Source organism: Candoia aspera, chromosome 3 (assembly GCF_035149785.1).
Source record: "Candoia aspera isolate rCanAsp1 chromosome 3, rCanAsp1.hap2, whole genome shotgun sequence".
In the NCBI taxonomy this organism is placed as follows: domain Eukaryota; kingdom Metazoa; phylum Chordata; class Lepidosauria; order Squamata; family Boidae; genus Candoia; species Candoia aspera.
In genome coordinates, this window is record NC_086155.1 from 22853927 (window position 1) to 22926015 (window position 72089).

The window sequence follows — 72089 nt, forward strand, 5'->3', positions numbered from 1 at the left end:
GCGGTCTGGCACGCGGGAGTCCAATTCAGCACTGTGCCTGGGTTCTTGGCGCGTCTGGTGTCCCCCACCCCTTTGGTTTTGAGGAGGTCCGTTAAGGGTAGGGCTATCTCAGCGAACCCCCGGGCGAAGGACCTGTAGAAATTCGCGAATCCCAGGAAGCTCTGTAGTTGCCGTCTGTTGCGGGGCCGCTCCCAGTTTAGTACCGCTTCGACTTTTGCGGGGTCCATCTCGATGCCGTCCCCGGAGATTCGATACCCCAAATAGTCTAGGCGGTCTTTGTGAAACTCGCACTTTGTGGGCTTTGCATAGAGCTGCGCCCTTCTGAGCTTGTCGAGGACTTGCCTGACTAAGGTTACGTGTTCCTCGTATGTTTTTGTGTAAATAAGGACGTCGTCGATGTAGACCAGGACCCCTTTAAACAGATGTTCATGCAGTACCTCATTGATGAGCTGCATGAACACCCCAGGGGCCCCCGCGAGTCCGAAGGGCAGTACCTTGTACTGGAAAGCGCCTAGGGGGCAGTTGAACGCCGTCTTCCATTCGTCCCCCTCCCTGATTCGGATGCGATAGTACGCCTCGCGCAGGTCCAATTTGGAAAAGACTTTGCCCGTGGACAGGTGGGCGAGCATGTCCTTCACCAGGGGTAAGGGGTATTTGTTGGACAGGGAAGCCGCGTTTAGGCCCCGGTAGTCGGTACAGAGCCGTAGGGTCCCGTCTTTCTTCTCCCGGAATAGGACGGGGGCTCCGACCGGTGAGCATGCTGGCTCTATAAATCCCCTGTCTAGGTTTTTATCGATGAACTCCCGGAGGGTTGCCATCTCCTTCGGGGTCATCGAATAGATCTTTGGTCTAGGTAGGGGGACGTCGGGCAGTAGGTCGATTCGGCAATCCGTCTTGCGGTGGGGGGGTAGTTGGTCTGCCTCTGCTTCTCCGAAGACCTCGGAGAAGTCGGCATATTGTTCCGGTAGGTCTGCAGTGGTAGCGGCGTTGTCTTGTGTGGTCGCCTCCGCTCGTCCTACCGTGGGGTTGCTTTTGCCAGCTGGTACTGGTGCTCGATACTCGCCGTCGCCGAATGTGAAGGTGCGGGTCGCCCAGTTGATCCGCGGGTTGTTTTTCGCGAGCCATGGCATCCCCAGGACTGCAATGGGCCGTCCGATGGGCGTGACTACGAACGATGTGCGCTCGGTGTGAGTGCCCATTTGCAGGGTGACCGGCTCGGTTTGTAGCGTGGCTGGTTTCCCCCCCGCTGTGGAGCCGTCCAGCTGGTGGAATGCCAGCGGCGTGGGGAGGGGGAAGCAGCGGAGTTCGAGTTTGGCGACTAGGTCGGGGTGGATAAGGTTTTTTGAGCACCCCGAGTCCACTAGTGCCGCGGCCGTGGTGGCTCCGTTGCCGGCAGAGAGTTGAATTGCTGCCAATATTACGGAGCTTTTGTCGTTTCGTTGAGGTGGTTCGCGTTGCTGTCCCGCCGCCTGCCTCGCCACGCGTTTCAGGGCAAGCGGGGAGCATTTCCCGCCGGCTGGTCGGGGTCGGTATTGTCCTCTTCTCCCCAGTAAGCGTCCCAGCCCTCTTCCGGTGTCGCTGTGGCCACGGTCATTCGGCGGTGAGGGGGCGGCCCCGGGTTGGGTGGTTTGGGGCTAATTTTCGGGGCGGGCTTGGGCGCGCTGGTCGGCGGTCGGTTGGCGAAGCAGTCCGCCGTCTTGTGCCCTAATTTGCCACACCTCCCGCAGGGCTCCCGGTTGAACTTCTTTTTAGGGTATATGGGGCCGGCCATCCCCCCGTGTGGTGCGGGTACCTTTTTCCCGACGTAGTTTGTGTCTTCCGTGGTTGTCATAAGGAAGGTGCGGTGCGCGTGTTCGGCTTTCCCCGCGAGGTGGATCCACCCGTGTAACGTTTCTGGGTCGTCGCGGTAGAGGGCCCATTGGAGAACGTCGCGGTTGAGCCCCTTTTTGAAGATTTCCAGCAGGGTGGTCTCAGACCAGTCGCAGACCTTTCCCGCGAGGGCTTTGAACTCCAGGGCGTAGTCAGGGACCGTGCGTGCGCCCTGTTTAAGTCTCTGGAGTGCGCTTTTCGCCCGTACTTTGGCTAGGGGGTCTTCGAAATAGTTTTTCATCTCGTTGATGAAAGCAGGGAAGGTGGCGAGGGCGGGGGAGCTGGACTCGTACAGTTGGACGTACCAGTCCGCCGCCCTGTCTTGGAGTTTGATTGCCACGGCGCCGATCTTGTCGGCCTCGGAGTCATAGGAGTGTCCGTGCCTCCCCATGAACTCCCTAGCGTTGGTGACGAAAAACGAGAGTTTTGAGGGGGTCCCATCGAAGAAGATGGGAAAGTCCTTTGGGGCCCGGGCGTTTTGCGCGGCCCCGCCTCTCGCTTCCCGGGATGTGGTGTCGGCCGCCTGTGCCGTCTGCTGGCTTTCCGCTGGCTCGTGTGGGTTCGGTGCTTCGCTCGGGGTGTGGGCTTGTGCGGGGACGTCATTGGGTGGCGCGGGGGGCATAAGCGCCTGGAGCATGGTCCGGAGTTCCGTCAGCTGAGCCCGCATGGCCGCGAGTTCAGCTCGTGCCTCCTCGTCCACAGCCCGCACCGCCGCTGGGGCCGGTTCCGTTGGCGCGTCCTCGGGGGGGGGGGGTTCATCGTCCCTCCGCCGCGGGTCCGCTTCCTCCTCCGTCTGATGGGTGTCTCCGTCGTCCTCCTCCGTGTCGAGCACCGTGGGGCTGTCGCTCCACGCCCGTTGCTGGGGTGCGATGTGGGGCGCGGGGTCCTCCGCTGGTTTCGGAAGTCGTGCTGCTCCCTCCCGCGGTCGGGTTGCCTCCGTCGCCATCTCCCCTTGGGGTTGGAGCTGAGGCTCGGGTCGGGTGGGGCGGGCGTCCATGGCTCCGGGAGTCCGCGGTGCCTCTGGCCTCGGTCGGTCCTCCTCTGTCTCTTGCCGCGCGGCTCGCCCTCCTTGCCCGCGCCGTTCCGGCCTCATCTTGCTGGTCTTCTCGCCGTCTACTCCTCCCGCGGCTCGTTGTCGTCCGGTGGGGCTCGGCGAGGCTGAGTTTATGACTCTCAGCTTTATGTCATGCGCTGCCTACCTCTGAATAACGTTCAGACACTGGGTTGCAAAGCAGGCTCTGGTTTATTTCAGGATAGGTACAACGTTGTTAGAAAAAGCTGAGAGTGACAGGAGCGCGCCGGTGCGGGGTTTAAATACCCCGCGCCGGTCAGCGCCCCCTCGCTCTCGGTCACGTCACCCCCCTTTGTCCCATGCGTTGCCCTGCCATTGGTTGAGGGTTTCTAGGATCGCCCATCCTCAGGTTTTCATTCTTCTGCTGATTGCTTTCAGCTGGGCGATCCCCGTGGTATTGCTGCTGATGGCTTGGGTGGCTCCGTGATCCGTTTATCTATTGTTTGTTAGCCGTTAGTCGTTGTGGGTTGATGGCTACTTAACTTGTACCCCTTCACCTATTTCCTTGTCATTGTCATGAGTGCCATTGCGCTGATTACTTTAGCTCAACGGCACTCATGACAGGCGAAGAGAAAATGAGGAACAGACTGCAGCTATACTAAAAGAAACTGAAGGGTATAAACTTCCTCTGTAATCAAGGTCATACAGATATAAAAGCAAATGTGTAATTAAGAACCAGAGATAAAAAAAAGTCAAACCACCTGAATACAAGTAAATGGAATTTTAAAAGCCTAAGAACATTTTAAATGTTCATCTTTCAACAGAAGCTTAAGAAGTGAAGCACTTTTCAGCTTTCTTGCGGTCATGGTTTTTAAGGAGCATTTGATAGATGGCCAGGTACCTGGTGGAATATTGAGGATTCTCCTTTGAGTGGTATTTCTTATATTATGAAGTATATTTTTGCATGAGACTTTTGATCTCCTCTTTCAATTACATGAGCAAAGAGGACCTTCCTTAAGATTTCATTCCTGGCAGAAAATCTAAGGACTAAATGGCTGGGCTTATCTGCTCTGTGAAGAGGGGAACCTGAGATGCAAGGAGCCCTCTGAATATCTAGCCCAGTGTTCCTCAACCTCAGCAACTTTAAGATGTGTGGACTTCAGCTCCCAGAATTCCCCAGCTGGTATGGCTGGCTGGGGAAGTCTAGGCATTGGAAGTCCACACATCTTAAAGTTGCTGAGGTTGAGAAACACTGGGCTAGCCAGTAATCCCCAGAGAGAGCAAAAATCTCCCAAATCAAAGCTTTGATTGGCTGGCCTTTCTTAGTTTTGTCCAGGGATGTGCTGACTTATCCCACAACACTGAGATTCTGGAGATGTGATTTTGACCTGAGGAATCTTAAAAGTTAAATTAATTATATGGATCCACTGACTTCCCAAGTTCTTCTAGTCATGTCCATCATTTTCCCTTATCAACTGAGCAGGTCACTCTGTCAAAAATGTTCAGGTTACTTTGGCATAACTTGTTCTTGATAAATTTATGCCAGCTGCTGCTAAGCATTGTCTTCTTTTCTGTTCATCTGTTGGTGAATCACCCATTCTAGAGTTTTAGCCAGGCTGAACAGGGATGCACAGTTTGTGATTTTCAGTATTCCTAGCTTGATTTTGTATCCCACCAAGCCTTTATCCATCCATTGATGCAGCTAAAAACAAGTAAGGAATCGACCAAAGAAGCCAATCTTACTTTGTTTGCAAGACAGACTTGTTAACAAGTCATGGTTAAAATAATCATGGTGGTGTGAATACTGTCAGTGGTGTATGAATACAGCCAGTCTTTAACTGGGATCATACAACACACTAAGTCAAAATGTAGTTTACCTATTTGTAATTTAGTGTGCAGAGTGATCTCAGGAATTGTGGTTGGTTCAGTAAACCATGGTTAAACAAACGTCATCTTTTTAGTATTATGTGTAACTAAAATTTCCCATTGGCAACTGGGAAGACATTTAACCTTTGTGGTATTTTACAGATTTGTATTTATTGCAGTCTTCATGTTATTCATGTTATGTTATCATTTGCATGAATAATATTGTTTGGCTGTATCAAAAATGGAGATGGGGAGGGGTGTGGGAAACTGTTCTGATGCCCTATATTTTATTGGTTGGAGGCTGTGCCAGAACTGAATGTAGAAAAATGAAACTATCTGTCCTAACAGCCAGGAACCACGCTGAGACAAGGAACTGGTCTCTAATGTTTTATTGCTTGTACATAACAGGAATCCTAACAAACTGAAGAAGCATGGGAAAAACCCAGCCATATAAACCCCAAAGGTTAAGGCGGTCCCGATCTGTGTCTCTTTGAATGGCTGCCCAATTCCTCAGTGCTATGCATGCGCTTAACAGTCTGGATGGGAGCCCCCTGCTCGCCATCCTTACTCATGACACTATCCTTCCATAGTGAACTCTGCCTTGTGTTCTTACAACTTCAATATTTACTTTTGCTTTTAACAAGCTTTATGACATTTGTCATACTGTTTCCATGAGACATGCTGAACCAGCCAACCACATTTTAGCCTAGTATAATGTATAAAATCAGCACTTATAATTATTCTCCCCAGAAAATTGTGTTGAGTGAACCAAAGTTAACTCTGTGAAAGCTATCATGCAAAGGCAGGCAGACTGCATGTTGGTATATTGTCCTGCCCCCCCCCTTTTTTTTTTTTCCTTTCACCTTCACTGTGGAATAAATAGCAAGGAGAGGAGCCTGCAATCTTTTCTGGAATCCATGACAGGAAGAGCAGCGAGAATAATTCTTTGAACATAGTCTTTTTGGGTTTCTTTGATCTTTCTGAGAAGGTAATTGACTATAACATCCATCTATGCCCTGTCAGCCATACAGATGTGAAGGGCATTGTCTGCCATAGTTGGATGAAAAATGAAAATCCGTCAGGAGCAAGAAATAAGAGTAGAAAGAACCAAAATTAGCAGGCAGCCTAGTTCCCGGACAGGCTAGTGGAAAAGAGCAGCAACCAGTACCAAGCATTACCTGCAGCCTTTTCATGGATGGTGACCACAGTTGGCATTCTTGAGCAATATCCTGCTAGGGCTCCCCTTTAAGTATTTATCTTTCCTCCCCCTGAGCCATCCTTGAGCTGTACTGGAGAGGGCTACCATTGCTAGTCTGCAAAAATCCAAACAACCATCTGGTGGCAGCAAAGAGATACAGAAAACCCTAATTCTTTGTTGCTGTCAGTGATCCAGATCTTCTCAGTCCTGATACAACACTGGGCAGCTGCATAGGTGCTGATTTAATTCCTGCAATAGTGCTAAAGCAGCCCAGCCCCAAGGCATTGGGAGAGGTTAAAATCATCGGGTTTTGGCCACCTAATATTACTGCTGTCACTCACTCCCGACTAAGCCTGCTTGAGCTCCATGACAAATGAGTAGCTCCAGCAGAATACACTTTGCCCAGACTTCCCCGTCAAACACAGCCTGAAGTAAGCTGTATATGAAATGGTCTTTCCTACAGGCTTACCTGGGCCAAATTTCATCCTTTTCTCATACCGTCTAATACAGTGTTTCTCAACCTTGGCAACTTTAAGACGTGTGGATTTCAACTCCCAGAATTCCCTGGCTGGGGAATTCTGGAAGTTGAAATCCACACGTCTTAAAGTTGCCAAGGTTGAGAAACACTGCTGTAATATATTGTGTTTCTCAACCCGAGCAACTTTTTTTTTAGTAATTTTCCTGATTCTCAATAGCCTTCAGGAATGTGGAACCTGTCCTTTTCCAGATGTTGCTGAACCATTATCAATCCCAGTTAGCATGGCTCACGGTGGCAAATGCTGCAAGTTGTAGTTCAGCCACCTCTGATATGTGACAGGTTCTCCAACCCAGGCCCATAATATGCTGCTTTACCTCCTGTCACTGGATTAAACTCTTTTACATCTAGATACACCTGGACACTTGTAGTGCTGGTATTTTATTGGAAGATTGGAGAGGAGGAATTCGATAGAGGTGTGTACCTTTCTCTCTTAAGTGCATGATACATAGAACTTTATATTTCCATGCAATGGTTAACTGTGTAATACAGTATTAAGCCAGTATACATTTTAGTCAAGGATTACACTTGGGTTATAGTTTGTTTTGTCCCATCCTTCATGGGATGCCTGTGCAGAGGAGGAAGAGCTTTCTTATCTTCAATCAGAACCTTGGGAAACAGATACTCCTTAATTTTGAAATGGTTTCATCCTCACCTGGTAGAAACAAATGCTCCTTAACCTTGATGGTCTCATCCTTTGCAGGAATCCATAACCTTGGGCCTGATTATCTCATTCTGGGCAGGAGTAGGCAGTGCATTCTAAGATAAAATAAACTCATCCTCATTGTCCTTGGTAAAATCCAGTGAGATGAGACAACTGAAAACCAGTGAGAGTAGTGGTGGTTCAGAGCCTATGCCAGCTAGTCAAAAAGCCCCATGGGATGGAACTTCAATGCAGACCTAACAGAGGGGAGGGGTGCATATTTGCTGGCTGTGAAGGAAACACCATCTCTTCGGGGTTCCCTGACCGGCAGAAGGGTTGTAAGGTCTTCCTGCCTTTGTTGTACTGCATTCTTGAATATTCTTTGATTGCTGCCTCATATTATGTGATTCTGTTATTTTCTTATACTGCTTAAGTGTGTATACTGCTGTGGTCATTGCTTCTGAATCCAAAAGCACTCATGACCCAACCCTGCTGGACTGGGGATAGAGCAAGGTAACAGCTTTGTTCTGCTGTTTCTTGATTTTCTTTCTTCTACTATCTTACTAAACTTTGCACAGCTATAACAAAAAATATTTTATTTGGCTGGTTATTATTGTGTAACCCTTAGAGCCTAGGTCTGAAAGGCAAAATTTATACTATTAAGAAATAAAGTAAAATCATTCCCAGGTTTGTTCTATTTATTTACTTTGCTTCCTTACCTTTTCACTGAAGAAATATTCTGGACTGGATCACTGAGCACAAGACATCTGCAGTAGAGATGGCCAACCTGCATTTCTTCTCAGGAGCCAAGATATTTTCTAGATGCAAACTCTCTTTCAACTAATTAATGTAATGGATTTGAAGGGTGTGGATGGAGTACAGTTCCTGAAAGAGGCAAATTGGCAGTGAATTACATAAGCTGATTCATTCACTTTAACAGTAAACCCACAATCCCCAGTCAGATGCCCTTCAGATGTATCCAACAACCAGAATTCCCACCCAGGATAGCTCTGCAGGCTGAGAACTCTAGGAACTGAAATGCAGCACACTTAAAGGGTACCAGGTTGGAGAATATGTCATAATTTAAAATTGTTTTTTATAGAAACAAATCAGTAACAAAACAGAGAGAAACGTGGAGTGTTTGAGTTCCAAGGATTCCAGTGGTGCAATGCATTTCTATTTTCTGCCAAACATTTAAGCTGCATTCTATAACTATTTGCCCATTCTCAGGTCTGCCTGCGCTATCTGTTCTCTATCAATTTTCTGTATTGTTGCAGATGCAGGGCCTCAAACAGGCACCCCTTTGCCAGGGTTCAATGTACCCTTCTGATAAGACCATATCAACAAGGCCTGCAAAGGGTCCCCATGCCCCAAGAGGTTGGGACAGTGTTTCTCAACCTGAGCAACTTTAAGAAGTGTGGGCTTTAACTCCCAGAATTCCCCAGCCAGCCATGTTGGTACAACTCAGTTTTTGGGTCAACTTTCTGGATAAAGTAGGATATGTCAGGAAGTTCAGTTGTTGGTGGCAGACTATCAAAAATATCTTTTCATTCGGGATCCTTGGCAGAGCCTCTGCAAACATTTGGCAATGTTGTCAAAATTCCAAATATGTGCACTCCACCACTTTTTAAGAACACTTTTCTCCCAGCCCTCCCAGCCCATTTTTTAGATCTCAAATCCTGATTCTAGAAAATTCTGGTCTGGATTCAATTCCATGTTTTCCCATGAATTCATTTGAGTTGTATTGAGTGTACTGAATGTTATCTCAGTTTCCTATCAGTAAAATTGGATCAAAGCAAGATGGCAAGATTTTTCAGGATACTTCCATCATCACATTATATTCATCACTCTAAAATATATTTAAGTATACAAAGTATCTTCCTGTACTCTTAGTTCATTTAAATGAGTATCTGCATCAAATCAAGCCCACCCTGATAGCATCCATTATCTATGCTGAGTTTTGAATATGCTCCCCCGTCCTGTTGAGCCATCTCTTCAGGTAGCAGAATAGGTTGCTTTTGACCAGCACTTTTCTTTAAAAATCAGTAATGATTTTAGGATTCAAATTCTTGTGCAAGAGGATGAAATAATGTTACAGTAACTATAACAACAGGAATTAAATGAACAATAACCACAGTGACATATCACCCACATTAGTAGAACTAGGAAATAATAACAGGGTAGCTGTTTATAGAAACTGCACATAATAGAAGGCTCCAAGCTTTACAGTAGTTTATAGGTTTGTGCAGATGGTTTGGGGCACAGAAAAGGATTATGGGTAGGATAAAGAGCAAGCAGAATTAACAGCCGAGAACTGGACAATGTGACGTAGGTATGGTTTATTGGAAATTCTGTTGAGGTCCATTACAATGGAACTTGGAAGGTACCTTTGATCCTGTCTGGATATCTGAACCTTGCTTTGGACTACTTTTAGTAACAGTTCTTCAGGGTCTCAAGCAGAGGTCTTTTCTGTCATCTGCTACCTGACCATCTAACAGAAGATGACAGGATTTAAACTAGCCTTCCTAACCTGATATTCTGCAGATGATTTGGGATTGCAACACATCTGGTGGGCATCAGGTAGAGAAGAGTAGCTGAAAGCATGAATTCTGTTCCTCCTAGGAGTTGACAACTCCTATTCTAGCTCTCAAAATTGTTGTTTCTAGTTTTAATATTTTATGCTCTAAGAGTTCCCACTGGAAATGGGAAAACATTTCTCTTTACTGTGTATTAAGGTCTTGCTTCTGATTTTTGCCAATTCCTCCACAATCAGATGGAGTGACACCCAGCTTGGCAATCCTCTTTAGGATCTTAAAATTGTAGTTCATCACAAGTGGAATATGACTTTGCAATGTGATGTGATAGCAGAAAGGCGAACACACTTTTAGGCTGCAAATTATGGGAAACCTCCCCTTTGATACTGCATTGGTTAGACCCCACCTCAAGTTTTGACTTCAGACCACCACACTTTAAGAAGGATTCAAAGTGGAAAATGTCCAAAGAATGCCAATGATGATTAACGATTTGAAAATTAATTCTCATGAGTAAGGCTTGAGTATGTTTTGTTTTGAGAAGGGAAGACTGTGAAGGTGAGGTAGAGGCAGTGCATAGGTGGAAATACAATCTTACCTAAAGCATTCTGCTCCTCCCTCTAGTTTTAAACCTAGATGGAATTGGTGATCTTTGAAGATACGAGTTATGTATTCCTTTGCCAGACTATAAACCCTATCCTTTGGGCAGAAGATGCAGTACATCTTTGTTTATTATACAGAGAAGTATTGTGGTCAAAATTTGGCAGAACAACTGCGAAATTCCCTTCAAAGCCAGAGGATAATTGACCTTATTACTGAAATGAAATATAAATAAATGCATTGGGCCTAAACCTGTCACCCCCAAAGTTCCAAGATAATAAAATCTATTGTAAGATGTTAAAGTACAAGTATCAAAACACGAGCTATACTGCAGTTTATAATATTCTGCAATGTAATAAAAGTATTTAATAATGTCAGTGAGGCCTCTTAAGAGCCATTTAGTCTGAATGCTACCTCATAATAAATGCAGCAGATTAAACTGAAGTCGTTCTTTGCACTTTTGGTGCATCATATCTACCTCTCCTTCTGAAGAGGTGGGGGAGGGAGGAAGGGGGAGAAGCAATTTTCTTTATTAGCTTGAAAAGAGAAATTACATTTAATCCTCAGCGTGGAATGGTTTCTTGAAATATGGAACAGGTAGTGAGGTTTACCAGGCCCTTTATTTTACTGATGCAGTTGGAAAAAGGTGTTTCTGGCTTTGGCTGGCTTTTTCTCATAACCAAAATCACGCAGGGACTGAATGGAGATTGGACAAATCATAGCAGCTGCTTAGACCTTGGCTCAGAAAGCAGAGAGCTGAAAAACTGCTCGTCTCCAGGTTGCGACCTAGTGTGATCGTCAGGGAAAAAGGCAAATCCATCATTAGGAGATCCAATAGCTTGAAATAACAGTTTTGTCTATTCTATTTTTTCTTTTCTTTTTATAATAATTTTGATTAAAGTTTAAAAATACGAAGATAAAAACTAATATAAGTAAACAAATTAAAAGTAAACAAATTAAAAGTGCAGAAAAAAGTGGGGGGGGAGAAAGAAAAGAAAAAAATATATAAAGAAATGACAAGTACGAACAGTTTCAGCAATCATCGTCTCTCACATTTCAATCAAAGATCTCTTCTTCCCAGATCTCATCTCTTATCTATAAACAAATTATAAAGCCTCATCATTCAACCTTAATCAGCAAAAGTCTATTACGAGTTACCAGAAATAACAACATATATATTTTAACTTTAGTCAAATAAATCAGTTTCATATTCCTTTCCTTTCCTTTTAATACAGTAACTTATCATTTTGTCTAAAAATACAACAAAAAATTTCTTTCTTCCCATATCTTATCTCTTATCTACTGTATAAACAAATCTTTAAAGCCTCATCATTCGAACTTAGTAAAAAAAAATCCATTAAGAGCTACCAGAAACAGCAACATATTAAAAATTTTAATCTATCATCTCTTCGAATAGTATCCCACAAGTTAATTTCTTATCGTTTTCTCTTTGTCTCTTCTCAGAAACTCCTTCTCAAGTTTAATATGTACCAGAAATAACAACATCTATATTTTAACAAAAAATCTCTTCTTCCCATCCTATCTAGTGCATAAACAAATCTTTAAAGCCTCGTCATTTAGTCCTGCTCAAGAAAAACCCATTAAGAGCTACTAGAAAGAACATCATATATATTTTTTAACCCTGATCGAATAAGCCAATTTTATATTCCTTCTTTTTGCTTTTAAAAATCTTGGTGTTTATTCCCTTTAGCCCAAAAGCTGACTTCTTTTCATTTTCTCTTTGTCTTTTCTCAGGAACTCCTTCATAAGTTTAGCACATCTCTTTCGTTAAGTCCAAGATAAGAAAGTTGTTCAAGTCACTCTTCCGATTTATTATTTTTGTATCCCTTTTAGTTATTGAGAAATCAGCCAGTTTTGTTTGTAAGTCCTATGTAACATCTTTTTCCATATCATTATTGTATCTTGTTGTTTTTAAATCCATATCCAAAACAGCCTGGTTCTCAGTTGTATCCTCTTCTATCTTCTCTTTTAAACCCGTTTTTATGGTAGCAGACAAACTTATTATTTATTTATTTTCTATCCTGCCTTTATTATTTTTATAAATAACTCAAGATGGCCAACATAGCTAATATGCCTTCCTCCTCTTTTCTCCACAACAGCAACCCTGTGAGGTGAGTTGGGCTGAGAGGGAGGGACTGGCCCAAGGTCACCCAGCCGGCTTTCATGCCTAAGGCTGGACTAGAACTCACAGTCTCCTGGTTTCTAGCCCAGCACTTTAACCAGTAGACGAAACTGGCTCTCTTAAACTTAAGAGAAATTTCTGAGTGCATTGTTGCCAACTATCCTTGAATTCTTCCAAAGTTAAAATACTTTCCTCTATTCTGTATAAGTGGGTTTCTTCTCTTTTAATTATAATCTTTAGCTTTTTCTGGTTGCCTCTAGTGTCCAGCCTTCAAAGTCTCCTCTTATCATGTTTTTCTCTAATCCACAACATTTTCCCACAGGAGGGTTTCATACACTTAAATTCAAAATCTTCATACATTTTAAATAGGATTTTAAACAACCCATAGGAAGGATTCTTATAATTAGTTTCAGAATCTTATTTCCAATCAATCTAACCCCTTAGTCCATTTAAAACTTTCCAAAATTAATGTTCTAATCATCCTTTCACTGTTTATTTCAGGAAAAAAAAATTTTTTTTAAGTTCTTAAACTTACATATATCTTCTTTTGCTAAGGAGTGAAGGAGAATCATCTCGTGTGATGAAGCTTGTCATTCTGAAGGTTCTTAATTTCCAAAAAGCAGTTAACAAGCAATTTCCTGAAGTGATTAAGAGAGGAAGTGGCTGCACCTAGTGTCCTTTGAAGGCTCTGAACCACAGCTTGGACAAAGCTAAGTTTCCCTCAGCTCCCAGAGATCTAAAACCCACCAGAGACTGCTGTTTTATCGTCTCCTTGTGGGGCGCATCTGTATGGAGCACTTATGGGTGATCCCAAGTTCTCCCCTTTATCCCGGGAGGAATTTTGAGGCACCAATCTGATTGCCAGCTCCTCTTTCCACCATAGTTATCACCTCTGCAAAAATCAAAGCTATCTTCAGTCCGCCATTGCTTCCTCAGAAGTCCAGTCTGCTATTTTTCAGTTAAGCCTTGAACATGGGACAACATCTAACTATGGTATGGCACAGCAAATGTCACTGGGGTAAAAACTAGTAAATCCTGTGGAATAATTGGGTCTATAAAAACTTTGGTTCATGACAATTTATCTAAGTGCTGGAGAAAGAGGCCATTTTTGGAAGGTTCCAGCTGGGAAGGGAAGGGCTAACCTTCCTTTCCAATTTTCATGATTATTTATTTATTTAATAGATTTATTAAATGTATATCTTGCCAACATCATACAGTTCTGCATATGCTGTTTCCAAAGTGTGCCACCACCAAATTCAATGAAGGGTGAGTCCTTAATTACTCTGTTATATTCTTGGTATGGGTCAAAGTGCAGTCTAAAACAGATCCATAAATAAGCTATGTGGAACAGTTTCCTGATTTTAAAATTAAAAGTGTTGATGTCTGTGCATTTAACTGGAGAAAGAGAAGTGTAGGAGATGCTGAACCCATTTTTTTGTGGGCCACTTTTCTAGCAATAATAATCCTCTCTAGGCTGCTTGCTTCCCTATATATATATATAGAGAGAGAGAAATTCTCTAATGGCCTTTCTTTGACACAAAGTACAGTCTCCTTCACATTAAGTTCAACTCCTGGTGATTTCATCAATTCAATCTTGTGGTCTTATTGGCAGAAATATGGGTTTGCTGTTCTTTTCTTGCAGAATGTCCTTTGAACTTTCCAGTCTAGCCTACAACCCTTATTATCTGGAGGTTTCCCATCCAAATACTAACCCAGCTTAACTTCCAAGCCCAAACAGAGTCAGTCAGGTGCTTCTGCCTGCTGAAAAAGTATTGATATTCAGAGTGTTCAATTGCACACATAGAAGACTATGTGCTATGATTGCATTCATATCTGGTACATCTGCTCGCGTTCTTGTTTTTAGCAACAGTGATGCAGTTGCTGGTTTCACACCTTGTGCTACGCCACAATGCGGTTTGTTTCTTGTTGGCTTAGCGTGTCGTGAGAATCCAACCCCTTTGATTTGTAAATTAAACTTAATGGCTTGGCATGAGCCAACCACTTTTGGCTTTCTCAACAAATCACAGTGTAGCATGATGCATGAATTTAGTCAGAATGTCTAATGTGACCTAGCTGCTCCTGAGGACTCATCTGTGAATACAGAATGAGCAGGGGAACATTTTAAGAACCCACTAACGGACACCCCTTACTCCTTCTAGCATCAGAAACAAGAAAAATCATTAATGGTCTTGAAGAATCAGCCTATTCAAGGGTGAGTGAAAACCTGCATTTCAACCGCTCTCCCTAAGGAAACATAATTAGTCCTTCTGGAATTCATTTCATTGAAATGCTTGATAATTGTAGTGCCACTGTATTTACTAAGTATAAATAGCAGGAACAAGAGGATGCTGCCTTCCTGCTTCGCTGGGTTTCTAGTTCCATTCCATTAACTCAGGAGCAGGGTGAGGTTTGATGTCAATGTATCATCGCATCTAATTCCACTAATAGCAGCAATATATCAGTTTCTGAAAGACAGTCTGCTGGGGCGGGAAGGGGGACCTGAGCGAAGTCCTTTTTTATTACTATTATCTGCTCAATGCTTTGCTGATAGCCCACTGTGACCTGGCTGGAGTAGATGGCTGCTACTGCAAGGGGGAGGAATTTCCCCGCCCCACCTCTAAGGAAGAAGAATAAATTGCTGCGAGGAAATTCAAACTGACAAAAACAAGCAAAATTGCATAGCTTGTTGAAAACTGTTGTTGCAACTAAGGAAAAAATAGTTTTCTGTATTAGCCAGATGATTTTGCATGGGAAGAAATGCCATCAAAGGCAAAGCCAGATCTTCATGTACTTGGTTATAAGAACTCTTCCACCAACCCCACAGCAGCAACTCTTTGACTGGCTTCACACATTGTGCTATGCATGGTTTATTTAACCATGCATTATTAGAAAACACAATGGTTGGGTTTATACAACACACTAATAATCCATGGCTAACAAACTGCAACCCTTAGATTGCCATAATGCACTAAAGCTGGGTTCATACCACACACTAAGCTTGTTTGTGGCTTAATGTCTTGTTTGTGTGAACCCAGCCAGTGTGGTCTCTATGATTTAATATGATGAATAAATTACATCAGTTGTAATCCACTCAACACACAATCATTAAATAAGGCATGGCTTAGCTTATAGGACTGCATTATATGCAAATCCAGCCAATTAATAAACTACAGTAGATTACAAAATAGCAATACTGGACTCAGGCAGAGACGATCCAGGTTCAAAACCCCACCATCACCACCACCACCGAGCTCACAAGGTGACTTTAGGTACACAAATGTTTGCCAATGTTCTTTGCAGGTGGGAGCCATTTGGAAGAAATAATCTGTTTTGGGCAATACATTCATTTTAATGATTGCAATTGATCCTAACCAGGATGGCTTTAGGTTCCTCCACCTTTCGAGATCTCTTTTGATTTCTTGCCATAATTTAACATAGTTATTTTGATATATTTCTTGATTGTTACCTGTCAAATGAAGACCAAGATATTTCACTGAGTGGGCTGTCTGACAGCCAGATTCTTCCTGCAAAAATTAACTTCTCCTTACATTAAATATCTTGTAATTATTTTGGGGTTTTGGACATTAATTTTGCATTCAGAGAATTCTCCGAAACTATGAATTGTTTTACTGCCTTTTGTGGTACTGCGATGGTTAATATTACAGTATATCATCTAACATTTGAGTTTATATTGCTCTCCTCAGATTCTGAGATCTGGTATTTGTTTATCACCTCAAACCTTTTCTGCCAATATTGCTAGAGCAATGATGAATAGTAAGGGAAAGAGTGGACATCCTTGCTTTGTACCTTTGCTGATTTGAAAATCTGTGGAGAGTGCTGCATTGGCCATAATCTCTGCTTTTTGCTATTGGTATATGAGTTTGACCTAAGCTTGGAACTCTTCTCTGGGATTCATTTCATTCAGTACAGCCAGCAGGGATTGCCACTGCAAATTGTCGAAGGCTTTTTCCACATCTAAAAAGATTAATGCAGCTTTCTTTCTTTCTTTCTTCCTTTTTTTTTTTTTTTTTTGGTAATGTGCTCTATTATTTATTTATTTATCTGTCAAATTTGTCACCGCCCATCTCCTCCGAATGGAAGGACGCGATGGCGCTGCGGGTTAAACCGCTGAGCTGTCGATCGGAAGGTCGGCGGTTCGAAACCGCGCGGCGGGGTGAGCTCCCATTGCTAGTCCCAGCTCCTGCTCACCTAGCAGTTCGAAAACATGCAAATGTGAGTAGATCAATAGGTACCGCTTCAGCGGGAAGGTAACGACGTTCCGTGTCGTCATGCTGGCCACATGACCTGGAAGTGTCTACGGACAACGCCGGCTCTAAGGCTTAGAAACGGAGATGAGCACCGCCCCCTAGAGTCAGACACGACTGGACTTTACGTCAAGGGAAACCTTTACCTTTACTTTACTCTTGACTTTGATATTTCTCTTTGGAATGTTGACTGTTTGATCAATATGTATTATACCTGAAGCACATTTCTTCAACTGATCAGCTAGCATTGTTGTAAAAATGTTGTAATCTACATCCAACAGTGAAATTGGTCTCTATGACTGTGGTTTCTTCAGGTCATTTCCTTCTTTGTAAATCAGAGTTATAAGTGCCTCTTCCCATGTTGCTGGTACTGCTTTTGTTTCTTTAGTTTCATTCATTTTGTTCGTCAATTGCTCTAACAGTTCCTCCTCAAGTTCTTTATAATATTGAGCTTTCAACCCATCTGGACTTGGCGCTTTCCCTAATTTGATTTGTTTTATTCTTTTTTAATTTCTTGCATAGGTATATTTAGTATTTACCTGTGCTGATCACTGAATTCTTTGATGAACGACTTTTCAGTATATTTGTTCATAGCAGCTTCACGAATATTAATCTCAGAATATCATTTTTTTTAAAAAAATCCTGCCAGTTCTTCTATTATTGCTGATCTTGAATGTAATGATTTTGACCCCATATTTTTATGTCAGAAAAAACTGACATAAATGCAACAAATAACCACCCCCAAATAAGTGTACAATATGAAATGGCGTTGTAATCACAAATCCTATCACTCTGTTAGGTGCACAGCCTTGTTACAAGGAGAAGTCATGCATGCTCCTAAACTCAGCCCCAAACTGTACACAGCACCTGTCAGTGAAATACTCATCCCAGGCTCAGGAGTTCAGAGGTGGAAAGCGAAAGCTCTTCCTTTTTTAAATTCAATTTGCTATCTGTTACTTTGGGCTGTGAGATGGGAAATTGCATGCACTAATGATTTCCTTAATAAAAGAGAAGACAATGCCCAAAACTAGAGCAGCATAGTGAGTAAAGTATGGTGTTTTCATTGCTATGGTATAAATTATAACTTTTGACTGCCAGGTAAGCCTTTTAGGCACTGAAGGTTAGGCAACCGATGACTTTCCAGATGTTGATGAACTACAGTTCTCAGAATTTCTCCCTGGCTATTCTGCCTAAGACTGCTGGAAGTTCAGGCACATCTGGAAATCAACAGTTTACTTGAATAACAAAATTATGATATCTTCCATCGTTCAATCTGGAATTGTCATCTTTTCACTCGAATGAAAGACTTTGAATTTGGGGTGTGCCCACCCTACAGCTATCAGATCTAGGCTGCAAAAACTGGATGACCATTAAATGGCAGCAAAGAATTAGAATTTTTGCACCTTTTTACTATTGTCTAATGTCTGGATTTTTGTAACCCAGATATGGCAGGCACAACTTGTTGCTTTCCAGTCCTTTCCAGATTCTCTTTTTTCCAGACCTAAACAATGAGTTGATTTAAAATATTAGCTGGAGTATTATCCTGGACATTAAGCTGTACAACATATTGATTTTACAATGCTCCTGCTACTGTGCACATCCTGAATGATCTGCAGTTGGGATCAGCAATTGGACAGAGGCCTCATAGAAGCAATTTCATCCAGAGATCAATAACATACAAAACAGAACTGTCTGCCAGATTGTTGGGAAAACACCCAAATGCCCTCTAAAAACTTGTGGATCAAGTGCCAATGAAATTTATGCTCAGAAAGAATCACTTTTGGTTTTAGGTAGCTGCCAAAAGCTGGACACTGTATTTCCCAAAATGATTCCTGCAGAAGGGCCAGGGTGTCGGATGACCAACTCTGGAAAAACCAACTCTGACTCAGTCCTAGCAAAACTGGGAAACAGTAGGTGTTGGGACTGCCTAGGTCCAGGGATCTTCCATATTTACTCTTGGGTAGGGTTACACTTCCCTTCAGTGTGCAATCTGGGGGTCCTCTTTGACTCACAGCTTCTGCTATGAGTGAAGAACAGGTGGCAACTTGGCCAAGAGGGTCTTCACACAGCTCCATCTGGTGCACCAACTGCACTTTTGCACCAATTGCCCTCCTTCCTGGATTGGGCAGCCTTTCAGACAGTTACTCATGCCCTCATCACTCCATGATTTGACTAATTCAATGTGCTCTACATGGGGCTGCCCTTGAAGACTACTCAGAAGCTTCAACTGGTCCGGAATGCAGTAGTACTGGCCATGGTGGATGTCAGCCCCACCAGGTAGACCAGACCAGGAAATCAACTCCACAGGAAGGCTAAAACTCTGTTTATTGAGAGTGGCTATAATAATAGAATTTTGCAAGTCTGATTGTGCTATGCCTCCTCCCCCTTCTTATACTCTTGTGAATTAGGGAAGTGCTGGTCTGAGCCTCTTTTGCATATTTTCTGTCTGTTGTGGACTTCACCCCTCATTGTTTTGGCCTATCTGGCCTATCTCTGTCAAGGTCATCCTCCTTATCTCTATACCCATGAGACATCCCTGCTTCACAGGCTAGTTGCCAGTGTGCTTCCAGATGCAATTCAAGATGCTGGTTATTAGCTATAAAGCCCTACATGGCATATGGCCTGGATACTTGAGGGACTGCCTATCCCTCACAATTTGCCTGGTCGATATGAACTGATTGGGTACATTCTGGGTTCCATCAATCAAATTGTCACCTTTTGGGACTCAGGAACGTGCTTTCTCTATTGGGGTACCTGCCCTCTGGATTGAGATCCCCTATTCATGGCTCCCACCCTGATGGCATTTTGCAAGGTCTTAAAGACCTGGCTGTTTTCTCTGGCCTTGAAGGTGGGTGAATAGAACCCCTTGTTGGACATTTCTACCATATGTTGCATATGTATTTATTTTTATTTATTTATCAAAAGGTATTGGTGTCCAGATTTGCTCTCTTGTTTATTCTAGCTTTATCTCATCACATTTTATTCAAATCAAATCAAATCATAATCTCTCCCAGCAGTTTCATTTAGTTGTCACGAAGGACAGGGGAGAGAACCAAATCCAAAGGAACCTCTTAATGAAGTTTCCAGCAGCCTGGCCTCTCTTTTCCTTTGACGACTGACTAGGACTTCTCACCCAGGAAATACCAGAACCATTGCAAAATGGTACCTTCAGCTTTCTGCTTTTGTAGGTGATCCAGGATACTGTGATCAACAGTTGCTGAGAGGTCTAGCAAAATAAGGATTGTTGCACTCCCAGCCCCCAGCCTAGTGATTGGTTGCCCATGAGGACAACCAACACAATTTCAATCCCATGCCCAGCTCTGAATCCTGACTGCCATGGATCTAAATACTTGATTTATTCCAGGGCTCTCTCTGTAGCTTTTGTACCACCACTTTCTCCACCACTTTCTTCACAAGGCAAAGTTGGACTTAGGATGATATTCCTCCAATATATGCAGATCCAAGGGAGGCCTCTTGAAGAAGGGCAGGCCACAGCCTCTTTCATCACCCCCTCCCACAAAGAGGCACAGATTCACCCTTCCTTCCCCTCCTTGACTGCTTTAACTAGCCAATAGTGGCAGAGGTCAAGTCTGCAAGTGGCAGAACTAGGAGTAAAGAGAAACTCAAGTATCAAAGGCTCAAAAACCTTGCAAAGCTGCATGACCCTCTCTTTGCCATCTCATCAGATCCTGTCCACCCAGCATTCAGCTCAGGTGGGATGTAAGCCATTTTATAAAACTAAATAAAATAAGGAAAAACTGGAACTCTATGTGGCACTGTCTGTATAGGTCACTGGTCTGAACCTGTGTACAAATCCTGTGACACGGGGGATAGAAAGCAGGCTGTTAATTGGCGGCTCTTCCTTTCAGCTGCAGACTAAGAAAGTCAAGGTGTCATTGGAAGGGATCGCCTTCCAGCTTTAAACATTCTGGCTTTTTAGGGCTTACCTGCAAAAACATGGGTGACTACTAGATGGCAGGCAGCAAAGGCATTCAGATAACCAACTCTGCTACTAACTGTATAGTGGTTGTAGAGCTCAACCTGAGTTTTGCAACCAGGGTATGATAGCCCTATGTTTTTTAATGCCAAGCCAGTTACTGGTAAAACTTCCATTAGCAAAGATTAATTCCTGAATGAATGTTCAAACCTGGCAGGAGAAACTGTTGACCAAGCAGGACACCTGGCTGAAAGAGAGGAATAGGATTTAATCTCTCTTTGCTTTGTCTGCTGGGCCTGTGATACAATCTAGGGCTGAATGTTAGGGGGGTGGTATGAATCTTCTCTGTAAGAATTCCATCTCACTGATCAGAAGCTCCATTTGCCAGTCTGCCAATTTTTAAATGTTTGCTATTATGTCTGAGTGGCTAAAAGGATACAGTTAGTATACTGTCCTTCCACTGCACAACATTTTCTCTTCTTGAGCTAGCCAGTCTTTGATAAAAGAGTGGACTATCTACACCTCTTATCCTGGAGGACTTCAATGTCCACCCTGACATTGCCTAGTTAGGAGCAGCTCAGGATTTCATGTCTGCTGGCTTCCGGTGGGGAATGGCAGACTGAGCGGCTGTGCCCATGGGCTTAGCAGGTGGAGCTGACAACATGGCAACTTTTTGGGGCTCAGGCAGGTTCTCCTGAAGCCCAGAAGTGTTCTCCAGATAAAGGAGAACACCTGCAATCACCCCATCTGTCCTCCAGATGGCTGCTTGCAGCCAGAAGATCGCAAACAGCGTTTCACATTTGACTGGTGAGAGCTAGCTGGGAGGAGGGGACGTCATCACTTCCCAAGCCATGCTGTAGCCTTAAAGGGACACTAAGACTGGCCACCCCATTTCTAGATCACCAAATTTGTATTTTTTAAAGTATATATACCCCAAGAGAGGCTTTCTAAAGCGAGGAGAAGCAGGCTGTCTTGGTGCTTATCATTATTTTGGGGATTACTTCTTAAAAAAAAAATTTTTTTAAGTTTTGGATTTCATTCTCCTTCCAAATATAAAGGAGGATTGAGAATAAACAATTGTCTTCCTGTTATTATTTTTCTATTAAATTTGAAGATATTAGCCTTTTCCTACATGTTGAATCAGCTGATTTGAACCATTAGCTTTCTGTTTTCTCTTTCCCTGGGGAACTGTCTGCTTATCTCACTTTTGCTTGTGTAAATACCCTCTGGAACTTTTTCATATCCTTGACTTTCACTGGTTAAGCTCCTAGGGGGCACCATAATCTACTGTGTGAGACATGAAGGATTTCAAACAGATTTTTTCTGACTTCCACCAAGATTTTAAACAGATTTCTTCTGACTTCTACCAAGCTTTTATTTATTATTATTTATTATTCAGATTTCTATTACCGCTGATCTTCCCCCAAAGAGGGTATGCAAGATATCCAGGACATCGTGGAAAATATGAGACTTAAAATGTGCTATCAGGTTGGGGATGTGGTGGATGAAACTGAGGAATTCACCAGCGATAGGAATGTTTCTTCTAAGAGTGAGATTGGGATTTCTATCGAGATGCTGGATGAAGATCAGATAGTGGACTTGGAGAAATTTAAGGCAGAGAGAGATCTGCAAGCTACAAGTGAAATTGACTTTCTGGTGGAATGCCATGAAAAGAAGCTGAAATAAGTAAAATTGACTTTTTGGTGAAATGTTATGAAAAAGAAGGGGTCATTAAGGGAGGTTTTCTGAAGAGAAGTTGGAATTTTTGAGGGGGACAGTCAGGCTGTTTGATTCTTTTACGAGAAAAGCTCTGTGCACATTGTGGGAATATGTAAATGCTCTGGTTTATTTTGAAGTTGGATAAGGGTTAAACAATGTTTATCTGGTTTGCTTTAAGGGTTTGATTGATGTCATTTGCTTTTAAAGATTTGGATTAAGATTATCAGGGTTAAAAATGTGTTTATTTGGATGGCTTTAAGGATTTGATTTAAGGTTCCTGTTTTGAATTGTCTTTGTTTTCTGGGTTTATTAAGATTATTTAAACTGTTGTATTATCAAGTATAATAGCAGACAATCTATGTGCTTTTTAAATTTGATTCTTATTTTAGTAGACAGAAATGTACAGAATAGTGGTAGGAAGGGAAAAATTAAATATGTGTTATCTTTTGGAGGGAAGAATGATGTTTAGGAAGTTTATATGTTTTTTTTTTAATTTTAATATAAGCGGAGGAGTAACTGTACTCAGTGATTTTTATTATCTGCTAAAGTGGAATGATTTATAGAAATAATGTGATTTGGTTTAATATAGAGTAAGAGATTATGGAAATTTTTGTATATCCTTGCTGTTAAAAGTCAGAAGTCACATCTTTTTGTAAATTTGAAAAAAAAATCTGTGTTTTCACACCTTTTTAGTTTTTTTCCCTTCTTTATAGTTTTTTATTTTTTTGTACTTTTTATTTGGTGGCGCTGCGGGTTAAACCGCTGCGCTGCTGAGCTTGCCGATTGGAAGGTCGGCGGTTCGAATCCGCGTGATGGGGTGAGCTCCCATTGCTAGTCCCAGCTCCTGCTCACCTAGCAGTTCGAAAACATGCAAATGTGAGTAGATCAATAGGTACCGCTTCGGCGGGAAGGTAACGGACGGGTCTACGGACGTTTCTAAGCCGGCTCTAATGGCTTAGAAACGGAGATGAGCACCGCCCCCTAGAGTCGGACACGACTGGACTTTACGTCAAGGGAAACCTTTACCTTTACCTATTCTTCTCTCGAAACTTAATAATTTTTTTTTTTTTTTTTAAAGGATTTCATGTCTGCCATGATAATCCCGGACCTGTCCCGACTGGTGTATCTGCAGCAGGGCACAAGCTGGATTTGGCATTCTGTTCAACAGGAGCCAGTGATCTGAAAATAGAGAAGTTCTTTACAGCTGTGTTGTCATGGACAGATCATTCCCTGGTCAGTTTTAGAGGGCCATCTGCTATAAACCTCTGTAGCACCTGATAGAACTGGGTGGTTTCCCGAATGCACTGCAGAATTTCTCACTTTGTCTGCTGACATTACTGTTGAAATCCTGGTCAGTTTATAGAACATGGAAGTGGCTAGGCAGTTGACACAATTGCTCCTAAGTATCCCAATCCCTCTAAACAGCTTAATTGGCATCTTGTTTTATGGAGGAGCTGAAAACAATGAAATACATAGGTGGAAGACTGGAATGCAAGTAGAGAAACACTTGGGATGGATCATATGACACACTGAGTGGGTCCCTTTTTAAGGTCCACCTGAAATCTTATTCCATAATTGTGGTTGCAGGGATATTAAGAAAAGACTTTGCCTAAATTTTACTATGGCTGATGATTTTTGCATTGCACTGAATATTGAAAAATGTTCTAAACTAAGCAATCAAGGTTCTGCAGGCAACGGTCCATGTTTATGCAACACACTTGGGCCTCTGCAAAGCCAGAATTAATCAAAGTGAAATCCTAACCCCCTCTTAATTCTTTGTCTAGCCTTTTAGGCTTAGCACACACCAAAGGGAATGTTAACAAGTGGCTATCCCAGCTCAGTGATGTCAGTCTTGGCAGGAAAGAGGAAATTATGTCAGTGAATGATTATGGCCAGACTATGACATATGGAGAAAGTTCTGGATTTATATATTTAAATTATTTATAGAGCCACCCATCTCACAGCAGAGACTCTGGGTGGTGTACAAGGATTTAAAACCATCACAAAAGTACAAACTAATGGTGCCCCAATTAAACAATAACCCCCAAAACAGAACCACATCAACATTACCAACAGAACTTGCCAGAACTTGCAGGTGCAGCCAAAGAGAAGGCACAACTCTGGGGTCCAACAAGTTGGTACTGTTTGAGGGGAGCGAGAGCATGCTCTCCCTGCTAGACCTGGAGGGGCTGGAAGAAACAATGGGGGATGGACAGTCCTGCAAATAGCTTGGTCCTATGCCACGCAGGGCTTTATATGTAGGTGGTAATCAGCACCTTGAATTAGATTTAGAAGTCTACTGGGAGCCACTGCAACAAAACAGGAGATGCCAAAAACTGCCTGCACTGCTGATTCTGGACCAGCTGCAGCTTCCAAATACTCTTCAAGAGCAGCCCCACGTAGAGCATGTTGCAGTAATCCAAGTGGGGGGTGACTAAGGCATGAGTCACCATGAGCAAGGCTTCCCAGTCCAGGAAAGAGTGCAATTGATGCACAAGATAAATCTGTGCAAAGGCCCCCCTAGCCATGGCTGCCACCTGCTCTTCTAGCAGGAGCAGTGAATCCAAGAGAACCATCCCAAATTGCACACCAGCTCTGACTGGGATGTCACTGATGGCAAGGAAGTAAGTTGAACTTTAGACTTCGGGGGATTGCCAGTCACCCAGCAACAGCATTCTCTTCATTAGCAACTGCAAAGAGTGCAAGTGTCAAACTAATTGTAAATCAGGAGTTCGCAACCTTTTGGTGTTAAGGGCCACAATTTTTGAGGTAGCTGGGGCCACACTACACTGGGAGGGCTGTTGATGCACAGTGGGGAGGGCACATTGACCCTGTAATTTAATGGGCAATTGTTCCTAGCTCCAGAAACTCTCTTATTACATATAGTTAAAAAGGTAAAGGTAAAGGTTTCCCTTGACATTAAGTCCAGTCGTGTCCGACTCTAGGGGGCGGTGCTCATCTCCGTTTCAAAGCCGAAGAGCCGGCGTTTGTCTGTAAACACTTCCGTGGTCATGTGGCCGGCATGACTACACGGAACGCCGTTACCTGCCCGCCGAAGTGGTACCTGTTAATCTACTCACATTTGCATGTTTTCAAACTGCTAGGTTGGCAGGAGCTGGGACTAGCAACGGGAGCTCACCCCGTCACGCGGATTTGAACCGCCGACCTTCCGATCAGCAGGCAGTAATAAAATTGCTATAGTTTTTTTCAGCCTAGCTTTAAACTTCATTTATTTTACTGAAAATACCATGGCTTACAATCTAAAAAAACTAAGCAAAAAATTCAAATATACCACACTATGGCTTAATATGATGTGCAAATTCTGCAAAAGAAGGTCTTGGATATCCAACTGAATTAATACTACTGGGATTTTCTTGTTTTGCTAGGAACAAAAAGGTTTCAGTAAATTTTTACTTAGGAAATTATAGCTGATTATAAAGTGATAGCATTAACTATACTCCCCTTGATCCATATATCCTTTTATCCTTTATATGCCTACATGGTGCTTAGACGTGGACTCAAAGACTCTTAGACTTCTCTGGTATGTCTGGCCCCACCTGCAGCATCTACACTTTAATGTATATTTGCAAGGGGAAACCCTACACAACATAACCCACTGGCTCTCCAGGAGATCAAATCCTTCCCAATCAGGTACCCGCATCTGAGGAAGCCTTCATGCAGTGATCATTATGCATAAGCATTTCCCCTGCAGATACACCAAGTGAGTGCACAGATGTAAATGTTGGGGATTTCTGCATGACTTGGGGTCCTGTTGTGTGAGGTCGCATCCCTTTGATTTATGCAGCACTCAATTTGCTTTTATTGTATGAAGGTGCGTTAGTGAAACATAGATGTTCTGAATTCAACATACAGTTCCTGAATGGTGTAGAATTAAGTTATCAAATGTTATTCTGAATATGATTTTGTTTTTCATATACAAAGTTGTTTTCAGCAAGTTTGCCATCTGCTTGGTCTATTATGGTTTATAAAATAAAAAAAAAGCAAGAACTAAAAGGAAAACACAGTAAGCATGTGATTTATCCACCCTGCTGACTGTGCTGGAGGGCTCTTCAAATCTCCTAGCAGCCTGGGGTGGGGGTGGGGGAGCAGTATAATATCTATCACAAGAATGACTGAAAACTAAATTTATACTGACACCATTTGGGCTTTGATCTAAATGAATCAAATTCACAGTTTTACCATACTGCATGTTAAACAATTTTTCTTCTTCCATTTTAAGTGCCTAGCTTTTGATAAATTACCTGCTCAATAGTTTGATACATTAATGAAGTGCTGACATAACATTTACCACACTTTGACAACAACTATAGAAGGCAGCTTTGGTTGCAAATAGAAATAGAACAAAATCAACTCTAATTGATTTTATGATAATAAATGTAAATATAAATATAAAAAATAAGTATCAGATGATAAGGGGTCTGGAGGTTAAACCCTATGAAGAAAGCCTAAAGGAACTAGGTATGTTCAGCTTAATGAAGAGAAGACTGAGGGGAGACATGATAGCCATCTTCCTGTACTTGAAGGGCTGCCACAGGGAAGAGGGTGTCGATTTATTCTCCATAGCACCTGAGGGTGGGACAAGAAGCAATGGGTGGAAGCTCATCAGAGGGAGATCCAACCTGGAAATAAGCAGGAATTTCCTGACAGTGAGAACTATTAAGCAGTGGAACAGCTGGCCTCCCATAGCTGTGGGTGCTCCATCGCTGGAGGTTTTCAAGAAAAGATTGGACAACCATTTGTCTGGGATGGTAGGAGGATTCCTGCCTTGGGCTTAGGCTGGGGGTTGGACTAGGAGACTTCCAAGGTCTCTTCCAGCCCTATGATTCCATGATTCTATGATTCTAATTGGTTTAGTAGAATGGGAATGCAATAGACATAAAATATCTTGATTTCAATATGATTAATGGTTCCTGCCTGAAACTAAAACATGACCTCAAGGACCCTGTGCCTTTATCATTTTATAAAGACCCTGGATGAGACTATAGTCAGGATAATATATTGGCAGAGGATGTAATAAAAGAATGAATAGCTAATACCACAAAAGCTGAAATTAAGATCCAAAATGATGGTGACATGCTAGAATAAAAAACCCAATCAATCAATCAAGACTTTAGCCCTGCATTCAATAAACAGTTAATCAAATAAAATTAATCAAAGATACAAGAATATGTGAGTGAGATCAGCTCAGAAGCAGTGCCTGAGAAAAGGATCTAGGTGCCTCAATGGAAACAATTTTGAACCTGATCCTGAAGTTTGAAGACCTTAAATTGCAATAGATCCCAGATTACAGAACTAAAAACTGCTCTTTGTCCTTGTCCAGTCTGGATGCCATTGTTTCAGAAAAGACTTTTTGATGCAGATGGTTGATCAGAAGAAGGGTCTGGAAGCCATGTCCAATGAAGAAAGGCTTCAAAGAGCTAGGTTGTGCTTAGGCAGATTAAGAGATGTTTGGGGGATCAGCTTGCTTAAAGGGGACCTGTATCTGTACAGCTTCTCTGAAATCATCCCCAGATGCCTTCTTCTCCAGCTCATCATGAAGTACCACTAGGTTGGTGGATACTAGACAGAGGATCTTTTCCATTGTCCCAACTTTAGGATGCCTGACCTTTGGGAAGATTGTGTGGCCCCTCTCACAGATAACTTTTAAGGAGAAGCGCTGTTTTCTATTCATTTAGCAAACATCATTCTTGTTTTCTTTTCTTACTGGTTTTCTTTTCTTTTTTTTTTTCTTGGGCATTAGTTATGCTTTCACTACCTTGTTGCTTTTCCTGGCCAAGCAATATTAAGCAAAAGGTAGGATATATGAAATCAGAGGTGCCTCAAAGCCAGGGTTACAGCTTCTGAAGACCTCCAAAAGTTTTTCCCAATGGAGAGGGGGAGGTATATTATAATTTTAATCAAATGCAAATGCAAATAAAAGCCGCCTTAACTTTTGTCCTGGTAGGGTGGCATACTGTTCAAAAGGTAAGAGAACCAGGACAAAAACTGGGCCTAATGACGTCATTCAAAGGCCAAGCGAGCTGTGCAGCTTGCAATGAAAAAAAACACACTTGGAAATAAATCCTATTGTGTTCCATTGGACATGTATGCCTATGACTGCCTTGCCGAGAAACCGACAGGGTTTGTTTCCAGCACGGCTAGGATTCCGGGCCACAGTCAGAGGCTAACGGCGATTCACGGTCCCGGGTCTGGGTGCTCAGGGTCCCGCTAGGGCAGGGCGAGTTCACAGCGAGCGCCTTCGGCTCGCCGGGGTGCGGCCTCCTGTGGCGCAACAGCTTCTGGCCCCGCCCGCCCCTCTTCCCTCACCCGCAGCTGGAACGGGGAGGCGTGGTGGCTCCTGCCTGCGGCGGGAGCGCTCGCTTCTGGCTGCCACACGCCGGAGATCGCCGCAGGTACGAGCTGAACCGCGGGGAAGGCGGAATCGACCTCCCGGCCGCCGACTTCGGTCTCTCGGGAAGCCGCCAAGCCGAGCCCAGCCGGGGCGCGCGGGACGCAGAGCGACCCCGGCTGCTCGCGGAAGCCGCTCACGGCGAACTCTGGGCTCTCGCTGCCCGCCGGGCTCCCTCGCCGCAGCCCGCAAAGCCCGGGTCGCCGAGGGGATGGCGGGCTGCGCGTAGGAGGGTCTGATCGGTCGCGCGGGGCCATGCGGCGCCCCGGCTGATGCTGCCTGCTTGGGGCGGCCGCCTGCTCGCCATGAAGCGGCAGAACCTGCGCACGGTCTCCCTGATCGTCTGCGTTTTCTCCTACTTGCTGGTGGGCGCCGCCGTCTTCGACGCGCTCGAGTCCGAGGCCGAGATCGGCCACAAGCGCCTCCTGGAGCAGAAGCGCAGCGACCTCCGAAGGAAGTACCGCTTCACGGCCGAAGACTACCGGGAGTTTGAGCGGCTGGTCCTGCGGGCCGAGCCTCACCGAGCCGGCCGCCAGTGGAGGTTCGCCGGCTCGTTCTACTTTGCCATCACGGTCATCACCACCATCGGTGAGTGCGCGGCTCCCGGCATGAAGTGTCTGCTTTCCCTTTGGCTTCGAGGCGGCAGGCTGGCCCTCCCCTCCCCCCGCCCCATCACCCCGTGTCGCCTTCCGAGAAGCCACCTGTGGGGGCGCCGGGCTGTCCTCCGTGACTCCAGCGGTGGGTGTGGAGTGGGTCGTCCTGAGGCAGCCGTCTAAGCTGACCGCTAGACCTGAAAGGCATAGAACCTCTATGGGCGTTGGCGTTTGCGCTTGGCCAGGATCATGTCGGAAAGAGTTTGCGTGCGTTCAGGTGGGCGTTTAGCTCCTCAGCGGACACAGAGCCCATGAAGTCACAGGAGGCAGGTGTGACCCTGGTCAGTGTGATCTTGCCTACTTCAGTTCAGCTTCTTCTCTGTGTGAAAAATGGTCCTTAGCTGGACTTTTTAAGAATAGGGGAATGCCTTGTTGGGAGAGGCTAGAAGTTACAGTAGTGCAGTATTCCGTCTTCTTTTCTAGGAACCTATACACCAGTCTTCCCCTGCTTGGTGGTCTCAAGATAGATGCTTCGGGTCTATAAGCTGAGGAGTTTGCAGCCAGGGTGGACTACCAGAAAGCAGCCATTGCGACCATCAGTAGACATGAGCTTTCCTCACACACACCCCCAACAAGCCTACATTTCAAGCTTAATTTGGCTGTTCTCTGAACTATAGAATGCATGAGATAACTGTTATGAAAGGCACTTCTGAATATGTACAGAGCACTTTGTCTACTTAACCACAATCAACTTTCCACCTGGAATTGGGGGCACTTTTTCTTTTTTTAAATAAAGGACATTACTTCCAAGGCAGGCTTGAGACATGCTCATCGATGCCAGTGCCTTTTTAGGGTACTCGCCCTGGTCCACAATTTTCAAGAAAATTAGGATGTGTTAGCTCTTTATCTCATGAGATTTCAGCGTGGGTTGCTGCCATCTTGCTTCAGATCTCTTCTTCCAATGCTAATTTGGGACTTTTTCAATCGTTTACACTGTAATGTAACTGGCCACCCATCCTCATTTGATCTGGAGCAGTAAATTGTCAGCAGGGTTCATATTAGGTCTGCCCTTGCCACTTCAGGGCTGATGACCTGATCCCTGCATCCACGATTGTCACCTGATCTAGTCCTAAGAGGAAAAAAAGGGGCATTGGAAGTAATGACACAGTCATAGGGTTAGAAATGGCAACTCAGTGCTTCATTCACGCAAAGGTGTATATCCTGTTCTTTTTATCCCGTGTGCAACTCTCACAGAGTAAGGACAATTGGCAATAACACAAATTAAATAATTTAAAACAAGAGTTAGAATCTGTGTGCTGTTATTAAATCTGGCATATGGACATATTTATTGGAGAGAAGAAATGTCTCTTCAGGTGCTTATTTCTGCCCTGTAGCTGTTCTGCTTTCCCCAACATGTTGGGGAACTGGCAGTTTTTGCTTCTTCTAGCATCCATGAAGCAAGTGGGTTTCAAATATTAAAAATTACACATTAATTGCTAACTATATGGTTTAGGTTATTTTTGTTTTCCCAAGCCCCACCACCCAAACTATGGAGTTTGAGCTTTGGTAGAAAAGGGCATTTGATAATATTTTATAGAAAGAAAAAATAATGATTGCTCCATAATGATTCTCCTCTTTTCCCACAATAACATAATTAATAGCAGGTATGATTTCCATCTATGGTGTTATACACATGTATCTTCTAACTGTCTCTTCTTTGGGGAAGAACAGTTGACGTTGTTTATACGCAGGAAAAGGGGAACAGAATGAATGGGAAAGAATCAGTGCAAGGTTGTTCTTGCCAAAACTTGCAGAAAGCTAGTTGGCATGGCTGGTTTGTGTGTCAGCCTGTCCTTACAGCTGCTTCCCTTCCACTGTATTTTTGTGAAATTTATTTTCATCAACATCCAGTTTTGGGTCCCTACTTTCTTTCTCTTGTCATGCAAAGGTTGGCTTTATTGAGTGGCTTCTTAGGAGACTAAGGAGACCCAGGACTTGGGAATAGGGCTGCTTACAATTTGGCTAAAGAATGAAGTAGATGGAAGAAAAGATGGACAGTTTTCTCAGTGGACGGGTGTAAGACATGGAGCCTAGGGAAGGATCACCAGTGGAAATTTTTAATCTGTTCACAGATAATGCAGAGATCAGGTTGAGCAGTTGGGTGACCAACTTTTTAGATGGTGCTCATTGATGGGGGGGGGGGAGTACAGAGAGCTCCCCAAGCATGTTTCCGAACTGAATGGATGAGCAATAAAATGTAGATGTAGGTTAGGATAAAACATCTTTACATATGCATGATAGTTAAGGTAAAGGTAAAGGTTTCCCTCGACGTAAAGTCCAGTCGTGTCCGACTCTAGGGGGCGGTGCTCATCTCCGTTTCTAAGCCTTGGAGCCGGCGTTGTCATAGACACTTCCGGGTCATGTGGCCAGCATGACGACACGGAACGCCGTTACCTTCCCGCCGAAGCGGTACCTATTGATCTACTCACATTTGCATGTTTTCAAACTGCTAGGTGAGCAGGAGCTGGGACAAGCAACGGGAGCTCACCCCGCCGCGCGGTTTCGAACCGCCGACCTTCCGATCGGCAGCTCAGCGGTTTAACCCGCAGCGCCACCGCATGATAGTTACCAGTTGGGAAAAGGGCTACAGTGTGGATACTCAAGCAAAATATTAACCTGACATTTGGCAACTGTGAAAAAAGATAATGTCATAGCACACTTCATTAAGAAAGAGACTGAAAAGAAAAAAAAAGTCATTTTATAGTGCCTTTAAACAAATCAGTAGAGGAGTGACATTTGAAATATTCATTCTGTTTGATGCATCTCCCTGCCCACCTACTCCAGCCAAAAAAATGCAAGATCGGGAAAGATTTAGAAAAATAACAACCAAAATAATAAGGAGCAACCCTCTATGACACAAGGTTATGACATTTAAGATTTTGTATTTGGTGGGAATGGGAGCATGACTGAAGTTTATATTATAAATATGATATTGAGCAAATGCAAAGATAAGGTTTTATTGTTTTCAAAGGACTAGAAGTTTCAGTCATCCAGTGAAACTGGATTCAAGAGAGACAACAGCAAACTGGCTACAGGAAAAATAGGATGCTGGTGGACTATATACGGCTTTGATCTGATGCTTTCATGTTATGTTCTTATAGCTTCCTTGGATGGTTAGGGTTAGGGTGAAATTAGTTGCCAACGGTTCCATCTGACATGTAGTCAGGTGAACTTAAGGAAGGGGATTTATTTATTTATTTGTTTGTTTGTTGTTTCCAATGCCAGGTCTGCTACTATAATGGGTAGGTTTATGAGAACTCCTCCCCCTCATCCAGATAGATAGATGAAGTGTCTCTCTGTGTGTGTATGCACATATTTTTCCTGTTGAGTTTTCTGTAGATCACGAAGGCCTAACATGTAATAGTCACAAATATAGTCTTGAAGTGGCCCTGAAAAAAAAAAAGTGGAAATTAAATAGGCCTTTACGTGCACTGCGTATGTATGTAAGGCATTTATAGTCTCCACCGCTGAAAGTGGATTCAAGCTGAACTCTCTTCAGTTAAGATCACTTTAATTTTGGCGAATTGCAAGCAAATGGAAAATTTCTGAGACTTGAAAGTAGTATGAAAGACGCATTGCTGTCTAAATCCCTGCTATGGGATTGTTTGAAGAACAGTGAAAATGTGGGATGTTAATTTTATAAATAAAACAAACAATTTGTTTATTCAGTCATCTTTCATGAAACAAGATTTGTGGGTTTTCAAGATGTACATAGGCAAAGAACCAAAGAAATGGGTGTCTGTTATTCTGCAACTTTCTACTAGTTTCAAATGCTTGTAGAATTCCTTATATTGTTCAAGAGAATACTTATGAATAAGCACTTTGTAGTATGCTATTCCACATTTCCTCCACCCCACACTGGCTCTGCCATAATGCACTTTGGAACATATTGATTTTTAGATGGGAAATTGTTCAGTTGCTAGTATACCTGTAACTTCACCCCTTTCTTCTCCTCAATAAATCTTGCTAGAGATTCTGAACAGAGAATCATGCTTAGAAAAGAATTACTTTCCATTCAGACAGATGAGATGCTGAAGACCCTGCAAGTAGGATCTGTCCTCGTTATATCTTGAATGTATCCTTTGATTACTGCTTCTAGGAAACTGTTGTGCAATTGTGGTCCAGCAAAGTACAAATTCTTCTTTGTCTGACAGAGGTAATCAACCTCCAGCTAAACAGTGCTCATCATTTGTAATTTTGGATATAATGAGCTTATTAGGAATATCATATTTAATTCCATTTCCTTTTTTTTAAATGCAACAAGTTTGAATGTTAAAAAATTAGCACTGGAAATGGCCAAAATTTTCAACTCCTAATCCCTGGTTTATGTTGCTTGTTAAGAAAAACTAATGAGATTAGAATATGTGGCAGATATATACAAATATGCCACCTTTCAGATATTGCAATTCCCAGCACTCTTTCATCATTGTTCATGTAAGCTGGGGCTACAGGGAGTAATGACTGACCAACACTTGGAAGGTCATAGATGCTTCATTATTGATCTATGTTGTCTACCTGGAAGTTTGAGAAGTGCATGCTGTAGGTCTTGGCCTTAATGAGACAAGTGTACCCATCTCCATTTGCTACTTCTCAGGCTGTCAGATTAAAAATAGGGCTGCTGTTCTCAGTGAAGAAATGAACTAAAGAAAACACTTTGAAGAAAGGCAAACATTGGGGGCAATTGATCACACAGACATAATGGAATTAAGAAAGTGGAAGGATTCCCTCAAAAAGCAAAACGCTTCATAATTCTCACTTGCTCTGGCATTTCTAGTCTGATGGGAGTAGGGGGCAGAAATTTCCTTGTTGATTCCTACCTGCATAGTTTACCACTTCTAAATCTGGCTATGGGACTTTAACATCACAATAAACCTGATTCCACCATCCAATGCTTGGAATTTTGGGCCACCCTAAACTGAGCAACTCCACAGAAAATTAGAGCAATTGGGAAGCTAATTTTCCTTGTGTCAATTATGTGCTTTATGTCTGTACAGTGTGCTGAGATATAATGTGATTGGATTGGTTTTGGCTTTCTCTGCTGTATGAACCCAAGCCATTATAATTTGTAAACCACTGGTGGTGAAAACAGGCCTGTTCAGGAGATCTAATAATTAGAGCTTATGGTTGGGAGACACCTATGTTAGCATAATTCTGGCAATGGAAGACATTGCTGTATAATTTTTATATGTTTTATGAGGTATATTGCCAGATCCATGGGAGTCTGGTAGTATTAAAATAAGGTAAAAAAATAAATACTGTCAATGCATAAAGAAAATCAGGCCTGTGAGTTCTGGGTGAACAGTCATAGTTCAGCTCTGCAAATAAGTCTACAGAAGCAACTACCTGACAAATATTTACTAGCTTTCTATCCATACAAGTTCGTGCCTGGAACTAATTGTTGTTCCACCCAATAAACCAGGCATATGCCTTCGTTACGAACAAGCCAGAGTTGTAAGCTTGCTCATAGGCATCTTTGTTTTTAATTTTATGGGAGTTGTGCCCTTTTGGTTAACTGGTTACTTAAGAAGGGTATTGGATGGAGGGGATCAGGAAGAATTTCCAATGGTTCTCAAACTTGGTATTGGGCATAACAAATTCCGCTTTTTCCTCTTGAGCACACTCCACTAATTAATTGTTCTTGGTGTTTTAACAGTGATCAAGTTTGGAAAAATGGAAACTCAGTTGTATAGTGCCAGAAGCTGTCATCATTCACATCTTTACGTTCTTCAGGAGCAAGTGTTTTTAATTTTTGGAAAGCATTATCAGTGTTCTCCAGTGTAAATGTGAAAGACTTGTTCTAATAGCCTGTTACAGGTTAACACCAGGTGTTCTTCAAGAATCAACATATGTTGGGCCAATAAAGTATTGCTTGTGTTTTTCTGTCAGCCTTCCCAGGTAGACTAGACAGGAAATACAACCACATGAGCTAATTCTATTTTATTTTAAGGCTAAATGAACAGAATCTTGCAAGTCTGAAAGTACAAATCTCCCACGGTCTCCTTAACAGCCTGAGAAGCTAGGGAGGGTCCCTTCTGAGCCTCTTTCTCCGCCCATTATGAAGCTCCGGGCTATGCCCTCTCTTATCTGACTGTCCTCTAGGCAGCATCTCTTTGCCCCATTTCTCAAGCTCTTTCTCACATACCATTACATCTTCTAAAGTGTCATGTCATTTCATGTTTGCATTTCTTCTTACCATCTTTCTTTCCTGAGATATCCTTAAATATCCAGTCCTTCAAAGCAGATGAGGTTACATCATCTTTTCTTTGTGTATCATATTGTACAAAGTCTGTATCATAGTGGAACATCCAGTTCTTGAGACCTACATTGCCTGTCACCCACTGTTTGCACAGAGGAAGGCAATCACCTGAAATTTGCATTACTAAGCAAGTTCTTGAAATAGGGTGGATTGTGATTTTTTAAATTTCTAATGCAAGTTTTTTCTCTCTTTTTATTTCCTTGTTTTGCTGCAGGTTATGGGCATGCAGCTCCTGGAACTGATGCTGGCAAAGTATTCTGCATGTTCTATGCAATCCTTGGTATCCCCCTCACACTGGTTATGTTCCAGAGTCTTGGGGAGCGTATGAACATTCTTGTTCGGATGGTGCTAAAGAAAATAAAGCAGTGTCTGGGCATGAGGCAGACAGCAGTCTCCATGAAAAATATGGTTGTGGTTGGTTTTCTCTCATGTATGGGGACATTAGGTATTGGGGCAGCTGCCTTTTCCTATTTTGAAGGCTGGACTTTCTTCCATGCCTTTTACTACTGCTTCATAACATTGACAACTATTGGATTTGGAGACTTTGTTGCCCTGCAGAAACATGAAGCTTTGCAGAAGAAGCCTCCCTATGTAGCATTCAGCTTTATGTACATTCTAGTGGGCTTGACTGTGATTGGGGCTTTTCTTAACTTAGTTGTCTTTAGATTTTTGATCATGAACTCTGAAGATGAGCGCCGGGATGAAGAAGAGAAGGCATCTTTAAGGAGAGCCAGAAATTACATCAACTTGAAACCCAGGGAAGATAGCAGGAGTACAAATGAGATTTTGTTCCCTGTAGAAGATAGGACCAGTCAGATGAACCTCATCCCACTGATCCATGATGATGCTGAGCGGCAAAGGGGCAAATCCTTGGTTTCTACCACAAAAGTCCCTTCCTTTTGTACATGTCTATGTTACAGGCCACGGCTGAGCAGAAGCCCAGATCCTCCCCACCCAGAACCCTTCAACTGTCATACTAATCTTGTTTATTATAACTCCATTTCTTACAAAATCATGGAAGTCTCCCTGGGTGGTAAGGATCACACTGGCTTGTCTTCCCCTGGCAGTACTTTGTCATCTGATAGTCCCAGTTGCCGAGGGCACCCCAGAGTCCGGAGGAAGTCTATCTGAAAACATGCATGCTCTTTTGAAAGTCTTAATTTTTACTCTGACCTGTGTCCTACCACTGAACATGTGTTTTGATGATAAATTGTGAATTGAATTGTCAGATAGTTGCAGAGTGCCCTCCTTTCTTTCTTTCTTCTCCCCTTCTCTTTGCAGGCACATTCTGAAACGGCTACCCATGTGTATTGCATTCCTGCCAAGCCCGTGAAATACTGCCTGAGCAATGCCTTTTGAAAACTAATGCTGAATAATAGTTCTCCCACCAGCATATGTCACAACGTTTGCATTAGAAGCCAAGTGTTCAAGGGATTTAAATAATAGAGCCCCACAGTGCGTCTGAGTTGCCATATCATCTGTAGAGAGTTCTAATTATTCCTTTGGGGGAATATATAGATAATACCCAACTGTACCAAGACAGCCTGTACGCTCAGCTTCTTTTGTCTTTGCTGAAGGAGTCTACAGACCCATACCCTAACAGCAACAGCAAACAGATGTCAGGCTTGGCGGCTGTTCTGGACTCCAGTATTCTTCAATAGAACAAAGGACAAACACAAAGTAGACACAATGTTTGGGAGCACCTTTAAGTCTAACCAACTTTAATAAGGCATAAGCTTTGGGGCATAATAAAGTTAGTTAGTTTTGAAGCTAGTACCAGACTTTGTGTCTGTTTTATTGCCATAGACAAACATGGCTCTTTCCACCCTGATCCCACCCTCTGATCTCCACTTGGGAAGAAAGGATTCTTTCTAGAAGTGTATTATAAGAATCAAACGTGAACAGAGTTCATTGTCCTTCCCCACAAAAAATCCACTCCTGATTATCTCACGTCATCTTAATTTCTGCAGGTTAACTTCAGACTAAGAGGTATTGTTATTGTTGAAGAATTGGGAACTGAGAATCCTTACTGTTCTAGTTCAGATCACTCAACAATACAGTTCTAGCAAAGCCGGATTTGCCTTGTGGCTACAGATAGCCCTCGTTTAGCGACCGCCTTGTTTAGTGACTGTTTACAATTACAACAGTGATGAAAAAGTGACTTTATGACCAATCCTCCCATTACATCCTTCGCAGGTCTGTAAAACAAAGAAGAGCTGAAGTAAGATCATAAGCACAGTTGCGGTTTTACTTAGCGACCACTTCTCTTAACAACCGAGTTGCCAGTCCCAATTGTGGTTGCTAAACAAGGACTGTACTTGTGCTCCATTGGGGTTCCTTTATAATAGTTATTGTGGGGAAGCTCTGCTTTCTCACCACATCTGTCTTTGTTCTTCTTCTGTAATGGTGCACATGCTTAACATCAAGGTAATTTGGGGGGAGGGTAATAGACAGGGAGGAGATCCTTCCATTCAGATTTTTTAGTTCAGTGTTTTACTTGATATGCCATTTGGTGTTCTGGATTTGAAATGCTATTCGGGGATGAAGGTGGGTGGTGGTGGTGGTGGGCTTACTCTAAGGCTGGTTTCAGGAACCAGAGTATCTGGACTGCACTCAGCCTATAGGAGGGGAGGGAAAGAGATGGCTTTTCCCAGCCAATCAGCATTCTCCATAGCCTCTATCATCTGGAAATGGGGAAGACTAACGGTGCCTCAGTCAAATTTAGTCATTTACCTGTTTGCATATATTTACAAGTGCTTTTAGGCCACGGAAAACAGCCATACAGTTGTCCAAACCGGCGTGAATGATGATCTATAATGGTCTCATCACTCAAGCTACACATCTGTGTGTATCTCACTTCACTTTGGCCATATGAAGGATGTCTTTAGGAACTTGTTTGTATATACAGTGGAAGGAAATAAAACTGTACAGTGATAGCAGTTTGAGGACTGAAGGCAGCATGCAGGAGGAGCGTGAAGGAAGGTGCTATAAAAAGGCAGTGTAGCTTTTTTAAGCCATAAAGCTGCTAACACGGCAGCAGTTTATACAGCCAACTTTCATATATAGTCAGGATCCAATTAAAGGCATTGCCGAGTCTGGAAATCATTATGGAGCAATTGCCTGCTACAATTGCTGCATGTCTCCCTTCTCTTTGTTATTTATATTCCAAGTCTTCCACTGTTGCAAGGATCTATCAACTGCCTCCTCCCAGCTGTATAAAACTGGACGGGGCACCTAAGATACTGTGGAGTCCTTGGTGCTCTCTGAGGTTGGTTGGTTGCTTGCAGACGTTTCATTGCTCGACTAGGCAACATCTTCAGTTACGATGTTGAAGATGTTGCCTAGTCAGGCAATGAAATGTCTGCAAGCAAACAACCAAGCTCAGAAAACATCAAGGACTCCACAGTTCAACCCTGAGCTACACTTACTCTCTTCGATTGGCACCTAAGATAGCTTTGCCTCTTGAGGCCCCTTAGTTTACATTTGATCACGCGTTCTTTTGCTCAGTTCCTCTCTGCAATTCTTAATGACCACTCCAAGCAAGCAAATCAACCATTGCTAATCATCAGAACACCTCTCCTGGTCTTCTGCAAATCCCAATCAGTGTTACAAAAAATTCCTCATTTTCTCTTCCTGCTCAGAAGACCAAATAGAAGTTTTCCTCAACCATTCCTGTTGATAATTGCAGCGCTCACATATTTGAGGGGCAACCAATTGGGGAAGACTGGAGCAGCCAGGTGCAATTCACAGCTTTTGTTATTGCTACCTTCTCCACCCCCCAGCCCCTTTTCTGTTGAGCTTTCAGTCTGCTTTGATTGATATATGCAAATATTTGCTTGTCAAAAAAATTGACTCAAGTATTTTGGCAGGGCTAGGCCTTAAAAATGTATCCAAAATATACTTCCTGTCAAAGTATATATATATGGGGACCCTCCATCACAGAAAACCCTAAGCTACATTTTCTCATTGGGCAGCATCCACATGTCTTTTGGATTCAGGCCAATTCAGATACTCTGCGCATCCTTCTGTATTGGTAGAACATGTTCTGTGATTTCTGCTGATTCTTCCCAGACTTCTACATCTTTTCTGTAATTGGGAAGCTCACCTTCACCCATATGCATTAGAGCAGTGTTTCTCAACCTTGGCAACTTTAAGATATGTGGACTTCAACTCCCAGAATTCCCCAGCCAGCAAGCTGGCTGGAGAATTCTGGGAGTTGAAGTCCACATATCTTAAAGTTGCCAAGGTTGAGAAACACTGCATTAGAGGATTGGCCTCCATTGTCTGAAACTGGGAATGTTAACTACAGCACTGGGAGCAAAATGGCACCTTTTTCATTTAGATAATTAAAATAGGCATTATACAGGAAAAGCAGCAGAGAGCAGCAGAAATGTCTTAACATTGAGTTCCCAGCTTGAGCATAATGACTAATTTGGCACAGTGGTTGATCACCTTTCAATTTAGTTTCTTGTACAGTGAATGCAGAAGCTCCCACTCCCAAAGTGCCGTAGGAATTAAATAGGGCTAGCTCATAAATAAGTGGGTACAACATCTTCAGGCTTCCGCAAGCAGTGAGCAGGCTCCTAAATTGCTTCAGACTAATTTGAATAATTATTGCAAATCAGGCTTAGGATGATGTGTGTACCTAGTTATTTTTGACTTATTCCACAGCCTATGGTTAACAGTTGTTTAGTGTGACATACGTACCTTGCTATTACATAAGAAGTTGCTGTTTCTTAAACAAGGTCCATTTTCCCATCCAGCCCAGAATGATCTAGCTAGCCTATCTGATGACGAGGGAAACTTCCAGACATCTTTTATTTGCGATCTTTTTAGCTAGAGTCTTACACGTACCCTTTTACATGCAAAGCAGGAGCATTGCCATTGAGGAAACTTTCTTATTCCTTTCATAAAAAACAAATTACTATATTTATTGCTTGGCACTCACTTGAGTTGCTGAAAAATGTGGGCCTGTGAAGCTATATTTATGATATTAAGTCTCTCATAATGATTGCTGAAGGGCATGCATGATGAGCATACTGTTCCTTTTTAAAAAACCCAATTTTGTTGCATATTATGTGTGTGTGTGCGTGTGGTATCTGTTTCTGCAAACACACATTGTCTTGCCAATGCAAAAGTTGAAAATCACATTATGCAGTAGTTGGAAGCAGAGCATCTATACTTGCCTGCAGATGATTTAATCTCAGGATGTACACTGAACACATGATTTGATTCTGGGCTTGATCTGGCATTTTAGAAAAAAAATCCCCTTTACTTGAATCAGAGTATCTGCTTCAACTTTGGGCCTGAGCTGAAACCGGGTTTGCGTCTCCCATCAATTAGCACGAGGGAAATCATAAATGGCTGTATGTTTTTCAACAGATGTATTTATTCTGAAGAAACAGTGAGTATATCTGAAGAAATGAAGTTGCCCAATTTCAAAGAAACATGCCAGTGATTTAGACCAAGGCCTCTTTAAATACCTTGTTTTTTTTAACAACTGTTATTTTTGGAAATGTTTAACAACACTTGCAGGCTTCTTCTGTGCATATAAATCTTACCCAAATTTAGAGAGGTGCTAATTTGATGGTGGGGAGGGAGAATTTGTTAACCCCACCTATCGTTTAATGGATAATGTTAATGTAGTCTCACTGTACAAGCTTAAGGCAAGGAACCTGCAAATTACTAAACAATAGGAGATTTTTGTTATTTATTTTAACTTTTCTATGCTATACGTACCAGGTGCTGAACAACATTATATGCAGTTAATATAATAACGCACCTAAAGCAATGCAAAGATTAACCTATATTAAAACGTGTGAACTACCGAGCCTTAATAATGTGGGTGCAGCAGCAGCATGAAACATCAAATTCATGTTTGAATAAAAAATGATTTCAGCAAGTACCAAGATTGAAACAAGTTCTGTACTGGTTAAAATGAGTTTGCCTGGAAGACGCTGTTCAAACAAACGTTCTAATTTGGGTATGCTTCCTAAAAAGATAAAAGTGCTCAGGTCCATTTTGTTAATTACATATCGATGGCATCTAACTTTTCCAATGGTTCCTTATATCCATTCAGAGGGACCATCTTCATGAGGAAAGGTATTCCATATTCTTCCTTCAAATATTTCTGTACTTGCTCTAAGTAAAGAACTGTTTCAAATTACTGCGTGACGTCCTAGTCCAGGGTTTCTCGGCCTTGGCAACTTTCAGCTGTGTGGACTTCAACTCCCAGAAGTCCCCAGCCAAGCCATGAGAAACACTGTCCCAGTCACTTTATTCCAGTCACCAGGTGTGCGCAAAATGGGGAAAGTGCTTTGTTTCAAACCTGCCCCCAAACCATCATGCTGAACCATTTCAGGCCAGCCATGGTTCTGTAGAACTAAAACTCAGAATGGGGTGAGTATTCAAGGCTGGTGCCTACTGCTCAGTCTCACCCCTCAGATGGGCCACCAAGGCATATTCCTTCAATCCAATCTTCCCAGCAAGTTCCCTCCCTTCCTATCTCCCCTCCAATTGCTGATCTCCTCAACTTTTTCTCCCTGCTGCCCAAACCATTCTGCCTGGACCAAAATATCCTCATTTTATTCTGTGTACAAACAAAACAGGTGTTTCCTGTTTATTCAGGCACATGCTGTTCTTTACCCAGAACTTTTTGCACATCCCTATTCCTGTCTTTCTCCCTTTTCCCATCATGATGCTTTATAGGGAAAAAAAAATGAAACAATTGATTTTTTGCAGTGGAGTGTCTCCCTTTTTTTCATTCCTTTAAAGCAGCATTTCTCAACCGTGGCAACTTTAAGATGTATGAACTTCAACTCCCAGAATTCCCCAGTCAGCATGGAGTTGAAGTCCACACATCTTAAAGTTGCCAAGACTGAAAAATGCCTCTCTAAAGCGTCAAATCATATACAAAATTTTCTGATTCAGGTTTTGCTTTTTCATAGGAATCCTGCTTTATCTTGTCCTGTCATAGGCAAACTAGCTGTTTTGGCTAAATCCAGGGCAAATTTCTGCCGTAACCCTAGTTAAAAGAAGAGGTAATAGGTTATAGGAAAGATCTGGGAATCTCAAAGTGCATTTAGCCAGAGTCCAAATTGCTGGACAAGATAGAGTCTACCTGATAGACTTTATATGACAATGTAACTGATTCTCTTGCTCATTAGGCCTGGAGCAAGAGATCATTAGCATCATGGCTTTTTAAATTTTGCTGAAATAAGAGTATTCAGAATAGCTGAGGGACCACCCTGTATTTTTCTATACGGTAGGCAAGTTCATTGTGCCTATCCTGTTTAGGTCATAACACACCACCCTGGTTTTCTTAATCTAACTAACCATATTAGCATGTTCTTACAACATTCTGAATCACAAAGCAGTCAACCATACTTTCATCTAATGGGAGGGGCAAACCAAGCCAATCTGTGTACACTGCTTGAAAACACTTAAAAAAAAAAAATCCATCTTTAATCCAGCTTCAGTGTGTTAATACTTTATGAAGAAGTAAGTGGGTCAACATACTTGATATGTTGCTAAAAAAAAAAAAAAGTAAGTGCTACATTGATAACACTGCTGAAATTAATTGTGAGGGATTTAAAAATACAAATTATCTTGAAATACATGCTGATAACACATGCTGTAATTATTTTGAGGGCTTTTTTTGTTCAGTGATCTCAACATAGATTGGTATTTGCAATTCCACCTTGAAATAATCCACAAGAGGTTCACTGGGGAGCGGGGTGTGGGATTGGACCATTTTGAATTTTCTCCATTCCCTTTGCTAAAATTTCATTTCTCCACTGACCTGCTTTACTGCCCTAATTATGAATGTGACTGGATAGTTAAATTAAATATACTTTGAGACAGCTTTCATATTTTCAGAAATTGATGACTGGACAACAGAAATGGATTCTCCACCTTCTAATTGCTAAGAGGTTTGTTCTTTAACTTTAGAAAGATAAATTTATGGCACCAATTTCTCAATGGACTAAAGACTTGGAACTTAGGAGTTCCTTACAGACCCAAATTATAATATTGTTTGTGTCAAATTCTCTACACTTACACATATGCATGAGAAGACTTTATAAGTTTTTTTTTCTTTTCTGGTCCCCCCCCCCCACCTCACCTAGGTATACCATAGCAAGGCTGCAAAAATTCAGAAAGCCACTTGATGGGAACCATGAGAGTAATTTGTAACTCTTTCTTGTCATTTAGTGCTTGTTAGATGTTTGCAGTACAGATAAAGACTTATACTAAAACAAACTAACAAATACTGGAATATAATTGAATCCCATTTTTTGGTTACTTCCCTCCAATTCCCAGAAATAGGGAGATCCATTTATGGGTATGATGTATGGTATCACGCCTATAAATCTTTGTAATGGCATGGCATATGAAGGCTACATAGCTACCTCCGTTCTGTTCTCGTGGGAAGAAAGTAATGCAAAGCCATGGAAAGGGAAGAGTTGATGAAGAGTTCTCATTTCACAGAAAGAAGTGCCATCTTGTGGTCAACTGGCAGAACAACTACTCAACAAATCCAGTGATTCCAGAATTTTGTCAAGCAGGAAGGTTTTTTGACATGGTTGCATAGCCAGCCCAAAAGACTTCTTAGGATGGGGACCTCTCCCCACTTTGGTCCATATAAAATCACAAGACTGGCATTTGATTCAACTCCTGGCAGGGTTCCACTTTTTACGCAATCTCTCTCTCTCTCTCTCTCTCACACACACATGCCAGCACTTCTTATTTCTCAGTGGCTGCCACTTCAGTAAACTTAAGCAGAATGAGCTGGTGTGCTGTTGGCCTACTAACAGAGCTACACCTTGGACTTTATATGGATCCAGAAAGAAAAGTTGATTGCTTTTCATGGTTGTGGGCTTAATTAAGACTGGTAAACAAGGAAGAACACATAGAAAAGGGAAAGACAACCAGTTCACAAAGGAAGGGTTGCAGTAGCCTGGAACTATAGAGTTGGTGTCAGGAAAATAAAAGCTCAGCATAAGCAAAGTATGTTAAGAACAACAAAGAGGGATTATTGTTTCCCTCAAGTAGCTTCTCTCAAAATAAAAAGAAAAGGATGAAGCATATCAGTGGTTAATGAAGATGGCAAAATCCTAACAAGGTAACAAAAGAAAAGGAGAGCTACTCAACTGTCCTTTTGGATTATTCCTCTCCATCAAAAAAGTATGTGTTCCATCAGGAAATTGTGAAGAACAAGATGAAACGCAGGATTGAAGCTAGAGATTTTTAGGAATATGATCAGGAAATGCCTCTTTATTTTGAATGAGTTTAAATCTCCATGACGAGATGAATTGCATCTGGCCAGAAGTCAGCAAGGACTTGTCAGCAACAAATCTTGCAGGACTAATAACATGGTTCCTCATCAAACTGGATATAGTTATCAAGTAGGTTCCACAAGAATCAGTCTTGGATCCTCTACTCTTCGGTATTTCTTTTATTAATGACTTGGATGAAGTGGTTTAGGGAAGGCTATTTAAATTTGCAGATGATACAGATTAGTGGGTGGATAGCTCATAATGCAAGAAAGTTTACAAATTGTGCTAAGACATAACGTATTTCGTTTAGTTTGGATCTTGTGTGAATCATTCTGAACCCACCAGCTGTGAACTGTAAACCATGGTTTGGCTTATCTTGATGACTCCAGTCACTTCCCTTGGGCTCCCTGCCTCACTCAACTTCTTACATTATTCAGTTAAAAAAAAGAAAAGGGAAACTGGCATGATAAAAGCAACAGCCTCTGAATCATTTTTATTTCCAAGAATGCTTCTGGAAGCTTTCTGAGGAAATAAAAAGGACTGGTGGATGCAGCCCAGAAGTAGGAAAAGGTAAGCAGATATAGTAGGAACAGCCTGAGATGGTAGAAGAGGTTGCAAGTGGCTATGTTCCCTATAGCAGCCATTTTGTGAACTAGAAACTTCCTCCAGCAGCCATTTTTGTGAGAGCCCTCACAACTTGTTCTCAAAGATCTAAATGTGCCTCAGTAGCTCAGAAGGGTTACAGATACCTAATGTAGCTAAAAGGAATCTTCAGGAGATAGAATCAAGTTCCAGATTTTTTTTTTCTGAACTGCTTCTGTTTTGTGGATTATTCATGTGTGTGTGATGCAGAAGCAGATTATACACTCTGTGTGATGCAGAAACAGATGCTGTGACACAGAGATTGCTTGCTATTCCTTTAATGGTTTTCCTTTTTGCACTGTTCATTTTTTGTAGACTCTCCAGAATTGATGAAATTGCTAAGTGGACTTCCATTGGGCTGTGTTAGTTCCACAAAGCAATGTGACTGCCGGCCATATAGAATCTGACAACCATCAAGCAAAACACCCATTTGTTATTTGTTGCCATTACCATGCTGAGGTTGCTAGGTGATATTGATGCTAAGGCCACTAGTTACCTAGCAACTGTCAGAAATTGATGTTGCTTTTGGAAACTGGGATGGGGGAGTTTATGGTGGCTCTCTCAGATTCGTTAAACTTTTGATTACCAAGAAAGTAGCAAACTCAGCATCACCTCTTCCTTACTTCGCTATCTTCTTTCTGGTTTTTATTTCTTCCTCTCATTCCTTTCAGTGTTTCCTTCCATCTCCCATTGCTGTGACCCATGGGAGGTTTAATTTGAGTAAGACCTTTGGATGTGGCTGTAGTTGACTCCAGAGAGAGCCAATGCATTTATCCATCACTATTTCTGGGAAATATATTCAGTTTTATCCAACTGATAGACCCTCCAAATTTGTTGGCCTAGTAGTAACACCATTCTCAGTCAATGCTGGTTATCAATAACCTCTCTGCTATTGCATCATCTATGTCAAGGGAATTTTGGGGCAACATCAAGTTTAGAAGAAACACTAAAAATATTTAGGGGAAAAATACCTTAAGAGTGGAAATTTCAGGTAAGATCTGAGTGTGTTTGTGGTCACAAAATGCTAACTATATTTAGGTGAAAGAAGGAGAAAACTGCTTTGGAAGGCAAACTGGAAAGTAGGAATTAATTACAAGGTCTCATTTTTAGAATTTCTAGTGCAGACTCCCTCAAACAGAGCATTATCTCTGTAAATCAATTTCAACTTCTAGAATTTGCATCAATGGCTATTCTGATTGAGCAATTTTGGACATTTAAATTCACATTTCTGAAGGGGACTCCCGTGTCAGTGATGTTTGTTTAAATGCCATTGTGGCTTCATACTCTACCTCAGATCCTTGAATATGCAATACTAAAAACCTTTTAACAACCCATGAAAATCTAAGATGTTTATCTTTAAACTTTATCTCATCATTGGCATCATTTGCAGTATTTAAAATAGGATTCTAAATTATTCTGACCCTTGGCATGTGTCACTGTGGAAAAGGATAAAGAGCTTCAGTAGATGCTTATGTTTAGAAGAGCTTGAAATGGGTTATTACTTAATCTTTCCTGGTTAAGCTGTTAACTGTTGTATACCTACCTTGTTCCAGTGTGGAGCACCACTTTAATGTGATTAGTGGCTAAGAATGAGAGTTGAAGCATCTGAACTCAGATTCTCTCTCCAGTGAATTTATGAACTTTGGACTCATCATTGATTCTCACCTTAACATTCTTCTGTGGTATGTTGGGAGAAACAGTGTGGTATAGTTGTTAAGGCGTTAAGTAGTTAAGGGTAGGGAGAACTAGGGTGAACTGTACCCTCAGGCATTGACACTCACTGGGTGACTGTGAGCCAGTGTTTCTCTCTTACCCCAACTTATCCTGAAGGGATGTTAAGGAGAAAAAAAGGAGAATGTGTAAAGTATACTGTCTTGAGTTCCTCAAGGGAAGCCAGTTTCTAAACCTCAAATTATATCAATATTACACTGAGCTTCTTACAAGGCATAACCATGATACAATATTAATGACTCTGTCAGCAGAATATACAAATTAATCTATATACAACGAGATAAGAATTTTAACTTTTCAAATGCTTGTGGACTGCATTTAAAGTACATGATCAACCCACCCGAGCAAGTATTATTTTGCTTGAATATTTTTCTAGTCAGATCAATTCTTTTTTTTTTCTTGCTTTTTTCCAGGGGATACAAATTTTTGGTTATTCCTGGATCTGTTGCTTCCGAAGATGATTATGAAATGAATACATTTTCAGAAGCAATATGCAATGTACATCATATTTGTTTACAAACATGTGTATGCTACTTACTTAATAGATTATGTAATACATGTGAAAACATTACAACCCACTAGAGAATTCCCAGGAAAAACCTGAGCTCCCCTATCAAAATAGTGAATACCGAGCTGATTCTCTAAATTGATCTTATCTAATACATCACTTACCTAGTTCCACCACTTCCTCTAGAAGCAAGCTCAGTGGCTCTAAGTGTGGTTTAGTCTGGAGAGAATCCAGTGATGCAAACTGTACAACAGTTTGTGTGGCAAGGGTCATTTATTTGTGCAAAAAACAGGTAAGATCTATAAGACTTACACTGATTTGGAATAGCAGCCACTGAATAAAGAAAAACTGCTCAAAGAGTAGGGAATTGTGTCTTATATGTTAGAATTCTGCCCCCACCTCTCTCCACTTAATGTTGAAGAGGACACACCTTTGTTGAACTTGCAAAACACCCATTTTTATGGCAGCAATAACAGTCCTGGGCCAGAAATACGTTTTGGACAGACTTAATACAAAGGTTATAATGAAATTATACAACACTTTTTAAAATGCATTTTACAATAGTTAAATCTAAATGAAATCAACAGCAAATGAACATCTTCCACAGACTTGTAAGCAGTGAATGTAGTATGTATGGTGCAGGCCGGGCATGCTCTCTCTACATTGCTTTCTCCTGAAAAAGGGACACTTGTCCTTAATTCTAATGGAATATGGCAAAAAAAACATACATTCAATAAAAGGCTCAGATTCATTTTAAGAAATGAAGGAAGATTTTTATTATTATTATTATTATATTCAACAGTTTCATTAGCTTAACACTTAATTGTAAATTACCCAACCATTGTGTATTTTCCAGATAAAATTAACAAAGAAAACAAGATATCAGAATCTTCCTTTAAAGACAAAAGACAGTATCCAACATTAAGGTGCCAGACACTATGTGCTAAATCACACTTTGCCACATGTACAGCACTGCTACTGTGAACAGAGCAATCTGCCACAGAAGATCCCAACCAGGGAAATTCTTGCACCTTAGTAAAACTTCAATAGTATTTATTAGTAGAAGTTAGTGCCTGCTCTTGGTACTGGGTCATTTGGGGGGAGAGCTTGTGCTGTGTAGTGCAGTTGCAAATTGGTGATAAAACAGAAATAACTTCTTTGTAGCCTAAGTGTTTTATTTGCTCAACTGCTGGAATTCTCATGTGCTAATTATTAAATTCTAACACAAACTAAGCATGATGATGGACATGCTATATCCCACCTTGAGCAGGGAGGGATGGACTAGATGACTGCCAAGATCTCATCCTTCTCCACAGTACATTTTAACAGTCTTCATACCCAGCGCTACTGTGTACAGGACAAGCTGGACATAATCAAGTCCCACTGAAAGCAATGACCCTTCCACACATGAGTTTTTATCATCTTGGAGCCCTTCTTGGCTATGTAACCATACTTAATGTTCATTTGGGGGAGAAAAAACAGAAAGGGGGAAAAGTGTAATACATAATTATAACTGCAAGCCAACATGGGTTGAGCAGCTTAGATTTCTGGAAGCTTGTCCAATATATATTGATCAACTTTAGTCACAAAAGTAGCACCCTGATAATTTCATTATGAGACAAGTGCAAGACATATCAAATGGCTTCAAGAGTTGTCCCTATTAGTTTATTTTGGCCCTGGGCGTGCTATTTTGCCAAACAAATGTGCTCTGGCTTAAACTTGCTTTGCGTGTAAGCAATTCCAGATTCATCACTAGCTTTTCCACATTAAAAGGAAAAAAAAAAAGAATCTCTCTCATGCCCCTGTCAGAAACTGTGGAGAGTTTTTGTCTAAACTGGATGATCTAATGTTCTCATTCACTATACAGGAATTCCACAAGCTTTCTATCACTTCATGCTTTAGTTGCTATGCAGAGAGAACACATACAACAGTGTTTCTCAACCTTGGCAACTTTAGGACGTGTGGACTTCAACTCCCAGAATTCCCCTACCAGCCTTGCTGGTTGGGGAATTCTGGGAGTTGAAGTCCACATGTCTTAATGTTGCTAAGGCTGAGAAACACTGATATTCAGTGTTTGTTTATTTAAAACGTTTATATACCACTTCCTATACAGTACATTAACTTAAAACAGTACTGGCCAAGGCTTACTAAGTAAGTTGGTTACCTCATCTACTGCAACAATGATGCTTATAAAAACGGGCTCTCTTTTTTATATTCTGTTTCCCACTGTGGCCAAAGATGCAATCTGAAGACAATGTTTGGACCCCTCCTCTGGTTCCTCAGCAGCCAGTCTCCAGAAGCAAGATGAGGCAGATGTTGTAGCTAGTTTTATATTCTATGAATATATCTAACCCTCTTTTAGAGCTTTCTAAGTTGGCAGATATCACTTTGTCATGGTGAATTTCATGATTTAATTATTGTACACACAATGTGTCTTTTCAGGCAAGGCCTTGGCATTAGAGTAGTGGACTTCTCTAGTCAGGGAATAATAATCTACTTTTGTGTTTTGCCTCTGGGGTTGGCAGATGGAAGTATGCAAGCAAACATATTTGGCCCAGAGGAATGATTCCCTGACAGCTATTTTAAAATTGGCACTCTAAATGTAGCTGGTGATTAAGTAACTCTATAATCAGCACAAAGGTATTTTATTTTCCAAAAATAGGGCTACCTGAGCTAAATTTTAGCACAAGAAAGAATATGTTTTACCATCTTGAAAGTTTCCATAGGATTTTGCTTGCTCATTTTCTCCTTCTCATTGCACTTTAGCACTCTCGTTTGGCACTGGATGGAGCAGAATAATATTTATTTTGTAAACTGGGCTGACTTTTTGGAGGACGCTATTTAACAGCAAAGCAGATTCTGCTGCTGTCATTTGGCAGAGGCCTAATAATAGCTCCCAGGGATTATTTGCAATTTTGTGAAAATATACACAACCAGCCAATTTTTGCAGGTTTGGCCATGGATTCACGCTTGCAGTTTATCAAGGTGCATGTGTTTCCCTGCTTTGGTGTCATGTTAGAAATATTATTGGAATATAGCTCAGGAAAAAAATGCACTGCTCCTATTTTTTCCAGTGAGGAATATTTGCCAAATAGGCCATTAGAGGGGGCAGTACTGCTATCAGATTCAGAGTTCACATTTTGGCAGTGGCAGTGCCTGGAATAACAATGACAAATGTTAATGACCTCAAAACTAGAAAAAATGACACATCTGTTAATGTTATATTGAACCCTCTATCATGAAAGTCAACTTACAGAAATGTTATGGTCAGTGAATAAATTTGCTTGCACAAGTAAACTGAGAATTAAACTATTGGCAGAGCACTGTCTCCATTACTAAAAACACACCTAAAAGACCATGGTTAATATGGCTATTCCAGAGCTGAAGTCCCAGAGAACTAAGTCTGTCATTGTATATTCTGTCCATGTACTGCCATCTGCACATCACAACCAATACACACCAAAAAAATTTGATATATTATTGCTTGTAAGACTATTTAAACTCTTTATAAAAAGACTTGTTTTGTTTATAGGATATAACATTAGGACAAACTAGCAAAGTGGGTGTTTTTTCTTTCTCATCTTCAAAATACAACATCAATTCCTTCAAGAAAGGCTTGGTTCTTAAGATCGTTAGCAGTGATTTAATAAAGAATTGCAAATATTCTTACACAATATTAATAATACTAAATTACAATTTCAAGTGAAATTTCTATAGGAAGATTTCCTGGTAGCTATTTACATACTTCTGCATTTCCAGATTAAAATGATTAAATTATAATGTACTGTAGCTTAATTAATACTAAACCAATAAAGTCCTTCAAGGTTAAATTATTAGTTGTGCTGAACTTCCATTTTAATTCAGTGGGACAAATCAGTTATGATGATCTTGTAACCCATTTCTAGTGGGTTTTAAAAATCTTTCTATGGATAAGGAAAAACAATTAATATACATTATACCAAAAGCATAATACATTTTCTGTTAAAAAAGATTAAATTATAGCCTCTGTTAAAAAAAATACAGCATTTTTTGTTTTTAAAGAACAAATTTGTCCAGTGTCAAAATTATTAAACAGCCTGTAATAAACAAAATGTATTTCATTTAAAAAGTTGCCCTGCTATCTAAGATGGTTTCTACTACACATGCTTACACTGAGATTCTTACTGCCTCAAAATCTACAGAATTTCATTCTCTACATTAATTTATGACTACTTTTTAAACAGTACATTTATAAGGGATCCAGTATTAGAAACATTAGAAAGGGATTATATACACAATAAAACCATTCATGATGTGTTCTTGTCTTTCTTCGGAACTCTCACCACAGAGCTAGAAATTATGGGTTGAATTACAGTAGTCTGGACTTCGTTTTATCTCGGATTTTCAAAAGCAATTTTACTTAGAAAGAATAATCAGATACTTTGAGGCACTGGAAATCCAGATTCAGTGTCCTCTTTCAAAAACAGATTTCTAGTCTGAACCTGTGCAATGAAAACTGCTAGCATCTACTCTTATGGACAGATCCTTTTGCTCTTGAAAAATCTTTGTTTCTCTTCTTCTACCATTAGGAAGGTAGAGGAGAAAAGGGAGATATGGCACTGTCAGAGATCTTTTTTTTAAAAAAAATATATACATTTTTAAAGAACTAAGGAAACTATGGGTATATCACTTATGTGAACAGAGGAATGAATTGTAGAGCCAATGTTTTGTTCTCAGGCTGTTGTCTGATAAAATCATTGTTTTTTCTCTGAGCAGTCATAGCTTTTACAGTGACTAAACGAAAGAACAAAGCTGTGTATGCGTGCAAAAATGCCATAAAATAGCTCCTCTTAATAAGGAGAATTTTAGGAAACATGAGTACAGAACCAATACAAATTGACTGTTTCAAACAAAGCTACCACTTCAATTATGTTCTAATTTTTTGAAAAACAGCAAGAGACCAGGCTTAAAATGCTAAACATTGACTTTACAAAGCTCAAACAGCAGAAATTAGATCTTTAGCTCCTGAGATTTTAGAAAGGCTACAGAAATCTCCAGCTCAGTATCAAGAATTGCTATGTTGATCTATATGGAGAGGAGAAAAATTATCCTTCTTGTTTGCATATCTAAAGGAGTGTTTTAGATCATATCATGGTACAGGACAATATAACCCAAATGGAAAAAGGCTTTACTCTGAGCTTTAGTGAAAAGGAGCTTGTGGGAAAATCTATTGATATCAGTTCACGCTTTATCCTTGCAAATTTCTACATCATCTTTGGCACCCTCAGTTAAAAAAAAAATTGTATCTGGTATGGCTCATCTGTTGACAGATGTATACAGATGAAGGAAAAGTGTACCTACTAATAATTAGTTTAATTCAGTTGCGAAGAACATGAAGATTGTAAGTATGCATGCATGGAGGGGCTGGAAGTGGTCTGTTTTCAAATCAAATCCATATACCTGCCTTTACCTTTATGATAATAATAACCATCAGAATCTGGCATGAATTGGTAAGAATTCCTTCTGATTACAGAATTTTGTCACTAATTACTAAATAATAATAAAATACTGCTTCCATAATATCTCCATCTTCAGGGGCAGCCTTTTGGCCTGAATGCTAGGAATGAGAAGGGGCTAAAAAAAAATTTCTATAATCTAAGAAGGCTACAAGCACCCCTTTCCCCCCTTTTTTACAAGTGTTGCAGCTGCAGGACTTTATGGTGGGACTTTGATTGTGTGGTCGTGGCTGCCATCTTGACATTTTTGACCTCTCCTGTTAAGTTGTCTCTGCTTAGGAATAATCACCAGAGGGGTGGGTGGAATGGGCAATCTACATATGCGGTAAATAAGCAAGTAAAGTGTCATTTTCAAGCACAAAAGTTTATTTCTATTGTTTGAAATGAAGGAGCTTAGATGTTTTCCACCCATCAATCTGTGATGAGGCATCCATCATTTTCTGTTCTGTGGCTGTAACCACCACATCTTTCTGCTTTCCTTTCCCCCTGCCCTCTCCTTATTATGCCACTGTTCATATTTCATATACTTTTTAAAATTAGGCTTCGCCGCTCTCAAAAGAAAATTCCTGCATCTAGTCATGCAGTAAGGCTTAAAATTACGAGGGGTGGGTTTAGAAAAAAACCTACTAGGCTAATGTAGTTACCTTTTTTGGCTACTGCTTGGAAGTATAAAATATTTCTGCTTCCAGCTACAATAAATCAATTGGTTAATATTTGCACTATTGAGATTCCATTTTCCCCTCTTGTTTTCTCTCTCTCTCTCTTTGAACCAGCAAGGACTAGATAACACATAAGGCATTTGATGTAGACCCTGGGTCTCCCTCAAATTCTCATAAGGATCACATGAGAACTAGTTGGCTAGTTTCAAGACTGCAACCTTGAAGCTTTTTCCTACAGTGATACAAAAATCTCCAGTGAGTCAAAAATGAAGAAAAGGAATAGTATTGTGTTGTGCTATTAAACATAAATTCCTTAAACAAACAAACAAACAAAAACTGTGTGCAAACGTGTGCACACTGTTTGGCTGCTTCTGTATAAGGAGTACCTGCAGGCTGTGCACCCTGGCAGATGATAAGGACATAGCAATAGCTAATTTAGAACATCAGAACATCAGAACACAAAGCAGTTCTAAGCCTGGGTTTCTCAATGTCAGCAACTTTAAGTTATGCACACTTCAACTCCCAGAATTCTCTTGTCAGCACGCTCCCACAATTCTGGGAGTTGAAGTCCAGACATTAAAGTTGCTGCTACGGAGAAACACTGTTCTAAGCAGTAACAGTCCCAAACCCAAGCATTCAATTCCAACGATCAAAATCAGAAAAACACTTTCAAGACCGTTTTTAAATGTAATTCTTGTGCTGCTTAATACCCGCAGCCCACATTAAAGCAATCTGCTGATATCATTTCTGGGTCTGCTGTACTAGCATACCTTTACTATTTCACTTAGAACTATGAGCTGACATTGCCCCCATTTAGCATAAGTTCAAACTGCACATTTGCAAAACCAGGACAATTGTGTATTAAAGATAGATGCAAGTGATGCCCCATTCTGAAAGCTGAAAAGGCCTTGGTACGCAATGGGCAAAATCCAAATTGTACCTTCAAATGTCATATTGGATCTGGATTTTCCCAGGACTGCATGCCCAGCCTAATATAAGAAACTCCATCTGCTCCGTTTGCTGCCATCCTTTTCTCACACACAAACAATAGGAAAGCAGGGCAACCTTAGCTTGCCAATCCTGGCCAGGCTGAAGATCCTCCCTTAGCCACTAGAACAGTTTTTCTCAACCTTGGCCACTTGAAGATGTGTGGACTTCAACTCCCAGAATTCCCTAGTCAGCCATGCTGGTTGGAGAATTCTGGGAGTTGAAATCCACACATCTTCAAATGGCCAAGGTTGAGAAACACTGCACTAGAAGAAAGCACTGTTCTGCACCTGGGTGGGGCAAGCCAACAACCCTGCAGCAAGGCACCCTCCTAGCTCCGACGGTGCAGCTGCTCCATCTGGGGGGAGCTGTGTTTTTCCCTATAACAGCATAGCATGGAATAGCTGCCAGAGTGGCATTGAGAACTGGCCCTGCCCTGAGCTGGGATGCTACCTTGATGTAGGGCTAGCAGGTGCCCTCCCCCACCCCAGGTGCAGAGCTGGGCTCTCTTCTAGAGGCTCCCTAGGACCTGGTCGAGATGTGCAAACTACCACTTGTGACTGTTGCTCTCCAGCTCTGAGGTGCAGGGCACACAAAATGGCTTGGAGGAGCACTATAAAAGTTTACCCCCTTGCACCATTTTTCTTTAACACGGCCACTAATGTAGCTTTAAAGAGGAGTTAGCAAACTTGCCTGGTTTTCAACAGATTTCAGGTAATTTGCAAATAATTTGTATACAGGCCAATTAATGGAATGGCATGCAGTGGCGCTGTGGGTTAAACCGCTGAGCTTGCCAATCGGAAGGTCAGCGGTTCGAATCCGCGTGACGGGGTGAGCTCCCGTTGCTAGTCCCAGCTCCTGCCAACCTAGCAGTTCGAAAACATGCAAATGTGAGATTAATAGGTACCGCTTCGGCAGGCAGGTAACGGCATTCCGTGTAGTCATGCCGGCCACATAACCACAGAAATGTCTATGGACAAACGCCGGCTCTTCGGCTTTGAAACGGAGATGAGCACCGCCCCCTAGAGTCGGACACGAATGGACTTAATGTCAAGGGAAACCTTTACCTTTACCTTTTATGCTTACAAAGGGCATGACATCTGAATGTCAATAAATCAATTTCCAATTCTTCATTTAAAAATAAGCATTGTGTGCACTATGTATATGGCTTAATAATGCTTTCATAATCATTCTGGATCAAACAGCAATTTACATCTCATTTTAAAACAGGGTTTTATTCAGTGGGCTTGGGACAAGCTTTCATCCTGATCCGCAAAGCCCATACTGAAATGAGCTTGGATTAACAGAAGTATTTCAATACAGCTGGAATTCCACTATTTTTGGTACTCTCCTGTACAAGTTTGCATATTAATTGTTGTTTGCAACCTTCCAGGTCAGATAGCTCTATGTTACAGTAAATAAATGTTTAAACTACAATTGTGTAAGTTAATTTTATATTTCATTGTCTATTTCCAAATGCAAGGTATACATTCACATATATTAAATCATATACCATAATGTATACTTCTCAGTTAAGACATCAATAGGTGGAATTTCTCAGAGGATGAGAACATACTGAAAGCTCCATCATCTTTGTCCCACTCAGCTTTTTATCAGTGGTTTTTGCCCCATGCGTGCAAAAATCTCTTCTATGCTCTCAGGGCTATCATCCATTAAGATCTGATTTTAATCATCTTAATCTTCTATTTTGCTATATTTAGTTGAGGCTCTTACTAGAGTCCTTGGGGTTTATTTATTTATTTTCTGATACAGCTTGTGTTGCCTTTTTTATTTTATTGATAACTATCCGGGGAATCCTTTGATTAAAAGGCGATATAAGAATAAAAAATATTTAAATTTGCAGTAAGAATTGACAGCTGACTGCAGAACACATACAAAATATGATCAGTCAGATTTATAAGTTTAAATAACCAAAACGTCTTTTGAGTTTATAAAACATGAACATCTGCTCTTCAGTTCCCAATCCTGAAATGTGTAAGTTTCCTATAGTTCTTCTAAAGAACAAGATTGTTAGAAAGTCCATGGCTACCAACTACTAAATCTAACCTAAACTATTCTAATTCATACAGATATTGTACAATATTGCCTAATATTTATTATACATAAATATGAATACGTATCAACTTGAAGTATAGTTTATGTGTTTTAAAAATAAACTTAAAGAGTCATAACATACTTTGACCAGCATCTACCCTGCAACTACCTTCCTTCAGTCTGTACACAGAAATTCTCTGATATGAACGTGGAAAGAAATTCTCTGGAAAGCACATAAGTTAAACATATTTAGACAATCAGACTGAAACGCTGGAGCTTTCATGATTTTAATATGTTTAAAATTAATATCATTCCTGTATTCTATTATCTACATTAGATTATTCCTAGCAGAGTTCATTATTATTATTGGACCTAGTGATTTTGTAGTCATTTGGTTGTTATTTCACAACCATTAAAATGCTACATATAACATACATCTGTCTAAGTTTCATTCTATAGGCATCCCTATAGTCATGCTTTAGCCATGCTTATTTTGGTGTCCCCTGATTACTGCTTTGGGCTGTAATTACAGGTTAGGAAGCCATTTTCAGATGGCTCCTAAAAATTAATACACAGTTTCACATCTTAAACTGTGAAATGAAGTCAACTGTTGCCATTCTAACAGAAAAACATAGCAATAATTAGAGTAGGAACTAAAAAGAATATCTAACAAAATCTAAATAGAATTCCTGATCCTGGCCTGAAACACCTTCTAAAACTGCTGTCTCTTTAAAATATTACCTCCTAGATGTAATGGAGTATAAATCCCAGAATTCCCAGCCAAATATGGGCATTGATCATGCTGGCTGGGAATTTAGGGCCATGTAATCTAAACATTTGGGGAGAACCATGTAGGGAAAGGCAGTTCTACAGCCTTCATCTAGAACAATGCCCAGGTAATCTAGGATAGTGATTAAATTATCCACCACCAACTCTTGTTGATAACTGCTGTCTAGCTGTATATTGTATATATATAGCTGTCTTTTTTATTGGCTAACTTAAAATATTTACATTATTATTATTATTATTACAGTTTCAGACTCTCCCAAAGGTAATCTGCAGTGACTAGAGCATTTTCACAAGTGACCTGTTAGAAAGTCATTACTCCATCTGCAATCCTTCAATGGTGGCTCCACCTCTTCTGCTGATTCAAAGTTAACTCTGACAAAAAGTAAACATTCTCCTTCTGAATCAGTAGAGCTAGCACAGTAGAAGACATACTCTTATTTGCTGCTTCTGGAACGTGAACAGTTGTATAATGATGCATGGAGGAATCAAGAATATGGTACAAGTAGGGCATGTTCACTCATAGATCAGCTATATGTACAAGCATACAAAGCCACGTGAAAGCGAAAATGCCAATTTTATTTATTCCCTGCACCCACTAACTCAAAGTGCATTATAATAATTCACATATGAACACAAATAATTTCAAAGACCACACGATGCTTTTAGAGTGACTTGTGAAAATGCATTTACCACTTCCTGCAACTGAACTTTGGAAAAATCTAACTCCTCCTCCTCTTCCCCCAGGTTGTTTCACAACACTGGTAGATCAAATAAAATTTCCTTCTGTTAAATGTAGCTTCCCAAGATTCTTTGCACACATCCCTCAGATGATAAATGGAATGTCATCTTCTTGTGTCTTCCTCTTAAATAAAACAAACCTTTATATTGTAATTTTACTTGTAGTAGTGGAATAAACTATTGTCCTTGAAACCAAAACCTACTCCACATCAAAAGATATGCACTAGAAAATTCAAAGCATGGCTAGAATGTGGGAATAAGAAGACACAACAAGAAAAAGCACAGCAAAAGCTGAGGTAAGGTATGGTGTGTGTCTTGTGTGTTGACAATGTTCATATCCAATAATAAATCTAATCTCTACAAATTTTCCAATTTGCAATTTCTGTGCACTGTTCCAGCTAAGTGGTTTGCTGTGTTCTGTGTTGCAACTGAGTGAACTAGGTTATTTTCTAGTTCTTCCCACAAAAATACTTCAGCAGTATTGTTGACCTAAGTCCTATAGTAGTAGTAGAAGACACTGCTGGTAATTTGGCACAGTATTAAAAAAATACAGCAATGGTGCTTGTACCTTAAATAGTACCATGCAACTTGCTCTAAGAAATAGTTGCAGTTCTTTCCCTCTCCTCCCCACTCTTTAAAAGGAAAAAGAACAACTTACAAACCCCATAAAGTTTCCCTGAAACTGCTATTATTTAGGTCAGATGTTTGCTTTGAATATTTAAGAAGTGCCAAAAGTTCATTTTATTTTCAAATTTGTAAAATAGTATTAAAAAAAGAACATCTTCCCCAATGAAAATAAATGATTGCAACATTTCAAGATGTTACATTGATCTGAAGAAAAGATGTGTAGATGACAGTGAACAAATGAAAAACAGAAAAGTGTATCTTATGAGTATCATTTTATAATTAGGACTTGTGCCCCACAGCTCCTCCTATTTGGATGGAGAAAGGTCACTGGCCTCCATCTTGATTTCATCAAGGTTACTTGGCTATCCTCATCTTCAGACTCCCCCAGGGACTGATTGAAGATGCAATGCACTTGAGGACAGTGTTCTGGCAAACAAAACCTTGAGATCATGATCTTAAAAATAGAATCAGTACCCCTAGTACTTCCTTGCTCATTAAGATCTGTCACAACAAGGTCCTACTGTACTCTCCAGGGAAAGCTGTGAGGACTGGCGCAGGAGGGGAGCAGTAGTAGGATCCACCATTGAAGAGGTTGGGAAAAGCTTATACCAACCAACTGCCAAAGTGGACAAATCCAGTTCTTCCAAAAGGACCCGAGCAACGCCCATGAAATGCTTGCGTTCCATGCGCCCGTAGTTTCCCCAGACAATCACCTTGGGAACAAAAAGGATGGAAATTGTGTTTGATCCAAGAACAGTAACAATGGATGGTGAGAAATTAGTATGGGATTTTCTTTTGACAAAGTATTGTCTCAGACTGTAATCTAATCAATATCAAGAGGAAGGACTTGAGGGAAAGATCAGCAGAGCTTCACATCAGGCATGTCCAGTATTGTCAAGGAGGAAAAAACAAACGGTTGGTTTGTTTCCTGCATTTCTACTTACAGATAAAGATCTGTGTCTATATTGGGCACAGCAAAAGGAGAGAAAGGACAGCCCAGCTGTAGGAACATAGACATCTGCCTTAAACCACATCAGATTATTTGGTCCCCCTAGCCCATTATTGTCTGCTCTTACTTACAGTGGCTGCCTGGGGTCTCACTATCTCCTACTATCTGACCTATTTTTCTCTAATTACATGCCTGAAGACCTCCTGCATAGAAGGGATTATGTATCGAGTTATGGTCCCCTCCACTTTCTGTAATTTTGTACTACAACCAGAAAAAAGAATTAGGGTACAGATGGGAAAAGGAACAATTCCTAATTATGAAAAGCAGTGGGGTTGGGGGTTCATTATATCCCACTTTTCTAATGAATATGTATTACTCAAGCCAGTTTGAACAGATATATCCTTTTATGGGCTACACTGAACAACGTTTTTGAAGATTATATTTTGTACACCATCTAGAGTCTTTGGGGATGGACTATAAATATTTCAATATATTTTAAGGCTAGTAACTATTACCAATTTGATTATACTGCCGTCATTCTTAATTATAGGGCTAGGGTGTGCCTTTGCAAAGTGTTTAGAAGGTTCAGTTGGTCCAGAATTCTGCAGCAAGATGCTGACTATGGGAAGTATATGACTTCCCTGGCCACTGAGTTTTTTCTGAAGGCAATTCAGAATATTGGTGAGAAGACATATGTACATGACCTTCATACCACAGGGCCCGTCTGTCTGAGGCAGGCCCGCAACTAGGGTCTGTATCACCCTGGGCAAACATGGATTCGGCGCCCATTTTGGTGCCCCCCCCTTATTTTGGCGCCTCCCCAGCGCAGCGCCTGGGGCACATGCCCTGCTTGCCCCCCCTAGTTGCGGCCCTGGTCTGAGGGACTGCCTTTCTCCACTGTTTCTGCCCAACCTGTAAGATCCAACAAGCAGGGATGCTTTGTGTCCCACCCAGCCAATAATGTCACCTGATAGATCCTAGGAAGCACATCTTTTCTGTCACAGTGCCTGCCCTCTGCAATAGCTTCTCACCAGAAGTTTGAACTGCCTTTAAATGACTCTTGAAAACCTGATTTTTTCCCCAAGCTCTGGAATAGACTGAGATGTCTCTTTCCACAAGGCCCTAAAGACTCTGACTTTCCCCCTGAGCATTGCACCAGAACATGGGATGAGCCCACATAGCGTATAAGACTCTTGAATGAGATTTGTGTTGGTTGGCCTCAGTTGCTTCTGTTATTATTGTTAACTTCTATTTCATTATCCTGTTTGTCTGTTTTTTTAATGTTCCAATGACTTATTATTTTAGAATGTGCTTTGTTTTATTTTTAATTTCTTGTTTTCATGTTTCTTCAGCTATAAGTTGCCCAGAGTCGCTCTTCAAACTGGTGGTCATATATATCAAATAAAAGAAACATACAAGCTGGGAGCATATTTGTCAGGAATACCAGAGGTAGCCTTCAGAAATTCCCTACAAAAAGGAGGGAAATTTAGCTTCGTTTTCAAGTACTCCACATGACTACTATTTTCATTTCCCCAAATCTCAAAAGCTGTTTGTAGACCGATTGTGATTATGTACTTTTCTATTGACTTGAAATGCTGAGAACATGGAACAAATTCCACTGCTGCTGCTCAAGATCCTGTAGCAATAAAAATCCCCTCACCAGTGTTTTCACAGGGATGGTGGGCAACAGCCTGTAATTATAAGGCATTTTTTTTCCTGCTGAAGAGAAAGGGAAACAAAAAACTTTGATCAAATTAACCCCTGCTTCTTTTGGCTGGGCTACTAAATGGAGCTACAAAGCCCTCAATCTAGCATTTCCTTTAGAGGACCTCTGCAGGCAGGAGGAAGGATAAGGGAAGAGCACCCTGCTCTGGAAAAGCAGAGGCACACCATTTCAAACAAACACAACACTGCAGCAGGAAAGTACTAGTTTCACTCTGCAGAGGAGCCAGAGAGAAATCAGTTGCTGATGTTGTGAGAACACACAGGCCTGGAGCCACTTTCAAAGTGGTGCAGCATCCTTGTGTGTACTCTCCTGACCTTTTGCAAGCTAGCAAACACATTTCATTCAAATCAACTTTCGATGGCTAAACTGTCATGCTTCTTAATTAGGCTTTGGTGCTTGTTTTTTCCTTCCCTATTAGTGTGCTTTTTATTGTTTTTTTATAAAGAGTTTTGCTCATATTGTTATTTTATCTATTTTTTTATTGAAGATAATTTTAGAGGAAAGGTGGAATATAAACAAAGTGAACAAATTGCACCTTACCTGAAGTACTTTGCCTTGTGGGCTCTCTGGGAAAAGTAACACTTGATTGTACAGGGGGTCTAAAGATTTGCGAGCCACTTTAGTTTTCTTCTTTGCAATGCAAACTCCGTTTTCTAGTAGATAGGCCTTGATGTATGCCGCTGGAAGAAAAGCATGTGATTCACGGTGAGTTCAAAGCCTACTTTTTAAAAATCCACCATGAAGCTCATGTGGTTGTTTCACAGGCAGGAAGTCATTTTGTGGAAAGAGTTGCCTGTGTAATTATTGGCTATATTTTTAAGAAGTCAAAGAAAGGAGGATCCTTTGCTTGGTATATCTCAGCAAAGGGTAGCACTTGGCTTAGCTGATCTGTGCTCAGAAGCTAACCATGTCAAACCTGGCTAGTACTTGGATCTCCAGGGAATACCAAGGCTGTAAGCTGGGCTGAGAAGTCAAAAATATATTCTGGAAAAATGGCAATGGCAAACCACTTCTGTTTGCCATTGCTAACAAGAATTTCAACTGAAGTTGAGCTTCACTTAAAGACTTCAGTTTTTACTTTGCTTGATGGCTGTGAGGAATTGGATGGGGATGAACAAACTGAACTGAAGCCCATTAAGCCAAAGTTACTGTCTCTACAGATGCCTTCTGGTGCCTAGTTGCTCCATTTATGACTCTTGATGGAGTTACACTTTTCTGAAGAAGCTGGTATACTGTCTATGGGTTCTTCTGGTCTCACAGCTTCACTAGAGCAGCAGATGGAAGCCATGGCCAGGGAGCTTTCAGCCAGCTTTGGCTGGTCTGTCAGTTGCAACTTTTCCTAGATCAGAAAGTGCTGAAAACAGTAACTCATCTCCCAGTTAAACTATGCAACTGTGGTATGTGGGCCTGCCTTTGAAGGCAACTCAGAAGTTGCAGCTGGTATAGAATGCAACTCCTCATATAGTGACCAACATTAGTTAGTTCAGTAGAATTAATTCCTATCTTTGGGAGTTGCATTGGCTGCTGGTAGACATGCAACTTTGTATGTGTTCAGTCCTTACTGGGAAAGCAGTGCATGGTGACAGAAAACCTTATTTTTTCCTATTGAAACAAAAATTGCATTCCATACTCATAACTAGAGAGCTTGTGAAAGTAAGTTTCCCAATAAGAAAAGTAAGAAAGGGGTTTTCTTCCTAGAGCTCCTAGTTGTACAGGAGGGTGGATTTTTGTTCCAATCATGCTGAGGAGGGAAAAGAGATTCAGTATGTCCCTATTCTCCATGTACCGTGTTTCTGCTATGGATCACACACCATAAGACCATTCATATCTGTAATTAATTTAATTGCATTACTTGGAGTGCAATTAATTTCCCATGGTGATAGCTTGATTTGCCTACAGCTACAATGACAGTTCACAAACATACTGAAAAGTACAATTTTCAGTGGTGGTTGGAAGAGTTGTTCTCACTATCTTGCAAGGACTTTTAATCTCGATAAGAGTTTTTTTGTAATAAATTTAGCCAATGAGGTGACACCAACCAAGAGTTCTTGCTACGCTTTAATATAAGACATCTTACTCATGGTCCATCATCTTGCAACAGTACTTGCAACCAGAAATGCAACAATGTGGGAACTACTGTATAAGGAAAATAACAAACTGCTGACCTCCCGTTTCTCATGCCTTTCCTCATCCCTTTTGCAAGCAAAGAAGTACTATAATAGATTGTTTACTCCATGCAGTCATGTTAACTAGCAGACTAACTAACAACTCTGCCTATTCAGCCACCTCCTATCTTGAATATTTAGGCACATCACTGCAAATCCAGGAATTGTTTGGGTAAATTGTCCAACTGGCAAGTTGGCCTATCTGCCTACGTGGTAGCAAATTAGTGTCCTTCTCAGAGTAGTCCCCAGGTTATACCCTGCATAATGCTAATGAAGATTAAATGTGAAGGGGCACTTCGGAGGGGGCTTAGCAGGAAAAGACTATCTGGGTGAGGTAAAACATTGGCAGAAGATTTCAAGGCTTAATCTAGACTTGTTTGGGGCTGGGACCACCTTAGAATGGATTGCAACTTTTCAAAAGGGGTGGATTTCATTTTAAACGCCCATTCCATCTCCGATAACTTCTCACCAGAAGGATTTAAAATCACTCAGCTATCACTAAAATATTTAGCGTGAAATCAAAAGTTGGTTTTGGATTTAGGAATCAAAGTACATGAATCGCTCTGCTGACCCTGGGCACCAAACAGCCAGGACCAGCTTTTTATCATCTCTGTGGCATCAGATCATTTTAGACAATGGCATTTAAAAAAATCTGTTCAATCTGCCTAAAATGGCTGCACTGAACAAACAGAGGAATAAATTGCTGTAAAATCATCCAACCTTACTGATTATTCTTTCTAGAATCAAGCACCTTCTGTTAACAACAGGCATCCAGCTATTGTGCAACATTTTGAAGCAACAAAGAGGAAAGAACAGTTTATTAAAGAGAAGAAACAACTGAGAGAGATTGATATATAGTACCTGGAAGAGTTTTGGAGCCAGGCTTTGGGGTCAATCCTCGGGCTTGAATAATATCCACTTCCAGTTGTCCATTTCGTTCTTGTAATCCAATTTCCACATCTCCTGTACACCAAGCAAGATGTAAGTTAAAAGTCAAATAGTCCTTACTTTTAAAATTAGATGTAATTACCTTACATCTACTGTAATCATCACAATATCCCATAGAAATGAGCAATATTCAACAGACCCTTTATGTTTAAAAGGCTTTTAAACATAAGGGGATCATTGAGTATTGCTCATTTCTTTGAGAAATTGCAACAATTAGAGATAGCTTTTTCAATCTCTCCCCTTCAGACATTTTGCATTCACTCATCACCCAGGCCTGGCAAGTTCCAGATTGAGAAAGGCTTAAAATAATGGAAAACGTGCCATTCCATTTCTAGTTTAGCACTAAACACGCCATCAGGCAGGTGTATTCATGGTTATTTATTTGTGTTTATTTTACATGCCACATTTTCTTGGGGAAGCTCAAGGCAGTTTGCATGGAGGGTTCCCCATGATTTTATCCAATATCAACCTTTTGAAGTAGGTTAGGCTGAGAGGGAAGAACTAGCCCAAAACCACTCCGTAAACTCCGTGGTGGACCTGAACCCGGGTCGTTCTGATCAAAGGGCAGTGTCTTAACTGCTACATTTCCTCAAACAATACTACAGTGGTAATAGTGCAAAAAAGATGGGAGAAAGTGGCTGCAATTAGAGATAGTATCTGCATCAACCAGGAAAAGGGGGGAAAAAGAGACCATCTGCCCAGGAAGAACATGCTTGCACTTTTTCCATCTGCGTCTCTGTGACCTTTTCCTCAAGTAATGCTCAGAAATACTGTTAATCATTCTGCTTTGCCTCCTTGTCTCAGATAATTCTAGCAATCCTTGCCATTTCTGAGGCAAAGTTATAAAGAAGGGATTGCTGCTGAAGGAGAAACACCAAAGGGATTGTTTTGCAGCAGATAATTTATATTCCTTCCCCACCTCCCTTCATAGCACAATTAGATAATGTTATTCAACAGAATTTCCTAATATGTAAACTATAATAGTAGACAATTCTACAGGGTAGTACATTGTTCAGTAGCTCTTTTTAAACTAATAAATACCTGATCATAAATTACCAGGTAAGGTGGTACCACCTAGGTGCATCCATGGTATGGGGTGGAGTGGCAAAATCTACAAGATGGTGGCCATGGCATTGTGCCAGAAGTTATGCCCCTTTGCATCCACACACAATATGGGCAAGGCTATGATTGTGATGTAATGCCCACTATTTGCAGATTTTGACAGATACAACCCCTAGCAGGTGCCCCTACTGCTACCTTGTTTATATTCAATAAAGGTATACCAAACTGTTAGAAAATCATCTTCAGTTACACGAAGCTTCTCTCTCTCTCTCTCTCTCTCTCTCCCTCTCTCTCATCAGCTTCTCTCTAGGACTATTGATCACCATTGTCACTGAAAGATTATTCCCTCTCTTTGTGATTTATAAGTTGTCTAGAAGCCACTAACAAAAATGTATCAATTCTTTATGCAGCGATTTGAATGCTAATAATAAGGCCGTTCCTCCCTGCCCCCCTCCTTCTTTTAAAAAAAGGTAAGATGGAGAACCAAGCCCAGCAATCAACAAGGAACACATTTGTCTCCATAGTCACCATGCTGTCTACCGCAGCTTTGAAAGATTCTTTTGGGATCAAGGGCCAGGCCCTGAGTTTTAAACAGTGGGGACTGTGATGACAGAGGAGGGATGGCCTTGATCCTTTAGCCATCCTATATATAAGGAAGTGTTGGCAAGGTAGGAGGAAGATGGGGCCACTTTCATAAAACAGAACATTACAGCATTTAGAGAACAGAAGATTACAGCACCAGAGGCTTTGACATTAAGTTGAAGAGAAATAGTTTAAACCTTTTCATTGGCTTCTCCTTCAACTTCATCTCCCAGTCTCAATTATACTGGTGGCTTCCTTATGAACATTGGAAAAACCTTTAGTCACTGTATCCTTTTAATTGCTAAGACAAAGTATATACCATTGAAATTAGGACTATTCATTTCCTGTTTTTGTCTATATCTCTCCCCCTATTGTTTTCACTGACCTCTTGTGCTATGGATCCATCAAACTTTTTTTTTCTAAAGCACCATAGAGATAGATAGGGCTAAATGAATACTTACATACAGGGAAAAAGAACTTTTTTTTCCTTACCCATGGAGGTAGTGGCCAAAGTCTGGCGACCCACAAACTGTGCTGGTCCCATGCTCCCCAAGAAATCACTGAACTGTCCAGCAGATGCCAAATGAACTCCATTGAAATTCAAGCTGCAAAATCAGTAGATTAGCACTATTATTTCAAGTCTTTACAATGGCCTGATCATTAAATAGCCTTCAATTACTTGGATATATGCATGGAATGAATATTTCTACAGATACATTCTCAGATTTTCACACAGGTTGTTACATGTCATCCTCAGTCAATTTCTGTTTCTAATTCAGAAAAGATACATGTTTGAGCAGGTACAGATAATTACAGGCAAAGAGTTCTCTTCTTAGTAAAACAATTTTGGGAAAATATAATTTTCTATACCAATCTTAGATGTTTGCCCCTTCTCAACTCTACTCCCTCTCCCCTACCAAAACTGTTGAAAAATACAAAATATCTATCCTGCAGAGCCAAGTGGTTTGCAATTAATGTTTTAACGAATATCTCTTCTGAGGTATAAATTTTGGGAAGAAATCTAACACTGCACAGACCAGCTGTTTCTTGTTTATACTCAATGAAAGCACAGGAGTTGGGGAAAAAAATCTATCTACCCTCACAGAATTAAAAAAAATATTCTAAGATTAATTGATACTGTTCAGAAATTAAAATAACATGGTGTGACATATTGAATCTGCTAAGGAACAAGTTGATAATTTTCTTATTTGTATTAATTTTATTTTGGCACCTCTTTGTCCCTGTATTTTTTCCATTTCTATACTGACATGCTTCCTATTACTATTATTTGGATTCTTCTTTTTCTCATCCTTTTTTTTCCCACCATCAATCAGGTCACAATATAATAATTGGAATTTAAGAATACAAAAATAATCTTCCTGGATTAAACCAAAAATCTACTTAGCCCAATAGTGTTATCATAGGAACCAGTTAAATGTCTCGGCAGCGTCCAGAGATATCAATGTGAGGGAGGAGTCCTACTAATATTTCCAGCAACTCATATTAAGACCCACTCTGCCACTGATCTTGAAGCTAATCGATAGCCATCATGATGACCGCCTCATCCCCCAGGAACTTCTCTCCCTTTCCGGTTGTCCAAATTGGTGGTCATCCATAGTTATTGGACAACTCCACAGATCACACTATGTGAAACCCTCTTAATATATCTAGAACTTCACTTGATTATGCTTCACTGAATGTCTCAGGTTCTAATATTATGAGACAGAGGGAAAAAACACCCTAATTAATACATAATTTTACACTCAAATGTCATGCCCCATATTATTCAACACTGTTTTTTTCCCTAATCTAAAACATCTCCCAAATCATGCTCTTTGCTCATAGGAGAGCTGTTCTAGTTGTTTATCATTTTGTTGCCCTGTCCCGATCTGTTCCAGCTGCGATTCAATACAATGGTCTGAGAGGAAGCAGCCAGAAATGTAAATAATATTTTAAACATTGCACCATATACTTTTATAAAGACATTATATTGGTAGTTCTGTTTTCAATTCCTCTCCTAAGAATTTCCAACATGGAAGCTGCCTTTTTCATAGCAATCACATCAAATCAACAGTTTTATCAAGTCATAAACCACAGTGTCAAGATCTATTTCTTGGACAGCTGACTCAGTTTTCTCCCATTTATTGATTTCATTTCATTTCATTTCTTTAATATATTTGTATGCCACTTCCTATGCTGAAGCATCCCCATTTGCAGTAATAACAAAAATAAAATCTGTAATAAAGCAAAAAAATATTAAAACAATATAAAACCTTCAATAAAACATATTTATTAAAAATGAGTATGTGAGGAAAAAAATACAACACTTTTTAATCCCCCAGTTTAAATATATTAACTGTGTATAACAAAGGTATAATAGTTGTTTACCACCCAGTTCCAGATTCCTAGTTAATTTAATTAAATAAGGTTATAGGTATTGTGCTTTTATATTCTGTTCACTGTATTGTAAATGTAACAAAGTAACAAAACATTACTTTGAACTTTGTACTCAGAACTAAGGTTGAGAAGGATGCCTGTTCCAACAGTTTGATGAAACCTTCTGGACTTCTTTAGTGTTTCTTTTTGCTTTAATCTTCCTAAACAAATCTGGACACTTCACTTCTTGTCATTAACTGTAGAGCATTTGTGAAATAATTAACAATTTCTAGTTCTAAGACAGATCCAAGGGAACACCACTTTTTACACCCTTCCACTTATGTAAGTTCTTTAGCTAGATATTGACCACTAGAGGACCCCCACTTCTATCTTATACTGTAACTGTAAGGTTTTTTGAGGGATTTAAATCGTAAGCTTTTTTGAAAGTCCAAATTAATAACTGCAAAATCCTCAGTCTACATGCTTTTGACAGTCTTGAGGAAATAGAACTTGATTAAGTTTGAAGACCTTCTTTGCAGAGGGTCCATAAGATCTGTCCTTGACTTTTTCTTGATAATTTTGTCTTTATTAACTTTTGCAGCAATTATCTAGAAAAGACTGTAAGCCAGTAACATCCTTTTTGGTCCTTTTTTATAAACTGGAATTGTATTGGCTACTTTCTAACGCTACAGAAATTGGCCTCAGGAAAACATTATCATCTCTAGAGTTTTTTTAGAATTCTCAGGTAGATACTGTGCTTGTTTGCTTTCAGTATGTCTGTATGGTCTAGAACAGAGTTTCTCAACCAGGGTTCTGTGGAACCCCAGGGTTCCATGAGAGGTCACTAGGGGTTCCCTGGGAGATTATGTTTTATTAAAAAATATATTTCAAATTCGGGCAACTTCACATTAAAGAAGTAAGTTTCATTCTTTATTTTCAGTTTAAGAACACTGTTAATGCATATATACAGGCCTACACATGAAACAAATATAACAATTTTGTAACTTCTGGCCTAAATTTGAGCCCGAATGTGCAGGGGGTCCCTGAGGCCTGAAAAATATTTCAAGGGTTCCTCCAGGATCAAAAGGTTGAGGAAGGCTGGTCTAGAAGTTCCCTTTATTGGCAATTTCATAGCAGTAAATTCCTTTGACAGATGCCTGATCAACACATCCAGCAGAGGAAAATAGCAGAAATTTGAGGAGAAAATTTTATGATACCACTTAAATCAGTTAGTGAGAATCCTGTTGGAATAGGGAGGGGAGATTTCTAACTTTTACCTCCAAACCCCTTTTAAATTAAAGAATTGGGGTGGGGGTGGGGGCTGAAAGATTCAAGCTCAACATATTGTACTAGAGTTCTGTTTGAAAAGCTCCAGAATTTTATGTAAAGAAACCTTCATGAATAACATCATCTCTACTTGCAATTTAAAGTGATACATTCTGTTCTACCACTTGTTTTTGCCTTATGCTATACCTCCTGCTCTTCCTCATTACGAAGCTAAAGCATCTTTATAGCATCATCTAACCATCACTGAGACAGTATAAAACCTGTCCTCATTACCATTATGTCAGTACACTGATGTTCGGATGACATAAGGCAGTGGAAATCACTAATGACAAAAGTGACCCAAGTGTAGTCTTCAGTCATCAATGTCAAAATAAATAGGATCAGTCTGCACAGCAGAATGCTAATAACAACAGTGCATTTCCTGCAAATATATTTGTTCCAATGCCATGTTAAGAAGCATTCCGTTCAACTAAATTATATGAATATAGAGTACACAATGTGTGGGTCATAAGAACAGACTCATGTAGTTAGCTAACAATCAGTAGCTGATATATTTCACATAATGAAATAAACCCAAAAGGATAAAAATAAAAAGCTCTGTTAGATGGTAGTTAATTTATAATCAGAAGTGTTAGAATCCTCAACTTTTGATCTGGATACAATAATCCAAAATTTTCTGTTTATCTTTATCCTAGAGATGTATACAGTAGATCTTCTGTGTTTATGCATTAGTGAAATAGTCGCTGCATGTAACTTCTTCATTATTAATTTGGATATAATTTAACCATTTCATAATGGCCTAAAAATACCGCTGCTGTGATGTGACCTTCCCCATACTGACTGGGAATTCTGGGAGTTGTAGTCCTGATACATCTTAAGGATATCATGTTGGAGAAGACTGTGTAATGGAACAGAATGGTATTTGCATATTCTAAATGGAGCTCAAAAGTAAATTCTAGGACTGGCTCAAGCTTTCAGTTCTTGTCCACATTAAGCTTCCCTATAATATTGACAGGGACATTGACAAAACCATTAAGACCTTTCTCCTTCCCTGCAGATCTATATTTAATGCATTTTTTCCCTGAAAAATAAAGCAAATTAGTACTGCTAGGTCACATATATAGTTGTTGGTGAAGAAGTTTTATTTTCTTGGGCTCAAGAAAAAAAAAAGATGGTGACTAAAGAGAAGACTGATCCCTGGGAGGACAAATGTTATAGACAAATTCCTGAAAGGTAAGGAGATTTCACTGATGATAAAGATCAGAATAAAGTACTATCTTTCCACTAGTAATAGATTCTGACAGTATAAAAATGTAAATAAAATCAAATTAATTTCAATTTCATTAAGTTTCAATTACATTTGAAAGCTGGGTTTGAAGATGGTTGATAAAAGTACCATCTTTTATCAGGACTGCAAGTGAATTGGTCAGTCAGTCCTGGATGAAATAAAGGCCCCTTCCCCTCTTTCACTTAATCGTAGCCCAAACTTGTCCTGGCAACATAGTGTTTTCTACCATGTCCCATCATGTTGCCTTCATTTTGTCTCTAGCCCTTGAGTGAGGCAGGCTTAAATCATTCATTAAATCATAGTCTCCTGCCATCTCAGTGGTGGATGGGCAGCACCTTAAATCAGCAGTAGGGAAAAGCCTAAAGACAGGCTGTTCTCTTAAGGAAATGGTCAGGAAGCAGAAACTCCCATATTTTGTGCCTGAGATGCAAACGCTTGAAGGACCTAATGTATATTGTGTATGTTTATGTGTATGTGCATGTATGTGTGAGTGTGTGTGTGTGTGTATACTATACATGCTGAGGCTGAGGAAAGTAGGAAAAAGGCGAAGTTAAACAGACAAAG

The 72089-nt window shown here is 40.8% G+C and overlaps 1 protein-coding gene across 2 annotated transcripts; it reads left to right on the forward strand.

The window, feature by feature from the left end:
• Positions 1–28672: 28672 nt before the first annotated feature.
• KCNK15 (potassium two pore domain channel subfamily K member 15) lies at positions 28673–37581 on the forward strand. Of its 2 annotated transcripts, XM_063297135.1 has the most exons (3): positions 28673–29315; positions 35851–36081; positions 36918–37581. In XM_063297135.1, the coding sequence occupies exons 1-3, from the start codon at positions 29000–29002 to the stop codon at positions 36926–36928; spliced, it is 558 nt and encodes a 185-aa protein (XP_063153205.1). In that variant the 5' UTR covers positions 28673–28999; the 3' UTR covers positions 36929–37581. The 2 variants fall into 2 exon arrangements, with proteins under 2 accessions (XP_063153205.1, XP_063153204.1); XM_063297134.1 differs by lacking the exon at positions 36918–37581 and having other exon boundaries at positions 28678–29315; positions 35851–36864.
• Positions 37582–72089: the final 34508 nt, after the last annotated feature.

Excerpts from the sequence above, each read along its gene's own strand:
- KCNK15 (XM_063297134.1), top strand. The coding sequence starts at position 29,000 with ATGCTGCCTGCTTGGGGCGGCCGCCTGCTCGCCATGAAGCGGCAGAAC. Across the intron at positions 29,316-35,850 it reads CACGGTCATCACCACCATCG|GTTATGGGCATGCAGCTCCT; the intron begins GTGAGTGCGCGG and ends GTTTTGCTGCAG.